This window comes from Manis pentadactyla, chromosome 17, assembly GCF_030020395.1.
Source record: "Manis pentadactyla isolate mManPen7 chromosome 17, mManPen7.hap1, whole genome shotgun sequence".
Lineage (NCBI taxonomy): Eukaryota > Metazoa > Chordata > Mammalia > Pholidota > Manidae > Manis > Manis pentadactyla.
In genome coordinates, this window is record NC_080035.1 from 25178303 (window position 1) to 25250391 (window position 72089).

A 72089-nucleotide genomic window follows, 5' to 3' on the forward strand; every position below is an offset into this window, starting at 1 on the left:
GGTTAATTTTTGAGAAAGGACACATTTTGGAAAATTCTTGGTCATGTTGCTCAAATTAAGTATTAATAGCTTTAAAAATTTTTCCATTTAACTTTCTGTTGTACAGATATTTCTTCATTTGTGTGCGTATCCTGTCTCAGAGAAACAGCATTTAAAAAGTTGTATGACTTAAAAATATTTTAAACTTGTATAAGGGATTCAATTAATCTATTGTCTAAGGAAGAACTCCATTGAGTTATTTCTTCTCATCCAGATAAGGCATTTCATCTTTATGAACATTAAATTTCTCATGGGTAAAATTAGGATGTTAATTGTTTTACCCTAAGGTTGTTGAGAAATCTAATGATACAATTGATATTAAAAGACTTTTAGAAAATTATAATGTACTAAACAATTTGTATATATAATCTCTCCCTTCAGATTAACACTATGTTCTAATTACTATTTATTGCCATAGTATTCCCATCATATTACTTCTATGAATATTTTTAAGTCTTTATTCTTTTTATGAATATACTGAAATAATTTAATATTTGTTTAATATGGAAATCTCAATTATTTAAAAATTCATAATATATAAATAAGGAAATAACATAAAAATGCTGACTTCTAGCAAAGCATTCTTCTGGTTTTCTCTGCATCCAAGTTTCCTCTGTTTGTTGTTTATCTTTCAAAAATTAAAGAAAAGAAATTGCTAGGAATTCCATCTTCTTCCTTGCTGCTCTACTTGTTCATCTTATCTATTCCCATGGATTCGTAAAAACTTATCATTGGGTAACTCCTAAATACACAGGTACTGCCCATTGATACAAGTCTCTATGTATTCACTGCTTATATATCTACACGATATCTCAACTTATTAAGTTCAAAATAAAGCTCCTTTCTCTCTCTGTAATTCCTTTCTTAATTTATGCATTTCTGATCAATAAATAACATGAAAATTAACCTATTTATTCCACCCTGTATCTATGAATTATTTTTTATTCTTTTTTTTATCTTTACAATCCATGTCCAAACTTCAGCAAGTTGCATTATCTTTACCTTAAAGAAGTTCCAAATTTGACTACTTTTCAACAGCTCTGCCATTAACACTATACTCCAAACTGATCATCACATGTCATTTCCACTCTTCCTAATTACTCTCTTTATTCTTCCTACCCTATTCATGTAAAGAATATTTAACTTCACTGTTCAACTTATTGTGTGGTTTGTAGCTCTTGATGAGACTCAGGCTACTACAGAATTTGTATCAGAAGTGGTTCCAAGAAAAGAACTCTAAAGATGGGATTTGGGGATGGATTTGGGCTTGCCTTTGTCTTAGGTATATGTTGAGTCCCTTTCCAATTAGAAATGGGACCATTAACTATGGCAATCATAGTTAATCAGATAATCACCTGTGGTTTCTTTTGATAAAATGACAGTTAAAGCACAAGCACTAGAAGATCAAGTGGCTGCTGCACTTGACCATTATAGCAGTAATTATGACTATAAAGACCACGGTGTGGCTTGTATTATTGGACTACATTGGAGTGCTTACAGAGAGAAAATGATAAGCTCAGGTCTGTTAACCCTCAGCTCAAGTCATAAATCTGATAATCAGACAGCTTTGGAAATAGCCCTAAAAATGCCTGTTGCTTGTATCTGCAGGTCTGATATTGCTGTTTAACTGTATGAGTGCTGAATTACAATGATAGTTGAATTCAGAGTCTCCCTAAGTTTTTCATGTAAAAAGGCATTAGTTGGGAAAAAAGGTATCCTGAAATATGAAATGCAGACATCTGGCTAGACCCAGATGAAATTGCCAATATTGAACTCTCAAGAAATTAGGAGACTTCTTTACTTTACCAGTAAAAGTAACTGAGCCTTCAGTTCCAAAACAACAGCCTTCCTGAAACCGAAAACCCAAGGATATTCTCAGTTAGAGAATATGCTGTAAAAATAAATGCTTGTTCTCCTCATGACCCAACTTCCTCCCATAGATAACAGAATAAAACTAAGGCCAAATAACACATTTCAAGGGCCAGGTGTACACATCAGAAGGAAATAGCTTACACACAGAAGAATCTCAAAATTTTGGTAGTATATATCACCAAAACCTGGGGAACATATGTGGTAGTGGAATTTAAGGATGTTAGACCAGAAAGGATAAAATTTATTACTAGTTTGGACAAATTTATTTAGTTGTGTGCACTTCTTTGAGACTCAAAGTTAATGTATTGGCTCATGCAGCTGAAGATGACTCTAATAGATTACTTATTTTGTTGACTACATTTAATGAGTTTGATATACCAGTGCTTACCTGACATCATCAGGAATTCAAATAATTAGCATCCCAAAAGTTAGGGAAATAGGAAAGTTAGACTACATCTATCACGTGTGAGTTGCATACCCACCCCCTTCCCAACTCTGTTCCATAAGAAAGCCCAGAAGATACTCCCTTCACTGGAGTACTGAGAAAGATATTAATTAGTGAGGGTAAACACCTGCTTCACTGCAAAGCTCTGTGATGCTCTCCTTTGCAGGACAGGTACGACTCTACCAGACATTGCTTTTGAGATGGTCGTCTAGTTTCAGTGTGGATGATGGGATCCTAGAAGAGAAGATAGCAAGTGACAGCACTTCATTGTCAAACACGAGATGTGTAAGCCATAAAGGGCAAAAATAGATATAATGGTAATCAGAAGGTTTAGATCTGCAAAAATCTTTGGTGGAGGTTGATATTATTATGTCATCTCTGGGAATGAAATAAATAGGTAGCCTGTTAGTGTATTTTTATCTATATAGTAGGAAAAACTGCTAAGTTTGGCATCGAGAAACCTATTTGAGCCATCGAATAAGTGGTGAATCATGGCCTCTCACCCAGTTGCCAGATCCAACTCAGTTCACAAACCTAGAGCCTCTTGATTGGAAGGGATACTGAGTCTCCTTGAGGAAAAGCCTGCACTGTTGCTGCAAGAACACACTGTGAATCTCACAAGACTTCCCAAGTACCCTTGGCCATTTAATAAAGTGGGTGTACATTGGGGAAAAAGGCATTCCCAGACTTTTCAGGAATAACTGGACACTGGCTCCAAATGAACAGTAATTTCTGATGACACAAAGCCCCACTGGGACCCATGAGTCAAACTAGGGGCTTTATGGTGGTCATGAGATAGGTGAAGTCTGAATCACAGTGGTCCATGACACAAAGCCCCACTGGGACCCATGAGTTAAACTAGGGGCTTTATGGTGGTCATGAGATAGGTGAAGTCTGAATCACAGTTGGTCCATGGATCTGCTTGTGGTTATTTTCTCAGTTCTTGAATGTACAATTGGAATAAGTACACCCTGAAACTGGCAGTATTCACACTGGCACTTTGACCTGTGGGGTGAAGCCATTAAGGTTAAAGGGAAGCCTCAGTCACTTTCCCCTTCTTCCTAGACAATAAACTGAAGTGATACTGCATCCCAGAGGAAATTTAAGAGATTAATGGCACCATGAAATAACTGAAAAAAGTAGGAATGACTTTACCATTCCCATTTAATTTACCAGTTTGGCCTGTGCAGAGGGCAGACGGATCTTAGAGAGTGCCTGTGGACTATTATTGTAAAGTAATGAAGTGATGACTCCAATTACAACTGCTGCCTTACATAAAATACTTTCAGTGGAGAAAATCACATCTCCTGGTACTTGTTATGCAGCTGTTGACGTCTGTACACTAAATCGTAAGGACCACCAGAAGCTGTTTGATTTCACCTGCAAGTGCCAACAGTATTATCTTTACAGTTGCCTCAGGACTACATGAGTTCTGCTTCTTGCCATAATATTTTCAACTGATATCTTGGTTGTCTTAACATTTCACAAATCATCACACTGTTCATTAAATCGATGATGTACGGATTTTGATGAGCAGAACAATTAACAGGTATTTTGGGTGGCTTAATAAGGCATACATGAACGAAAGAATGGAAAATCAACCACAAAAATTCCCCCCATCACCACCTCAGTGAGTTCTGTGGAGCTTTAGTGGTATAAAGCAGGCTGAGATATTTCCCTTAGGGTAAAAGCTGCACCTCACACCGTTTAAGAGGAAGAAAGAGGTACACCATCTGTTTGGCCTTCTTGGTATTGGAGGAAATGTACCTCATTTGAATGTGCTTCCGAAGCCCTTCTACAGGGTCATCCGTAAGGCTGTCTGCCTGAGTAAGGACTAGAGCAAGTAAAGGAGTGACAGCATGTTCAGGCTGCACTATGACTCAGTTGTTATGATTCAGCATACCCAACGTTACTTGAAACTGTCTGTGGCTAATAAGAATGCTCTACAAAATCTCTTGCAAACAGCACTAGGAGAATCACAACACGGATCTCCAGGATTTTGGAGCTGATTTATGCTGCCATCCGCATAAAACTATTCTCCTTTTGAGAAAAGTTTCTACTTTGCTACTAGGCCTTAATAGAAACTGAGCACTTAACCATGGAGCATTAGTCAGGAAACCAGGTGGTCTGAGTTTTCTATCTGTAAACTGCATACTATCTGATCTTACTAGCCATAAGATATGGTGTGCAGAGCAGCTTTCTATCATGAATAGAACTGGTACATGGGACCAGGATTGAGCAGGTCCAAAAGACACAAGCTAGCTGTATGAATAGGTGACCTAGACTCCTTCAATACCAGCTCGTGTTGTGTTGCCTTCTCTATCTGAACTCAAGGTTACGGATTCCAGGAATTCTCCTTATGACCACCTACCTGAGGAAGAATAAACTTGAGCATGCTTTACAGATGAGTTTGCATAATGTGCAGGTAAGACTAAAAGTAGATAGTTTCAGCAGCAGAGCCCCATTCAAGGGTGATTCTGAAAGACAGCGGTGAAGGAAATTCTTCCCAGTGGGCAGATCTTTACATGGAGCAACTGCATTTAATGCCCCTTTCCAAGGCTGACCTGACTGCCTCTACTGCCAAATGCCTATGATGCCAATAACAGATATCAACACTGAGTCCTAGAAATGTCATCATTTCCTGTGATTATATGAGACCTTTCCATCATGAAGGAGACAAACATTTCTCACCGTTGAAATAGACACACGCTCTGGATATGGATGTACTTTCCTTACCCATAATGCTTCTTCCACTACTGTTTCCAAGCAAGATGCCTGATCCACAGCCATGACACTCTATGTAACATTGTGTCAGGTCATCAAGCTCATCTTGCACCCATGGAATTAACCAGTCTTACCAATTACTCCATCACCTTGAAGAGGCCAACTTAGTAAAAACATGGAATGACTATTAAATACAGTTACATAACCAGCTGGGAAACAGCACCCTGAAAGCACGTGGTTCTGTTATATAGGACACAGTTTATGCTTTCAATCAGAGACCTTATGTTGTGTTGTTTCTCCCAATATCACACGGGTCTCAGAATCATGGGATAGAAGTAGAAAAGGCTCTTTTCACAAGTACACCTAGTAACACACTTGCAGAATTTCTGCTTTTGTCCCGACGACTTTGAGCTTCATAAATTTAGAGATCAGATTCTCCAAAGTGGGGAATGTTTACAAAATGGTTCCATGGATTTAGAAGATGAAACTTCTGCTGGTTATTTTGCCAATGAAAAAACAAGCTCTCATACTAAAAAAATTACTTTCTGGAATGATTTATTTATCCTGATTATCAGGGAGAAATCAGGAGCAGTTACAGAATAGTATCAAGGAGAAATGTGGCTGATACTCAGGGAATTATCTGGCCTCTTAGTACTCAGCATTCTCAATATTAAAGCTAACTGGGAAACAACAGTAACCAATATAAAACAATGTGACTGAGGATGCAGACCTTTTAGAAATGAAGGTTTGGGTCACTCCACCAGTAAAGAACTCAGAGCATCAAAGAAGCTGTAGATAACCATTATAACCTGATAAACAATTATAAAAAGAGCAGAACTATAGTAACTGTGCATATTTTGTTGCAAGTTGTTTGTTTATTTGAGGTAATCATTCTCTTCTTTCTTTCCACTTTTTTTTCTATTTGTTACATTTTATACAAAAGTTCCTGGAAGTTAACTATAGAGTTTAGGTTTTAGGTAAAAGAATATTCAGTGAGACCATGAGTGAATTTCAGAAGAAATTAATAATCAATATGCCTCACAATAGATCTAATGAATGCTGGGGACTTCCTATCTCATTTAGTGAGAATTTCTTCACTTTTAAGAAATATGAACATACCTTTTTAGAGACTACACAGTGCTTTGCTGTTGTAAAGGATTTCAAATGTGTGTAGAAAAGTGCATATGGACACTGAATTATCAAATGGATGGACTGTGACTGTTAATCAATCACCTCTCAGCTTCATATGTTTATTTCAGTATAAGCTATAGAATAAACAATGGGATCCTTTTAAACATTTATCACTAAAGCTTTCTTGGAAGAGGGAATTTTAGAACATTATAGGAGTAAGTTGTCCACCATTTTCCAGTGAACAAACGGTTCTGTGGTGTGGTCATGAGAACATCAGGTGAAGACTGCCCCGGAAGAAGACCATAGGCAATCCCTCTGCAACTTTGCAGACTAGAATCTACCTGAAACTTTCCTCAGTCTTCTGAAACTGGAAACAAGAGCCTCGTGCAGCCTACAAACAGCTGTCTGTCCAGACTCCATGGGCAAGCTCCCACATGGCCTGCACTTAAGAGGGCTGTCTGCTCTTTGTCCACCTACTCCAGCCCATCTCTGCCATGGCTCAACCAGCAAAATTCTCTACTATCCAGGAGTTGAACACACCTTCTCCAGCTACTTCCGAGTTTATCCTTCCTTGGGTGATCTCCCTCAGCCCTGGGGTACATATAGAGTTTCTTTTTATTTTATGGTTACTCATTTGTTGTAGTTAGTAATTATTTTCTTATGTATATTTTAGACTTATTTTATTTTTAACAATGCAACTTGATGCTGCAATTAGAAATTCTTTATATTAACTAATTTTGTTTAACCTATGTTTTAATCTCTTGATTAGTATATTTTTATTCACAAGCTTACTTCCATTTTTTAAACAATTATTCTTTTTGGCTTTCTTTTAGAATAATTTTTAAAATTATTTTGTTTTCTCCATTATTTCTCTTTACTTTTATATATATGAAACTATTTTATTTTAGTAATACCTGCAGGTAATTTAAAATGAGTATTGAGATCAACTCAATAAATTAGGTTAATTAGTAAGTTTATTCTTTTGCTAAAAATCACCAAGAATTTTGAATGTTTAAAAAAATCTTATATACTTTTTAATATATTCCTGTTGTAGAGCAGTATTTCAAGTGTTTTGTTTTTTTTCTCATTATATAAATACTTATATTTTTCCAGTCAGTGTTTATTTAAATTTATCTTTATATTTACCAATACCTTTTTTCATAATTCTTTCAGAGCCCTGAGATACATTATGAGATTTTTTTTTCTTTTCTTGATCCAAAAGAAAAATTTATTCTCATGCTTGGTCATATTTGTGTTTCCAATATTATTTCATCTTTAATATATTAAATATATATTTTTTAATTTGAATCTGATATTACTTTATGGTTCATTTTCTATGCCCTTTTTAGTGGTTCTTACTCATTCATAATGTGGTATATTCTTTTTGTATTAAGCAGTTCTTGACTGTTCATTCTCCACGTTCCATCAAACTTTATATGTCTTTGAGGCCTCTGGTTGAAGTTGCTCTCCTCATGAGAATATTCACTTTTGCTTCAGCCATTTGCCTTAGGCATGACCAATATGAGAGTACATTAAAGTAAATTAAATTCTCTGCTTGAATCTTTTTGAAACTTTGTGGATCACACAGCATGGATTTGGACTGCAAAAATATATGATGTCTTGGTGGTGGTTATGAATTCTCAATAATAATTTTATTCTCTCTCTACCTAATTTATGTGGAAAGAAGTCTTCTTAGTTGTATTGAGAATGATTCCTAGCCTTTTGTAGTCCTGATATTTCTTGGAGTTTCCTTTGAAATACACAGCTTAGGTGATCATAAGTCTTTTCTTCTCTCCCTAGCACTCTATGTGTAGTAAAGCTCAAATTTCCATATTAGGCAGAATTTTTGGGGAAAAGAAATTTGTGTGTAACTGGTTATTCCACAGATTTTCTGGTTTTCTTCACAGATTCTATGGTTTTAGGCTGCATAGATTTCTTATTTGATCTCATTCTAGTAATTCATTTAAAATGGCTTAGTTTGACCTCTGTTTTAAGTTAGGAGGGTAATTCCATCTCCTTTGGTGCTTAAAACAGCAGTTGATGATATGAAACAATTTGCCACTTTTCAAAAAACAAAAGATATTGCTTAAGTTATTTAAACAATTCAGCGGACATTGCTAATAAAAACTCTAAATGAAATATACATAGAAGGAAACAACCATAGTGTTGAAATGACTACTTACTACAAACATTAGAAAATGTTATTTTAAATGGTGAACTAAAACTATTTCTATTAACAATTTTATTTCACTTTTTTAAGAAGTTATTGTAAGTGCAATAAGAACAGAAGGAAATAATTATGTTTGAATTGTCTTCTTTGCTGATATTGTGATTTGAGGTGATAAAAACCAGAAAATACAGGAAGTAAAAAGCAATCTGAGGACATGGCAAGTGACTAAATATCAAGTATGAAAGTAACAGTGACTTCACTTATATGTAGAATCTATAAACAAAACAAAACAAAATGAACAAAACAGAAGTAGACTCATAGACACTGACAGGTGACTGACTGGTGGTTACCATGGGGGAGGGTTTGGGGTGGGTTGATGGGGTAGGTGAAAGGGGTAAAAGACACAAAAATTCTCAGTGGTAATACAGGTCACAAGGATGGAAGTACAGCATGGAGAATATAGCTGATGGTTCTGTAACATCTTTCCATGTTGACAAATAGTAATTATCTAGTTGAGGTGAGGATTTAATGTGTGTAACTGTGGAATCACTGTGTTATATACTTAAAACCTATACAATATTATATAGCAGCTATATTTCAATTAAGAAAAAGTAATAATTTTCTCTGTAGTAGTAAAAGTTAGTCAAGGTGTGCACACCACTGTGACACGTTTAGAAAACATTTTTAAAAAGGAACGTATAGGAGTTTTAAAGAAAAAATCTAACATCTTTAATAAAACCATAAAACAAAACCTAAAACAAATATTGGAATGCACATATCCTGTGTTCTGGGTTTGGAAAACACTTAATATTGCATCAGTGCTGTTTCTCTCTATATACCTATCTCTAGCTGTATCATCTATTTATCTCTCTGTCTATATGTCTGTCTTCCTATTTGGAGCGTGAATAGAATCACAATTTTTAAAAAATGAATAAACGTTACAAAGTATATAAGAAAATTACTTTAAAATAGTTATTGTAGGCCTTTTTTTGCCTTATATTAACATGATACAAGTTTACTTTACTATCAGATATTGTCTTAGGAATAGACAAATCATAAAATTGAATTTTAATAAAGGACATAATATAGCTGGGATTTATTATATGACAAAGTTAGTATTTCAATGTAGTTGTAGAAAGATTTTAAAAATAGTTTTGGTCTATGTGATAGTTGCATAAAATAAACAAATAGTTATATATATATATAAAGAGACAAACTATGTGAACAGGCAGTTCACAAAGTAGCAATACTAATATTAAGTTTAAAAAGGACACAGTCATTAAAGTAATTTTCTTAGATATTTTGTAGATTTATTTCATTTTTAAAAATTATGACTCTATTGAAATTCCAAATAGAAATAAACACATATAAAACTAAATTCCAGACTAATTAAAATCTAAGGTATGTCATTTTTCAAATTTTATTTAAATGTTTACTTCCAGAGTGACTCACAACTGTACTAAAAAAATACACATTTCAATTAGGAAATAGATAATTTTTCTCTTTACATTCACTACCAATATGTGATACTAATTTAAATTTTTTTGCTAATCTGTTAGAATAAAATTATATATTTTTGTTGACAAAAAATAATTTAAGAGACTCTGGATAATTTAGAGAGCCAGATTTCTGTTTTTTTTTAAAGGATAAATTCTTTAGAGAAAAAATACAGTCACATATTTTAAAATAGAAATTCCATTATAAGGAAAAATAAAGCAGAGGCAAATCAATAAATTAAGGCATACTATCAATTACTATTAATTTAAAATGTTAAAATCTATGAAATGAAAATGGAATTTTAAAATTGAGGATAAAATATGTAACAGCTATATATAAAAATAGACAAAATATATGAACAGTCAGTTCACATAATAGCAAATCCATATTACCTGAGAAGTAGAAGGATGCCAAATTAAACAACAAAAATACATAATTTTATTCAAATAGATTAGCAAAAAAAAATTAAATTAGTATCACATATTGGTGGTGAGTGTAAAGAGAAAAATTATCTATTTCCTAATTGAAATATGTATTTTTTAGTACATTTATAACTCTGGAAGTAAATATTTAAATAAAATTTGAAAAATGACATATCTTAGTTCATCAATATTAATTTGGGAATCCAAAACACTTAAGTGAAAGCATCAATACTTAAATAGAAATAAAGCAAATGTTAATCAATGAAGTAAAGTTATGGACTGTGTTACAGATGTCTGAGAAGTAGGAACACAGTGATTACAGGGAATAAGTTAAGTCCATACACTGTACTTCAAAGGACTCCTATGTTATACTGTTATGTTGTTGCAAGACTTACATTTCAGAATAGTATTTCTAAATATCATGACATTTCTAAACTGTGACTAATACAGTATCTTCTTCAACTATACAAAAAGAAATCTATCAACAGATACCCACCGTCAAGGTGGAACATGGGAGAATGCGCAAAGAAACAAAACAACAAAACAGATCTTTTTACTATTCTGGTTTTGCAATTTAGGAATTAAAAGTACAAACATTTTAATTGATTTATTATCTAAAATCTATTAGCAAAAAAGTTATGATCCAGTCATCTTACAACCTAATCATTAAATACTACATACATATATATGTATACATATTATATATATTTTTTAATTACATATTTCTTGGTGATAGCCTAGAAAAATGAGGAGTGATTGATTTATATAAATTTATTGACAGAAAGAATATTCAAGAGTTCTTTATTTTGTGCAATTTTTATAGTTATTTTATTCTTAAAAACTGTGTATTTCCTTCTTTGCAAGAGTTATTACAGTGTTTTATTTGTAAAATTTGCCAACAATATCTTTGTTAAAGAAAATTTATCTATTTATGATATGCTTTCTGAATGATTACACTTTTTGTCTTAGATAAGAACTTTATTTCAGTTTGAGTATATAATTAAATTCAAATATTTCTTATTTTGGTTTTATGACCATGAACTTTAGGTGTATTTTCTCAAAACATGGCATTGTAAATTAAATTGCTTTTGTAATATAGCTCAGTAATTTTGTTTTCTAGTCCATATCCTTGACTTCTTTTATTTTATTACTACTGATTTTTAGAAAAGTGAAATCTAATTCTGTAATCTATCACCAAGTGTTTGGGAAAAAACCTAAATTGTGATATTTTCAAAAAGAGAATCTAACATTCAAGTATAAGAATTTTACTTCATTTTCTTCTACTAATAAAGAACCAAAATCCTGTTTATTAAATTAATTTTCTTAACAGGAAGGAAGAAAATTGGCATAGTTTGAAAATACTATCACTTTCATCTTCTATTACTATTTTGAAATAATTTTATTAAAATAAAATGAACATTTCGAGTTCATGAGCAAATATACACAGTGTTTGTTTGCTCTTATTATACTCTGTGGAGATTTTTATTTTAAACATCCAAGTAAAATAATTGTGTGCATCACATTTATGTTGCATATAAACTGAAAATTAGACAAACCATTCCATACAGTATGAAAGGAATCCAGCAGTAGGTATAGGATGTGAATATGTTACATTTCATATTGATAAAGAGGAGAATATATTTCTTATATGTTTAGGTAAGAATGAATTTTTTTACCTAAGCATTATCTTAGTAATGATTTATTCTCTGCAGTATTTATAAAAGTGAAAACACAGAATGAACATTATATCAAATTTTTTTAAATTTAAAAATACTCAATCCTAATAAAAACAATATAAAAATTATATAACTGAAGGAAATCCATTTAGAAAAAATTAGTTTTTTTAATCAAATAAAGAACTAAGTTTTGCACTATTATGTTAAATGTTAAGTGATCATGGATACTGAAAATATATGTCATATACAGAAGCACACACACACACACACACATATATATATATATATATATATACTCTCATATCAGACACAGAGAAACATACACGTATTAGGCAAGTATCTATCATAACAAGTATCTATCACAATTAATATTTTGTAAGTTCAACATGATATTAACCTATATAACACAGCATTGTCAGAAAGACACATTTTGAAAGAATCTTGGGTTTGATAAGGACATTGTTGTTTCTGTTCTTTCCTGAAATTTATTAATGTACTCAATAAGTACTTAATAAGTACTCTCACTATTATTTTACAGAAGTGAAAATGTAATTACCAAAAATTTTGGAAAATTTTATCTAGGATTTTCATGGGAAAAATTGAAGACATAGTGCCTAAACTTACTTTTTTAGTATCTTAAGCCAGTGTTTTTCCTGCATATCATGATGCTTATATTGTTAAAAAAAAAAAAAAGACTGTATTTACCACCTTACTTGGACAGTTTCACAGGCTCTGTGGTCAATTGTAGGATGGGAGACAATAGGGAGGTCTGTAAATTTTGGCATATGTTATAGAAATAAATGATCAAGTTATGGCCAGGGAAATGTCCATTTCCAGGTAATGTGGTTTAGGAGAGAACAGAGTCACCTTTCTTCCAAAAATAAAAACAAAAACAAAAAAAGCAAACAACAAAAACATAAAACACAAAGGTTTAAACATATTAGATATACACACAGAATTTCTTTAAGATAGAGATTTAATTTTAGTTTTTTGGGGAAACTCCATACTTTTTTCCTTAGTAGCTATAACAGTTTACATTCCCACCAACAGTGTGCAAGGGTTTCCTTTTTCTCCACATCATCACCAACACTTGTTATCTTTGGATTTCTTTTTATAATAACGATCCTAACAAGTAAGAGTAATATCTCACTGTGGTTTTGATTTGCAATTCCCCTGACGATTACAGATTTTGAGCAATTTTTCATATACTTGGTGGTCATTTGTATGTCTTCTTTGGAGAAATGTCTATTACCCATAACTTAATTAGGTTATTGTTATTACTTTTACTGTTAGGTTATAGTAGCTCCTTATATTTTTTTGCATATTAAGGCTTTATTAGTTATATAGTTTGACAACATTTTCTACCATTCCATAGACTGCCTTTTCATTTTGTTGATTGTTTCCTTTGCTATGGAGAAACATTTTTAGTTTGATGTAATTTCATTTGTCTATTTTTTATTTGTTTGTCTATACATTTGGTGTCATACCCAAGAAATCACTGTGGCATTATTTATAATAGCTAAAACATGGAAGCAACCTAAATGTCCATCAACACATAAATGAATAAAGAAAATGTATTTACATACAACAAATTTCCCTTCAAGAAAGCTTCCTGTTTAAAGTGTAGCGAACTGACACGCTCCAGTCACTCCTTTGTTTTACATTCTCCCAGGCTTCTCCGAACCACTGAGCGTCAGGCGATCCAACACTTTTTCAGAACTGCACTACAGCCTGAGGATCTTTTCATCTACTCTTTCCTTTCTCCTCTCTTTTCAAGGGTTTTGCTCTGCATGAGGTCTAAAAGTTTTCTGTGTTCTGCTTCTTTCTCCCTACACCTTTACTTGGCACAGCTGTTTCTCCCTGAAAAAGCTCTGTGCATTTAGTCTTGCCTTGGTGCCTTCATGGAGATTCCAAAATGGTACAGAGGGTACAGAGTGGAGTAAGAGAGCAGACTGTAATACAGTACCTTGGGATTAATTTACCAACTCTCAAGGAATATCCCTTCTGGAGTGGCACCAGGGGCCTGGTGTTCCCTAGTTCAATGTAGTAGCCACATCGGTGATTTTACATGAGGTGACCTGTGAAAATCTACCCTCCATGGAAACATGTGCTCTCTCAGAAGCTACTGCTGTCTCTTTTCTGGGCACTAGGAAGTCTTCTCTTCCACTGTCTCCTTTTTGGAAATCAAGAAACTTGTACAGATGTCTCCAAGCTAACACATTTTTCATATTCCATTGGCTAGAATGGGTCAAAGGCTTTTGCTTTAATCAATCACTGACAAGGACAAGGGTCCCTGGATTGACTTAAAGAATAACCTTGAACTCGGGTTGCATTCACTTTCACTATAGTCAAATGGGAGGTAATAATTATCTTTCTTCCATTCTTCTCTCCCTCTCTCTCTCTCTCATCATCATCATCATTACAAGTAAGTTCATAACATGAAAATCTGGAAACAAATTATTTGCCCAGATATCTAACACTGTTGATGGAACATATATCTTGTAATAATAATAGAACTTATACAGGATAAACTAGACCTAGTTACACAGACATAAAATACTTATGTTACATATCACTAGGATTTAAAAAAAAAGCAAAACAAGGATAAAAACAGAACAGATTTCATAGAATAATTCGTTTATTATAAAATATTGAACTAGAAGTATAAAATAACTATATAAGCAAATATAAATAATGATATCTTTACAGCTGTAACATTTCTTAAAACATGTACTACAAATAGTTGTCTTTAACACTGGGACTGATATTTGGATGAGTTAGAGAAATGACTTATATTTGCACTTGAGTTCTCACATAATTTGATATTCTTTTATAATCATCATTCCAAAAATAATAGTAAACAAAATATACAGCAAAATGCAAACAATGGTTGTTTTAGTGTCAGTATGTGTGACTTGATTTTATTTTTCTTAGCTCTCTACATGTGCTGCAGTGTCCTTTTTTATTTTGCAAGTAAATATATTCACTTTCTTTCAAAATATAAATCATGATACAATTTTTATCTCCATGAAATACCGCTTGACCTTCTAGTATGTGCATATGTAACTGGTATTTCATACATGAAACAGAATGGAATGTCTGAGAGAAATGTTTTCTCACCAAAAGTTATACTCAAAATGAATGAGAGCTAGACTTGGATTATCTTTAGGTCTGGAAACATTCTATAAGGATTTCAACTATGCAGACAATACTTTTCTGGTTAATAAATCTTTTGGTCAAGTTCCTTTGATATGGTCAGTGATCTAAAGGGAAGGTATATTTTCAACAATATCCAGACTAAATGTTATATTTGTCATCTTTATTCATTGACAGTTCATAATTCTAAATGAATATTGGTTGAAATTAATCCAACATCATTTAAGTTATTTTATGTCATATAACTTGAATGTTATAAATATTTTTGTCAATTCTATACCAGTTCACATGGAGGTGTAGTTCAGTATATATTTGCAGTTAGGATATAATCCCTATTTTTATTTTGGAAATACGTTTTTATGTTTTATTTTTATGTTTATACCTAATCAGCCCATCAACAAAAACAAATTCAAGGGTATGTTCTTTTTCTTTAACATAGATTTCTGAAATATACAATTAGTAAACATTCTCTGCTTCACTAGGAGTATAAAGCATGCTATTTTATCTACTGAATCCTTAAAATTTATCCTGTGCCTGACACATCAATACTCATTTTCCTAAAATTTTCCTCCCTTCTTTAAAAAAAAGAATCTTCTTGTGGAATATGCTTAACACAAGTATTTGCAGGTACATGGTATATCCAAACCTTTCACATGTTTCATGCATGGGTAAATAAGATTTCATTTTATGAATAACTGGGGTAAATCTATACTTTGCTTCGTTAGGTTTACAGGGCTACAAAGCTGTTAATGACTGGTTTACATCAAAGAAGGGATTTTGCCTATTGTAACCAAAGATGTCTGATTTTACCAACCTCTTATGTGGGAAATAAGTTTTAAGTTTTCCCTTAAAATCAATGCAAAAACTATTTTGCTTGATGACATGCTGCAGATGCCTGAATTATTAGCTGTTTTTATTATTAATTATTTATTAATTATTAATTAAAATTATTAATGTCTTCCTTAATTTCAACCTAAAATGAAGGTCACTTCTTTTTATTTAATTTTTATAAGCAGCTGTAGATTATTAAATGTAAATGCTTAGGAGCAACATATTGTCAGGATGTTGACTGTTTATTATTTGCACATTTTTGAAACAGACTGGAATATAATTCAATTTTCGTACTCACATTTGTATAGAATTGAGAGACTTATTCTAACTGTAAAGCTTCATAATTATATTTTAAATGATCCCTTGGTAATGCCTGGAGTTAAGGAAGAAATTAACAATTATTTGGACTTGAATGCTGAACTGAGTTTTATAGGCATCCATTGGGAGTCTGCACCAGCACTCATTTGGGTAAGGCTAATCAGCATTGCATCAGGGAAATAGCTACATACCGACTAAGGAGTTGATATGAAAATAACCATAACAATTAAAGAAACTAAGCAAACAAGGAGGGTATAAGAAATTGTTTAATACACTAATGGTTATAGTCATAAAATAGTACAATGTAAGTTATTTTGAATGGATATGTTATAAAACTGTGTTGCATCATGATAAATCAGTTAAAAGTGAGAGAAAAATGTCAGAAGTTGGAAAGGGAAGACTTGGACTATCTATAAAATTTGAATATAAATTTACAGAAGACTTCATCTTATTAAACCAGTTGCACAGTGAGAATGTGGCATTCTTGTGTTTGCTGTCACTAAAGTGGAGCCACCTTGTGTGTCATCTATTAATGAGTTGTTAGGGTAGTAACATTTCTTATCTGAAGCACAGTCTATAAGATAGTCTCATGGAAGCCACTAACATGCTAGAAAAGAACTGAAGTTAATGGCAAAATCATTGACCATAGTACAAAGGCAAGTGATCCCAATATATTCTGTGGCACCTTTATATGCATTAACTAACTTAATAATTCATATAAGTTTGTGTCCTTTAATCAAAGCTTCTAGAACTTAGTATCAGGAAGTGAGAGTCTTCCAAATATACATATCTTAATTTTACTACCAAAACCTTGGCAAAAAACTGTACTTATTAATTTATGATTATTAAGATAAGTCATTTAAATAGCACATGTTCCAACATATATTTCATAGGTGTTTGAGAATAAAATTATTTCCTCTTAATTAAGTGGATTGATTATTAAGACCTAGTGTCATGATAAATCCTGTGCAGTTACTATGGTTACTAGTCAACAAAAGTCAGGAGGGCAGCAAATGCCTGGCACCATAAGCAGTGACTAATAAGCAGGCATATATACAGAACAAAATTGAACAATAAAAGTAGGAACAACTAAGTATTCCAAATATAAACAAACATAATAAGCCTGATAATTACACCCTCATGACTCATCTACTTTTTATGTATTTTTAAGTCACTTGTCTCAGTTAATTTTGCCCTGTGATTAACACCTTACTCTTATATCATACATATAACAATTCAGGAATTTAATTTTTTAAAATAAATACATAAATGGATATTACCCCTTTTAAATACATTTATCACTAATATAAAATTTATACATAATAAAGCTATATTACATTTATACTTAATATTATTAACTAAAAAATTAAGTATTTATATTCACTTAATAATTTGGATGTTATCCAATTTTGAAGCATGAAATGTACATAGGAAGACACCCAATTCAATCAAAATTTAAACTCTCAGTGAAGTTATTGTTTTACTTCTATTGTTCTTTTAGGATAATGCAGTTCCAATTTTAGTATTTCCTATCTGGAATCATTTTCTGAAGAAACTTTACCAGAATTAGTCTAATATATCATAGAATTTGAAAGATGGTGCATATTCCTTAAGTATAAAAAAATTTTTAATTTTATTATTTAAACTATTTCCACTGCCAAACTTTAATTTAAAAAATGACTGACTGGGAGTACATGAGCCTTCACAATTGTACCAAAATAACTTAAAATCCCATAGATAGTCTCTTTGCTTCTCTATGGCACAGTGGTTGTTAATCAGATATCTGTTTATACTGATGATAACCATTATATTTTTGGATATAATATTATATATAAATTTTCAAGTTAGATTCCTGTGAGTATACTTCATCTCATCACTTATACTGTCAGGTTTTAGAAATAGAGATCTACAAAGTGCTTTTTTATTGGGGCTGGTATATGAGGAGGGAGAAATAGGTCTGAAAGTTATCTGTTCAAACTTCCAATTATAAGATATGTAAGTACAAGGGAGATAGGGTGCAACATAATCATGATAGCTAATCATGCTGTATGGTGTATTGCAAAGTTGCTAAGGTACTAATCTTTAAAGTTCTTATCACTAGGAAAAAAGTTTCTAACTATGTGACATAATGTATATTAACTAACTGTAGTAATCATTTCATAATATATACATGTGTTCATTGTGTTATGTACTTTAAACTTACACTGTCGGTATGTCAGATATATTTCCATCCCTGAAAGAAAAAAAATCTTAAATAAATTGCCATTTTACATGATGAACTTAATAAATGGTCATGCTTTGAGTATTGTAATAGAACAAAGGAGATAAATCTAATTAAATTAGAATATGCATCTCTTGAGAATATGTAATGTGAACTGACTCTTGAAGAAATTGCAATAGTTCAATGGGAAAGCAAAACAGGAAAGAGACAATTAAGCACAGAAAATATCAAGCAATTATGAGGGAAAAGGATTGTGAGCTAGCCTCATGTATCAGGAAATGCAAGTCCTTCTACATCTTATGGTTTAAAGTTGAATAAAAGGAAATTAATATTAAATATTGTTCCAAGGGGCAGATAATGAATAGGCTTATATGCTAACCAAAAGGGTGTTTTGTTTAAAAATCTATTTCTAGACTGTGGAGAGACATTGAAGTATTTTGAAAGCAGATATAGGACCTCCAATATACAATACATTAGATAAAGACTGAAACAAGTAAAATAATCTAGTTATATCATATTTTCAAGTACATCAGATAAATATGGAAGCAAACAAGATTAGTTGGATTAAAATTCTAGAGAGGGAGGAGTCTTTCCTAGTTTTGAGGTGAGATTATCAGGCATTCCCACTCCCATTCTTCACAGATAATTGTTGACTATAGGCACAGGGTAAGGACAGGGCTTGCTACAGGCAAAAGGACTTTCTTAGTGGCAGGAGACCAATGACCTTTTGATAGTCATGTAAACTTTCCTGATTATTGGAATCTGTATGCATGGCCAAATTTTTCCCTTTGACTATTTACTGAGGAATGGGAAGGTGAAGTGAAATATTTGATGGTCACAGAATTTTAGACAATAAAAATGTTACTAGAGGGAGAGTCCTGCAACATACACGACAGAGCTTCTAATCAGAGCATTTGAACTCAGAAATAGACTGTTTCTAACTAAACCAGCAATTTGAAAAGTTTCAGATGACCAGCTTTTCATATTGTCTCCTTACTAGAGCAAAGGTGAAGTATCCTTTTATGAAAACTACGTCAAGTTATGGATCGACATTGCTTTTATTCACAAATTTCCAGCATATAATAGAATATATGACAAGTAAAAGAGCATAAAGGTATGATAGGTATCAAGAGAAAAGAAGCAAGGTATCAAGAGAAAAAAAGCAGTAGAAGTGGAATCCTAAGTGATTCATATGTAAGAATTAGCAAAGAATGTAAAATAATTAGTATTAATACTTTTAAGACAATGGACAATGGAAGAAGACATGATGGAGTACCTAAACAAAAACCAGCTATTAAAATCAAATCACATTGTCATATTGAAAAACAATACCTGAAATTAAGACCTTACTGATTAACTAGAGACTGAAAGCATAAGAGGAAACAATTCAAGAACTTGAAGAAAATCAATACAAAACATTCACATAAGACAACAGAAGATAACTGAAGTAAGGGAGATATTAGACACAGTTTTAAGTCAGACTTGGGCTTTTTGGTTTATGGAAGATGAAGATAAGATTGCTTGTATGTGATACTGAGAAGTCCTGGGGTATTAGTAAAGAATGAAATAACCAAAAATATTAATGGTAAGAAAGAAGATGCCCCTACCAATTCATCCATGGACTTCATGAGTGGTGAAAAAGTAAATCAAGTTATTCCATATACTCTAATATAATTTTGAAATAAAACTTATTATTAACATTTAAAGCTCATGTAAGTCAAATACTGTTAATTGAAAGTATTCTCAAAGCCAGTTTTTGTCTCTTCCAGAGTTTTATGGTAATGAAACAACGTGTCATTTTAAGCTTCTGTGTATAACTATGTTGTCAATATCATGATTTCAAAATTTTACTAAAAAAAGCAGGAAAAGAAACAGGTAATATTTTTCAGAGGCAAATATTAATAAATTTTGTCTTTTAGATAATACTATATATATATATATATATTCAGGCCTGTATTAAATAAAGTTGAACCAGATGCATTTAAGCAGACAAGGAATACTTTTTTCAATACTATTGCAGTAGGGGAAAGAGATTGAACAGAAATCCACTTAAAGAGAGGTGGGAGAGCTTTTCATTGCTAGGATTAGTTATTCAAAAGGTACTGGAAGACATTAGGGAGGGGTTGGTCAATGTGATCAGGCATCTGTGGCATTCATGGGAACTTATGGAATTGGCACTTAGGTAAATTAAGCTCCTGCCTTCTCACAGAGAATGGGAGACAGGGGCACTGTCTTTTATGATGATTAAATTCAAAGGGATGTCTCCCTGATCCTTGAGAAAATCATTCTTGGCTGGCAAAACTGGCACATGGCTGGGACACTGACATCTCAAAGGGCAGAGAAACAATTTGCAGTTAACACTTTTTCTAAAGTAAATGCTCTAAGAAAAGGGAGGTCAGGAGACTAGACTCAGGAAGAAGCCTGTCTAAGTGTAGTCACGGAGGGCAATGGTAAGACTGTCTTGATTACTTGACAAACACACAGACTTTTAAAAGTATAGCCCTATTGATTAAGAAATATCCAGTGTAGCAGTTATGGTACAGATTTGTAGGTATCCATTTAAAAACCATATGTTGTTGAGACTTTGAGAGAGAACCAAAGGCAGATGTGATAAATAATCACTCTAGGGATCAGGAAAGCATCTCAGAGAGAGAGAAGGTGACACTTTCTATGATGCGGATTGCTTCAACATAAAGGGAGATCCTCAAGAGGTCTTCTAGTACTTCCTTGATTGATGGCTACATTCTGATGGGTGACTGTCCACTGGAACATTTCATTGTAGGAAAACCAATAAAATGTGACAATTATATTAGCATATGATGATAGATGAGCTTGGTCTACTTTTGGAAAATTTGACAAGTATGATTTTAAGTACTATGACTAATGATTTACAAATTTATAGCTACCATATTTTTTTTCAGATAAGCTGAAAATGGTATTTCTATTAAATACTTAAAATTGTTCTGTTCTGGAAAAGAGTATATTTTTATCTGTTGAATTTCAAAGGCTATATATTTTTAATAAAGTCTCAAATACATCTAATATATGTTAACCATAATCTATATGTGGAAATGTATTTCCCGTAGGAATGAATAGGGTATATTAAAAAGGAAATGCTTTTACTTTTTAAGCTAGTCAACAAATTAAAATGCCTGTCTTTACATTCACCATATCTTGAAGAAAATCTTGTTGTAGGACTGACTTTCAGTTATGTAAATTTGAAGCAATCAGTTTAATTTTGAAAAATAATGAATGTTTCTTTTCTCTCATGTTGTAAATGGAGTTAAAGATGCCCTATATTAACAGAAGAAAGAGATAGCACAGGCGAACAGACATTTTTAGGGCCATCCTCTGAGTGTAAGATGAAGAACAGGTTTTTAGTCAGTCACACGCAGAAGGTGGAAGAAAAGATTTATGTTCTTGTGTTGGCGGAGGTCATCAAGAGGACCTGACGGCCAGCTGTCTCATGACCTGGATCAGGGAAACTGGCGGCTCCTCAGCCACCGCCCCTGTCCTTGGAATGTGAGCTACTCCTGTCTTCTCCACCCGCCCCGAGGCTGCCACAGTGTAGTAACGCAGTGTGGAAACTATCTGGATGGCATACGGGACAGCATCCATTTAAGGCCTCTGTATAAACTTTTACGATTTGGCAGGCAGGTGTGGAAAACTGCTGTGTTGCTGCCATCCAAGACAAGTCTCTCAAGAAGGCTCTCTTTCTCACTAAAACTGCCACCTGCCAGTCTGGAGTGGTTTGTCTCTTTCTGTGGTCTCTCCCTGCCCTTTGTGTGGGCGTGGAAGTGGATGTTAGAGGTAGAAAGACACCTGGTATGGTTTCCATAAATCTGAGTAACCTACATCCTTCACTACTTAAAATTTCTTGTCCTTTCCACTTATTCTGTGAAATTCTTGCTGCAAACCTGTTGAACAATCTAATTTATTTTAGCCTTTTGAAAGCAGAAATGTTTTATGATGAATAGCAAATACCCAATATTTTACCTGTGAAAACATGGATTATCCTTTTCTTTGTTTATTCATATATTTATTCATTGATACACTAATTCATTCGTTTACCACCTTATTAATTTGCCAATTCACTCATTTATTTAGGAAATATTTAATATCTGTGGTTGGATATAATGATTAGTAGAGCTGAAGTCAAGATAGGTAAAATATCTTGTTTTCACAGTTTTTTTAGTAAAGAAGAATCTAAACTAATAAGCAAGTGAATGTACAGAGTATTAGGCTATAATACAAGTTATGGAGAAAAATAAAGCAAATTAATGACATAGTGAATGATGTGATGGGTACTTTTTTAGAAATGTGATAAAGAAAACATCTTGTGTAATTTTCACTTGATATCTGAACTAGTGACATAGAAAACCATAAGATTATTCAAATGAATGAATGTCAGAAACTTACTTGTAATCAAAATTAAACTCTTAAACAGAATATTTAAGATAACACTTATTTTAATAAAATTTAGAAAAAATTTCTTAGAAGTAGAAGAATATGAACTCAATTTTTATGGACACAGTCATTTAAAAATATAAGACTACACAGAATTCTAAGAAAATGGAAATATAAGCAAAGACAATGAGATAAAAGATCACGCATTATTTTAGGAAAAATAAATAGTAAAATGGTTTAGTACATCTACATTGGAGAAAGAGGTGAAACATCAATAGTAGATTAACAACAGCCAACTAGAAAGACCTAGCTATAACTTTTGAAATTTGGAAACCAGTAGCGGCTGATAAAAATGAACCCAATATTGTATTGCTTATGCATTAACACTGTCTTGTAATCAGAACAAATCTTACATGTCAATACCATCTATTTATACATTATCATTTTGGACCTAAGATATCAAAGGCAGAGGCCTAAGTGACTTTATCAAGTTAAAATAACTAGTGGGTATCTTTGGACACTCAGTGGAGTCTCTTTTCTATAATCCAATTAACCTAGGAATATTAAAATACAGTTAAAAAATATTTTTCTGACAAAAATGTTGAAATCCAAAGGGATGTTTGTTTTAATGTATTCTTTATAATTAGCATAAATATATTCAAAAGGTTTATAACATTAATTTAAAGAATGTTACCTTACAAAAGAAAACTCTAGATCAAATACTATTAAAAGAAACTTCTGTGAACCTTAAAACAAACTGGATTTGCCCAGGAGCCTATTAAAGTAAGAACAGATGGAAGCCTGTAAAATTTTAATTAAGTACAAAATTATTTGATAGAAGTTTACTGAAACCAATTGTGTAAAACTGTCCTCGATATTTAATTTCCAATTGTCTTCGAGATTAACAAGAAACCTAAAATCTCCTTTTAGGATTCCAGCAACTAGTTCCTTAAATTAGATATTCTGATAAAAAGCAGATGCATCTATCCCTTCTAACCATAATATCTGTTGAAATGAGTTTCATTGGAGAAATTGAACAGTGTAAGGAAAAAGTCAAATCTGGAAATAATCTTGAATTTGCATCAGTTCTATAGCTTCTTGAGGAAGATTTTTTAAAGAATTTTGTGAGAAATGGAAATAGTATGGGCTTTATGATTAAGCTCCATATTTGTTTCTCTTATAAAGAGGATATTGGATGCACACTAGTTTTTAGTCAGATAAGAAAGAAACAAACAAATAGCAAATACAGGTACCATCACCCAGAAAAAAAAAATGTTTTTTAGGTTATCTTAAATGGTTAGATACCATTTTTTCCATGTTATTTTTGTTCTATTTGTATCTCTTTAATTCTAACCTGTTTACCAGAAGCAACTCCCAATTCTCATTTCTTCATACAAACAACCAAATCCTTACCCACAAATGCACATATACTTCATGTCTTCCATCTTCATTAATTTCGCATCCAGTTTCAAGCCCTTTTTATACTACTGATACTGTTTTAAATTTATCTGAATAGTCAAATGAACAGTTGTAAATCATTAGAAGAGATAAAATTATTTTGGTTAATAATGAGGCAATAACTATGATATATAATAGCTTCCACTTATTGAACACCTACTCATTGACAATAAGGCCTTTAAAATAAATTTTAGAACGTTGACTTCAATATCAATTTCGAAGTTCTAAGAAAATATTTTTCCTTTTAACTATTGATACATAGGTGTGCTTTCTCTCTAACTTGTTTAACATATTCTTATCTTATAGAAATTTACTTCTGTAAGAAATGAAAATTTGACTTTCTTTTTAATATGAGTAATTCCATTTGAGATGTTTCAGATGTTACCTGCACATATGGAGACATTTCTCTAATCGGCTTCTGTTTCAGTTGAAAGAAACTCACAATTTGCTGTAACAAATTATTTATAATGTGTGTTCCATGGCCAATCATAAGTATTTTTCTGTTACAAATTATGCTTAATTTGGTAAATCTATGAGCTAAGATGCTATTGTACTCCATCAAAATAATATTAACACAAACATTAATGATTTAATTCAATTTAAACTTCCTAACTGAATTTATAATAGCTTTCACAATGATGTCAGAAGATTCAACTTCTACAGAATGAACTTCCTGAGCTTTACTTAGATTACCAAAATTGGATGAGAAAAGCAGATTGTTATGAAATATAATTCTTTTAACTAACATTTTCTTGAAATGTTTAATGAAGCTGATGTAAAAATGACAACATTTAAATGAATGTGAAGTTCTTTTTCTACTAATAGGACCGACAATATTAGCAATCATTACTTCATTTTTTGTACATGTGAAATAAAATTTGAAAACAAAATAAACTGAAGGATATTAGAACAATCATTTGATCTAAACAAAAAGTCAGGTTTTAAAAAGCTGAATATAGAAACGCATCTCCTGAAGCTGTACAAGTTAAATTGTCAACCATACCTTATTACTACTACTTTGGAAGTAAATACTGATGTGTTCAATGCTGTTACCTGATCCCCAGGTTAGAAGTAAATATTAATAAACATATTATTACACATTTATCACCAAATTCCTTGAGAAACAGAATTCAGTACGTAATTTTTTAAATAAATGTGCATTAACTCATTGTGATTGGAAAGGATTGTTGCATAATGTGAAAATAATTACTCCATAAAATAAAATAGTTTTGTATTTACACTACAGAATAAATGACAAAACAATTACAGCAAGATTGATTAAGTTACTTTCTTCAGGTCCTACAGCGGGACTGCTCAGCCTTTCTTAATCCTACCGCAGGTATATATGTTGCCTATAATTCCTCCCCATTTCCCATTGTGCCTACTTATTGGCACCCTGAAGACTTCATGCATTTTGGAATCTTCATGCATCTTAGGAGCTTCAGCACTAGAGATATCCCAAAAACAGAAAACGGCTTTTGCCTTTCTGACCATTTGGGTTCTTTCCTAGTGATGGTGCCAAGACATGACAACAGGGGGTTTGAACTAAGAAAGCCTTATGAATGCTGTGATTGTTTAAAAATGACTTAACCTACAGAAAGTTTTACTGTTTCCTCCTCTAAACTGTTTTTTTTTTGAGCTCCCTCAAAATCTTTGATATGGTAGGAAAATATTAATAAATTTCAAAATGTAAAGGCTGTTAAGCAACAAAGAGAAGAAACTAGTTATTGAAATGGACCTAGACATTATATGATATAAGATTTGATTTTCAGTGTGAAACAATGAGACCTTCAATAATGGATAAGAAGCACCCATAAAACATAAAATGACCAATACATCTCTGCAACCAATGAGAGGTCTGATTCCTCAAATCTAAGTAGATCAAAGTGTTTCATGAAAATTAATGGAAAATTTTCATACATGGTGACACTTTGAAAAATTCAGTGTTGAAACATTTTCTTACAAGCATCCAGACAAAGTAAACTGGGAAACTGCTACACAATTAAAGACCGACTTTCATGGTTTTTATATGTGAAACTAAATACACGGAAATACAGCAAGGTTTGTTGTAATAATAGTGGAATTCTAACTGCTCTAAAAAGTAAACCCAAATGGAGTGGCTTAACACAGCTATTTAAGGATTTAAACCCTGTCACTCAACCATCTCTTAAGGTCTCCTCAACATTTGTAGTTAGGAAGACAAAGGTTGTTTGTAGCCTCGGCCTGGAAGTGTCACTTGCATTTCCTATTCCCATTCCCATTGCAAGAAGTTCGATACTTGGCCACAGTTACGTGTCTAGAGAGCTGTAGTCTAAACTGTGTATAGACAATGAAGAGATGGATTAGTGACGAGCAAACTGAGCCTATCACATCTACATAGATCTGATGAGAGAGTAGTGAGGCACACTAATTTTAAATCTAAATCCAGCTTTTTTTTTTCTTAAAACGAGATAACCCTGGGTGATGTGTTTAGAAGTGTACTACCCGTGTTTCCTTACTGAAGAAAAATATTACTGAGCTAATGTATTTATAAATAAAATGAACCCACGAACTTTATAATCAGAAGGCCATATGATAAAAATATCTACTGAAGTTAAAGTCAATGCATATATTCAGTAAAATGTGAAAATCTTGGTTTTCCTGCAAAATGTATCTCATGTTAACATGTTAATCTGAAAACATACGTATAATATGAAGAATTTTAAATTATGATGCCATTATTTATATTTAGCCTTGTTCTCCTTTTAAATCATGTATAATCTCCTTGCATGGGAGCAGTTAACTTTATTTTGGCTCTTCTGTACATAGCAGTATAATCACAACACTACTTAGTATAAAGACATAAATGTTCTCTAATCCCCCTTTTAATTTCCATTTCATGACAATACCTTGACTAGTAACTTCAGGAAACTGTTTCTTACCTTGCATCTCTCTTTTCCTTTTTCTTTCCTTCAATTTTGACATTCTGGCTTTTTTTTTTTTAGTCTTTTTCTCTCTCCCTCATTGGTGGGGTTAAAAACAAAACTTATTACTAATGCAAGAAGGAAAGTGTATCAGGAAAAAATTAAATATAAGAAAAAAATAAACACAAATATGAAATATTAAATCAACAGAACATTATCTGTACCCCAGAGTTCCCAGCATACTCTTTTCTAGTCACTACCCTGTGCCAAATAATATGTGGGTTTTTTCCTATTTTTTTATTTGCATATAATTGGAAATCACCCAGTAAACTTTGCTTCACTTTTAATTTTGTCATTAAATAAGAACTTGGTACAAGATATTTCACTTTGGTTTTGTTTTGAGTTTCTTTATTTCACTTGGTTTAATTTCAGGAATTTGATTATTATGATTGTTAAATTCAATCATTATTTAATTATTGGAATTTAATTAATAATTTCATCTCATCTTCACTCTTATTCCTATCTCACAGAGATGACAATTTAAATGACTGATGTATATATTTTCACCTATACACATTCATAAATTTTTCATTTTTAATTTCCTCAAGCAATATCATGCTATAAAAATTCTGTTAGATTTTCACTCAGTACTGTGCATTTGCAATTTTTAGCTATTAATTGTGGAATAGTATTATATTTTTTCTAACTTCTGGGGAAGTTGTGTAAGGTTAGACACATGTTTCCCCTTGGATAAACAGTTTTAGTTCCTTCTTATAAAATAACTAACAACTTAATATATTTTTTATAATGGAAAGACATTAAACTATGGATTCAATTTATGAACTGGGTATAATAAAGCATACATTTTCTATTACTTGAGTTCATTTTGGTAAGTTTAACTTTGTTTTAGTTTTGTTGAAAACCAGCTATTAATGATACCATTAAATTATACTTTAATTTCTGTTGCATCTATATTTGATGATCTCTATTTAATTCCCAGTATTGCTATTACTTTGATGAATTTTTCCTTTACCAATCTCTTAATATATTTAGTTACTTTAGTCTTAATAGGCTTTCTGAGAACATGATTTTGAAATATTTGATATTTGGTTTCCATTTCATTATATTTTCCTTTACCTTTATTATTTTATTTCTTCTATTTTGGCTTTATTCAGCTCTACCTGTATTTCAACTTATGTTTCTACATTTCTTCTCTCTAAATATAAATATCCAAGCAGTGGTGTATGGGCATTTAAAAATTAATTAAAGCCCTGAATTACAGTTTTTGAAGATTACTGTGGTGCAAGTGCTCCAACCATGGTTAAATTTAAGCTACCAATGCCAGGTTATCTCACAAAACTCCTGAACATTTCATAGTGGGCACACACATGCCAGAATGATAATTTTCAGTATCACCCTGCTTTTAGGTTATGCATTTCTTTGTAAAGATTGTGATGCCTATCTTCCTACCAACTTAGAAATGTAGTATTTTTTCATATAGTACTAGATACTTAAAAATTTTTACTACAATTTCTATTTGACTGTTTATTTTTGTAGATTTTGTTTTCAAATATATGAGCTTTTTCTAATTATCTGTAGTTAATAATATATATATATGTAATTTAATCAGATAATATGACCATTATGATACTTATTTGTGTATATTGTTTGAGACTTCCTCTAGGGCCTATCATAAGCTTACATCTAATTTTTTAATGCACTTAGAAGAATGCATATTCTCCAATTTGAAAGTGTAAAATTCTGTATATATTCTTAAGGTCAAGTTTGATAATTTGTTTGAAGTATTCTAAATTAGCTATTATATTTCTTATTGATTTTCCAGTTATTCAAAGGAGTGTATGCAAATATCAATTAAATAAATATCCACCTGTATCTCTATGTATCATCTATCTATAGTCATGCAACGTAATTGAGTCTATCCATAGACATTTAAAATGAATATAGCTTCCTTATGAATTGAACTTCAGTCATCATATATTTACCGTTTTTGTCTCCAATAATGATTTTTGGTCTTAATGTTTATTACTTCTAATACTTATGAATGTCTACCAAATTTATTTTATTTTTATTTGCTTCTTAGTTTGTTTATGCTGTTACACTTTTTGTCTAGAATATAAATTATATTTTTAATCTTTAATGTCTTATTTTTAAATAATTTGTTATAGCTGCTCACTGCTATTTTTCATAGTAATTTGATTTCTGTATTTTATAATTCTATTTTTAAAAGTCCATTCTCTCAGCTTAGATACTCATTTATCTTGAGTCAACTTTTCTATTCATTTGACTTGTTCTTTCTTATCTATATTAACAATTATGCTCATGTAATAAATCTTGATACATCCAAGAATGGCTTTAGGTTTTGGAATTGTCACCCTACCTCATAATTATTTCATTCTAAATATTATTTATAACTACAAAGAAAGTAAACCAGAGTTTCAGTTATTATTTCTGAAGACAATTCAATAACTCTTTAAAAATCCCCAAAAAGAAATTAGGTAGTTGAACAGAGAAAATGGAATCAATTTTTTATTAATCCTGTAAAAATTTACTATTCTATATTGAAAAGAGTCTCACAAGTAGTTGGATTTTTGAATATTTTGAGTGTAAGAATGAGTGTGTTTCAATAAATGAAGATTTGGAATGGTGCAAATATCCTTTTCTCTGCCAAGGGAGCTTTACATCATGATAAATCTGAAGCAGATGGTATTGAGCAGTTCAATTTAGATTCAGTGAATGGGAGAAAAAATAAAATAAATTGTCTAACATGCTTTTCATTAGCAAAATGGTATTCATTTGTGTGTAAATTTGCTTAATTGTATTAATAAATGTAAGAAATGATCCATAAACATAAGTCAATCATATTTGATGCAGAAGACATAAAACACCATTTTCATATTCAGACTTCCTTTGAAAAACAGATGTTTAATTCATAGTAATTAATTTGTAATAATTACATGGTATTAATAGGAGAGTATTTGTTAATCTGAAGAATATAATTACAATGACTTGCTATTGATTCTACAACAAATCAAGATAGATTATCTAGCTGGTATCTAGTTTTACTGACACAAAATGCAGAAGTTTAAAGTAGATTAAAAACCAAGCTGAATTTCTCACAATAAATAATCCTAGGAAATAATATTTTTAAAATATTGCCTTGATAAATTCAGAGCTTTCATTTATTTAACATATTTTTATTTATGATATATTATCTTTATAAAAAGTAGTTTTAATCAATTATATAATTGATTACTAGTTGGCAGTGAAAATAAACTCCTTATACATGCTAATAAGGATGAACCCTGAAAAATTTAGGACAACTGACAGTAGCCAGACTCAAAAGACCACATATTTTCTTAGACACAAGTTTATCTGAAATGACCAGGAAAGGAAAATATATAGCTACATAATGTGGATTAATGGTTACCAGGTCATAAGGGAGGACTGGGGAGTGACTGCAAATGGGTGTATTGGATTTTGGGAAAGTGATAGAAATGTTCTAAAATTGGATTACAGTTTACAATTCTAAGTTTGGTAAAAAATCATTGAATTATACTTTTAAGTGAGTGATTTTTATTTTATGTATATTTTATCTCAGGAGAGCTGTGAAAATTATTATAATTCTATATATAAAGACTAAAAATGAAAAGTTATATAATCCTCTCAAGAAATTAAGAAAAAACATTTGTTAAAATCTATCTACATCCATCCTGTAAGCTAGGAATGGTAGGGAGTTTCTTCAACCTGATAAAGGAAAACTACAAAAAGACTGATACCATGTTTAACAATGCATGTTAAAAACTGAATGTTTATCCCTAAATCCAGGAAAACGGAAAGCAGAAAGCATGTTTCATTTTACCAATTTTCTTCAGTATCACATGGGATACCCTAGTCAGTGCAATAAAGCTAAAAAATAAGAGATGGGGAATCTAAATGGGAAAGGAGGAAATTAAACTATCTCTATTAACATACAACATGACTGACTTAATTGAAATACCAAAGAATTTACTAAAATATTTAATTGGACTAAAAAGTAAATTTAGCAAAGCCATAGGATTTAAGATTAATATACAAATATCATCTGCTTTTTTTGATGAACTAGCAGTAAAGATTTTAATTGAAATTTTAAAAAACTAATTATTTATAACAATACCAACATTATTTTTTAAAACTAATTATAGTCTAACAGCGTGTGAAGATCTATTGCTAAAAACTTGAAAATTCTGAGGAGATTAAAATAAAACCTAAAGTAAGAAATATGTCATTATGAATTGGAGTACTGCTCAAACTGAATTCATAGATTCAGTGTCATGATCAAAGTACTATTTTTTGTAGTAATAAATAAACTCATTTTAAATTTAGGTGGAAATGCAAAATACAGTAACCAAAAATCATTTTAAAACGAACAAAGTTGGAAGATTCATACTATTTGACTTTAGGACTTTATGAAGCAATAATGAGGTAGATTAGAAAGGAAGTAGAGGGACTCAGGGTTCAAATCAGAAGATACAGAATACCAGATGGCTTAAAGCCACAATATATCAAAAATAAAGTCTTGTGGTCTGCCTACCAAGTCAATTTCCTCTTATAAGAAATCATTTTCTCTTCCCCTGCCAGGCATGTGCAAACCAGCCCATTAGGCAAATTATTAATGAATATTCCACCCCACATTCATGAATATTCCAAAGAGATTCCACCCCATAACAGACTGTCCCTTACAAGAGACCCAACTCACATATCCAACTGCTGTCACTTCTCAAGCATACCTGCACTACCTTGTTGAGTATATACTTTAACTTTATTAAACTATGTATTTGCTCAACCTACTTGTGAATTCTTTTTTTAATTATCATTGATATACAATTTTATATTGGTTTCAGATATACAATACAGTGGTTGAAGTTACCAATGTTATTAAATCTTCACCCCCTCTAGTGTGGCTACTATCTATCAATGTAGAAAGATGTTACAGAATCATTGACTATAATCTCCATGCTATACTACCGTCCCCCTGACCAACTTGAATTGCCATCACAATATAAGTGAATATTTTCTTGATCGAAGTTAAGTACCCTTTCCTGGGTTGAGGTCTCACCTAGTGCACTAGGAAACTTACCTAGATTGGATTTCCTGACAACAATAGTAAAGAGCAAATTTAGGCATTTAGATCAATGGAACAGAATAGAATCCAAAAATAGTCTTAAAGATGTGCAGTTCATTGATTTTTCACTAGGGGATGAAGGTAATTATTGGAGAAAGGATATTTTTTCCAGCAAAGGTTGTTAAAATACTGAATGTCATATGTAAAAATAAAGTGAACAGTAATCATTGCTTAAAGCATGTAAAATTAGTTCAGAAAGTAATACTCAAAACCATAAAATGTCCCAAAGAAATTTTAAAAGAAAGTCTTCACAATCTCAAGTTAATTAGTCAAAGAGTTCCTAAACATCATAATAAGCACAATCCATAAAGATAAAAATGAAACATTGTACTTTATCAAAATTCAAAAATATCAATTTTTTGGAAGTCAGTTTTCTGAAGAATGAAAAGACAAGCCATGGACTAAGAGAGAATATTTGCAAATTTTACTCTTACGAAAGGACTTACATGCAAAATAGATAATAAATGCTTGGAACAAAGAAATAAGAACACAAATAACCTAACTGAAAAACTGACAAAAGATTGAAATAGTAAATTCACCAAAGAAAATACATGGATGGCCAACAATAACATAAAAAGATGTTCAATATTATTAGTGGAATGCAAATTAAAAACAGATTTTTGTCACATCTTTTCATGTGATAAGAGTAACTGGAATTCTCATACATAATGATGGGAATGAAAAAATGATTTGGAAAAGTACTTGGTGATTTCTGTTAAGCTAAATATACACTTACCATATGGCATTCTACTTCTTGGTATTTACCCAAAAGAAATGAAATTTTATACTGGCAGAAAACCCTGTTCACTCTTAATAATCTTCAAAACTTCATCTAGTGAATGAATAAACAGTAGTTAATCCATACAATGGAATACTAAATTGCAGTACAAAGGAACCAATTGCCTAAATATACAGGATGTGAAATAACATCAAATTATTCAAAGTGAAAGAAACCAAACCCCAAAGACTACATATTGTATGAGTTTATTTGTACGTCATTCTGGAGATAGCATAAGTTCAGAGACAAAAGAGTTCTTTGTTTATGAAGAGATGTTGACTAAAAAAAGGGACTAAAATTTTTTAAGGAAGACAATGGATTTGATTATAGTAGTGGATATACAGCAATATGCATTTGTCAAAACAGAAATGCACACAAAAGTCGTTGAATTTTAGTATGCAGAGATTATATAAATCTGACTTAAAAAATTGACTGTTTCCAAGAAATGTTTTTTTCTTAAATGTGATTATATTTGGATATAGATTAAATTGGATATAAATATTTTGGCTAATTGAACAAAAAGTTACAAGAACAAAATCTTTTTTTAGATAAACATAACTTTTACCACAACACGAGAGGAATTTACAGTTTTCATTTTATATATAGTATATTTTATCAGTTTAATGTAGAAGGTTTAGTTAAAGGAGATTAACATGTATATCTTTATTGACAAAAATACTAAATTTTGTGAATTACTCTGATTTAAAAAAAGTATTTTGCATTAGGGTATTAATAAATGAACTCTTTCTTAAATTATATATACCACCTTTCCAAGAGGGGAAATAGTAGATGGGTAATTAATGCTTTCTCATATAAAACACCTTTTGAAATTTTTGACTTGTTCTCTAAACTACACTAGAAGTGGCAAAGAATTCCAATTATCTGAAGTACCTTACTTAATGCTACTTCATGACAGTGATATTTATGAAAACAGATGATGTATATTTATTTCCCACATCCTCATATTTGTAATATAGTCCTGAGTACTAATGTATGCTTTTTCAATTCAGGTATGATTTTATAGTTTTGTGATGTAAGCCATACCCTTATTCTAATATTTTTTAAAATATATTTAGCTAAAACACATAAAACCATTACTATGTAGGGTCAGGTAGCAATAGCAGTGACTAGTCATGTGATCCCCTTATTGGCATGAGGCACATATCAAAACTTGTTCTTGAGAAGGAAATCACATATAAATGAAAAATTACCACTGATTCCTATGATGTTTGCTTAAAATAATTTGGGAAGATACACTATGGACTTTAATAGTGTATGTAGAACTAGAAAAGACATGCAACAGCATTATGTCTTCTTATATATTATCCCTCACAATGTGAAGTGGAAAGGAGTATTTGTCGTGAATTTCTAGTGAGTACCCAAACTTTAAACTTTGTTGACTTCACATATTATTAGGTATCATACCACAAAATCATGTAAAAAAATGAATTCCTCATTTCTCTTAAGTCAATGTTTATTTTGTAACTTCTATGCCATAATAATCCAAGACCCTGGTGTATGTTTGTATGTGTATGTGGACATATATGGATGATAGATGGCGATGATTGATGGATGGATGGATAGATAGATAGATAGATAGATAGATAGATAGATAGATAGATAGATAGATAGATGGTAGATAGATGATAGATAGATAGATAGATAGATAGATAGATAGATAGATAGATAGATAGATGATAGACGGATAAATAGATATAGATTGATAGACAAACTATAAAGTACATGGTAAAAAGGTATATTGGACTCAAACATGAAAATAAAAATGTTGTAATACCTCTTTTTGTGCTTTATGCCCTCTGAATCTAGTGCATGTCTTAATTTCTCATGTATTTTTATGCCAGCACCTGATGGTATGTATCCTAGTAGATACTTTATGCTGCCTGATGATAGCTTTTATATTTTTTTCATTATTATATACCAGTATCTTTGTATTGACCAATTTTTTTCATATTTTGGATATACAAAAGTGAGAAAGACACAATTGTTATTCAGGGGCTCTCACTGAAGTTTTTTTCTTTGTTGGGATACTTTTTGTTCTTTGTTTTTTAGGCTGCTGTGTACCCTTTAACTTTTTATTACATAATAAAACATTTCCTTTGAAATATACCATTTCTACAAAATTAAGATGTGTGATGGTACATGTGGTGGACTACCAACAGATTGGCATATTGGGGGGTTCCTCACTTACAGAAGTAGCTCACTGGTTTGTCAAGACAGAAATGTTAAAAAGAAGATGAATATAAAAACTAATATTTTATAACTTTTGTATTGTACATCACAAATTTTTTTAATTGTTTTACCCTGAAGCTTGGTACTTGTATTTTGAGTGTATGTGGATGCCAAACAATTTATAAAACCCAATTAGTTGGGAGTTTTTATGTATTGTCTGATTTAGAGCCACTAGCCCATTTTAATGTCTTAGGTTCACAATTTCTAAGTCAAGGGTAAAAATAATCACTCACTGAGTGATATTTAGTGGGTAATAAAAGTACCATTTGAGCAGAGAATTAGTAGTATAACCTTTAAGCTCCAGCTCTCCTAGGTGTAATATATAGCCATAGGAGAAATGGCTTGTAATTAATGGTGTAATTTCAAGTTTTGTCTTTTTCATCACTAACTCTGTTCCATTTTCTGAGAGGTGTCTCTATTATAATGGATTTAGGTGAACAGAGGTAACTGTTTCAAGTATCTGTGACCAAGAAAAATTGAGTTTATACCATTTATTGGTTGTCCATATTTTGTCTTTCTCATTCCCCAAAGGGAATACAAGGGTTTTCTTTGTTCCCTCTGAATTCCTTATGTCATTATTATTTCAGAGTATAATGTCTAGCAGGCCATAGGTTAACCATTAGGTTTGATGGAGTATGAGTCATTTTATTGCTTGCTAATTAATTTGGAATGGCATTATGATTTCAGTGAAATAATATATTTTATGAGACATCAAATAGTTTCTCACAAAATGAACTTTATTTTCATAAGAGTAAGAAAATTCACATTTGTTCAGAAATACCATATTTAGAGGGATAAAGTTTCTATTGATTATAATGGACATTCCAAACAGTGTATCAATGTTATAATTTTCAACAGCACTTGCTTATACATTTAAACAATCTAAAATATTTGCACCAAAAATAAACAACTAAGGAGAATTGCTTCAAAAACAATACAGAAAAGCAAATGAAACTGAGAACTTTCAAAGTATAAAAAAGCTTTTTCTTTTTACAAAGAGAAACAAGTTTGAATGGAGATCATTATGACCATTGATATCTCTGGTAGTTAACATAATAAACCAAGACTAGTCACTGGTTACCTGTAATTCAGAGCATCTGCCCAAGTTGTACTGGATGTGACTTGCCTATCTGAATAGCATATAGTCCAAAATTTGTATCAGGTTGATTTAAAAGCAAAGGGCTAGGTAAATATTGAATATTACATATCATATAACCATAATTCCCAAGACTAATATTTCTTCTCATATTCTCTTTATATGTTGATTAATTTTTCTTCAATTCCAGAATCACATTCCATTGTGCTTTAGGCAGGCACTATAAATGTGTATTTTATAGCTAATTTTTGCCTGTACTATAAAAATCCTTTCCAAAAATCACTATCAAACAATTGAGAAAAAAGATTTGTTTAAAGTGAAATGTTAGGAGGAAAAAATTAGTTGATCTTACTTAGTGAATAGGCTGCTTTGACTTTGAAGGAGCATAACTGATAATACCACTTTAATAATGGTAACAAAACCTGACAGATTCACATTAAGTAGTCAGCTAGAAATACTATATGCTATTTCTAATGAAGCTGGTTGATCAGATATAGCTGGAATGTGTATTTCCACTTAATAATAGAAGAAAAGAATCCACTATATAGAATACATTTTGGAATTAGGGATCTTTGAGTAGCTGTTTGATTTGGTAACCTAATCATAAAGAATATTCTGGGTTTACATTTCATATGATTTTTAAAATCCCTTAGGCCCTCAAGGTAGAAGGTGTTAGAATGCTATAATAAGATTTTGCATACTGTTTACCTTAATTGTTCCCTCCCTCCAGTATTTCTCTCCTCCAAACCTTTCTGTTCACAAAAACAAAGGGGCACATTTTATCATATCATTGTCTTGTTTAAAATATTCTCTTGTATTTCCATTCACTACAGGATAAATCCATCCACTAATGTTATGTGCAAAGAACATCGCCTTGCCCTAGTCTTCCTTCCTAGTATTATCTCTTCCCACTCTACTGCCATTGATATTCATGCTTTAGTCTCACTGAGCTGCTGAAAGTTCCTGGTGATAATCTCTGCTTCTTTCTGCAGCTTCAGTTCTTCTTCCTCTGCCTGGAATGTCCTCCCCTTCCTCCCACGTTAAGCATCTGGCCTGGTGATGTGCTATTTAACTTTTACAGCCCATTCTAGCCTTCCCCTTTTCTATGTTAACTTTCTTGAAACTTTCTACAGCATTCAATGAATATATTGTGGCTTCCTTCACATTTACTTATGCATTTTTTTTGAGATGGCACTTATTCCAGTGAAACGTAATACCTTTTCACTTATCTGCCTCTTAATAGATCGTATATTCCTTGAGAGCAGAAGCTTTCATATTCAAACTTGTCCTCAATTATTAAAGTTTGTCATGTAGGAAACTCCAAAATAGTTTGATGAATGCACATATGATTTAGCATTGGTTATTTTTTTAATTTTTAATTTTTTTAATTTATTTATTTTGGTATCATTAACATAGTCACATGAGCAACACTGTGGTTACTAGATTTCCCCCATTATCAGGTCCACACCACATAACCCATTACAGTCACTGTCCATCAGCATAGTAAGATGCTATAGAGTCACTACTTGTCTTCTCTGTTCCCTTCCCCATGCCCCCTCCTACATTATGTGTACTAATCATAATGCCTTATTCCCCTTATCCCTCCCTTACCACCCACCCTCCCTAGTCCCTTTCCCTTTCGTAACTGTTAGTTCATTCTTGGGTTTTGCGAGTCTCAGCTATTTTGTTTCATCAGTTTTTGCTTTGTGCTTATACTCCACAGATGAGTGAAATCATTTGATACTTGTCTTTCTCCACCTGGCTTATTTCACTGAGCATAATACCCTCTAGCTCCATCCATGTTGTTGCAAATGGTAGGATTTGTTTTCTTCTTATGGCTGAATAATATTCCATTGTGTATATGTACCACATCTTCTTATCCATTCATCTGCTGATGGACACTTAGGTTACTTCCATTTCTTGGCTATCATAAATAGTGCTGTAATAAACATAGGGGTGCATATGTCTTTTTGAATCTGGGCTCCTGCATTCTTAGGGTAAATTCCTAGGGGTGGAATTCCTGGGTCAAATGGTAGCATTAGTTATTTTTTTACTTATGTATTTATGTTCATATAGTCAGTGGTCTCAATGAATGATGAAGTAAAACATGTATATTCAGATGAGATTTAATACCAACTAATACTGATTCCAGGGTTTTTGTTCATGGAGTTGAAGAATGAACTTTGCAAACGCTCAAGGTAGGCAAGAGGAAATAAAGGCTTTTTATTTAGAGAAAGTGATAATCCAGATCTCCCAGTGCATGCTGGGAGGGGGCAAGACTGCCAGTGTCTGGGGTGTGTCTAGGGGTATATATATCCAGTTTTGCTGAGTTGCCTAATTTCTATCAGTTTCTGCTGGAATGCTCTTCTTTGTTTTGACCAATCTTATTGAAAGTTGGAGATATATACCCAAATATGGCACGCTCGTGTGACCCTTAATGCTAGCAAACAAAAAACATAAAAGAAAAGAAAGGTGTTCCCACCACAGACATCCTGTTATTGTATATTTCTGAGGTCCTTAGTAAGCTTCCTGCTTTTGTTCTTTCACGAGGCCCCTTATCCTAATCTAATTAGACAGGGGCTGCCTCTGTCTTTTCCCTGTCTCACTCCACCCTCTATAGATGGAGACCTTAATTGCTGTGAGGGTAATGGGCAACAATTGCTCTAACACTAAAAGGGGGCAAAGTGAAGGGGTGCAGTCAGGTCTCCATCACTGGTCAGTCAAGAGAGCCTCAGAAAATGGCCTGTTCTATCACAGGTTCCATTTCCGTTATCATCTGTGACTTTGTGGATTCTAGGCAAGACAGGACAAATCAGGTTACCAGATTAAGCAAGCAGGGACCAAACACCCAAATGAGAAGATAATTATTCCAATAAGCAAAAGAGATTTCTACCAGAAAGATTTTGAAAAGTTATTCCTATGTTGCAGTGGTCCAATGAACCTTAGTCAGACATAGCCTGAACCTGTCTTTGGAGATCTTGGAGAGAATCAGAGACCTTTTGTGAATAGTCTGGAAAGTATACACTGCATTCAACTTTAAGTATGGCACATGTACCTCCTTGTGCTGCTATCAGGGTGTCTAATGCCATCGTGTTTTACATAACTGCTTGTTGGAATTGGCCTGACTTCAGTGTTAAGGAGAAAAATTCCTTGGATGGTGTCATTTAAGGCTCTCTGGGTGAAGTTAGTCATGGATTCAATATGCCGGATTACATGTTGCCAAAAGAGGAATCAGTAAGAAGGAAGTTAACAATAGTAATAATGGAAAGTTTGGGGCCATTGCTTGTACTTTAAACTAAACAGGGGCAGAGATAGTCCTGGCCAATGGGAGGTGGGTCACAAAAACACAGGGCAAGAAGGACAATGGCAAATCCCACTCCTACAATGGTGCTAAAGAGGATCCATAACCTGGGAGTCATGGGTATTGATCTTAGGTGTTTGTCATTTGAAAAGATTCTCCAGGTCTTATACTGACTCAGTAGCGAGGTAGAGAGTCTCCAAGCTTCTCCTTTCTGCAGTCCAGGGTGTTTTCTCCAACTTCACCCAATGGTCCTTTTCAGGTGTGGATAAAATTGTAATATTTCCAGAATCTCTTGTCTGGCTTTAGTGCATCTGTGTAATAAGTATTCCAAGGGGTGGAGAGAAGTAGTCCATCTACATATCAAAACATAATTACAAGGGTGTGTGTGAGGGCTTATCTGGACTGGAGGGATTGTGTGGTGTTCTCTTCTGCAGCCTGGTCAAGAAAGAGACGGGATGACTCCTTTCAAGAAATAAACAGTTTTCTTAACCTTATTCCTCCCTTTGACTGATTTTGGTTTCAAAGGTATTTTTGCCCTGGGATTTCCCCCCAGAGTTATACCAAGGCTTTAACCAGGAGTGGTGTATCCAGGCATCTATTCCTACGACTGACAGCTGTGGAAGAGGAAAGAATCACAGAGTGTGGTCCCTCCCAAATGGGGTCTAAAGTGGAGGAGTTTGAGGGGACTGTTTTTACCAACACCACATCTCCAGGCTCAAAGATGGCCCCATCAGGAACCCTCTTTGATGCTCTCTGACAGTCCCCATATGAGCCGCTAGAATTCTGCTAGGCCTGTCACGTATTATACTAAGTCTTTAGTTTCTTAGTCTATCACTAGATCATTCTTTAAGAAAGGCCTAAAGTCTTTGGTGTGTTTCTGAGTCTTAATAGGGCCAAGGGGACTAGTGTTGTCCAAATTAGTTTGTGTTTCTTGTGATAGTTTGTGTGTTTCTTATAGGTCTTGTTTGTTTTCTCTACTTTCCCTCCCTGGGGATTGGGGTCTCCAAGCACAGTGTAGATGACATTCAATGCCTAGAGCCTGAGAGAATGCCTGTGTCACTGCCGCCGTAAAGGTCCATCGTCACTTTGGATTCCTTGTGGCAAACCAAAATGTGGAATCATTTTTTGTACCAGTGCTCTGACAATTTCTTTAGCCTGCTTGGTCCTACAGGGGAAGACTTCTACCTACTCAGTAAAGATGTCTACCCATACAAGAAGACACTGTAGTCCCTTGTTTTTTGGAATATAAGTAAAGTGTATCTGCTAGTCTTTCCCAGAATATCACCCCATCCACTGTAACGCTGGAGGGGCATTCCTACATTTGAGGGGGTTATTATGCTGGCATAGCTCACATCCCTTAACAGTTTGCATTATTGTCTTCAATAGTCCCTTCCTGTGAAAAGGCTTTTAGCGAACTGATAAGTATTCTCAGTTCCCAAGGGGAAAGTCTGATGCAGCATTTTGAGGGCCTTCCACTGAGCTCCCGGGGATAGGATGAGTTTGCCTTCCTCAGTTTGGAGCCACACAGAGGGGAGAATGATGCTTCCCTGAGAAAGCCTCTTGTAGCTCCTCTGGACTGTAGTGATGCCTCACATTCAGGGGGATCCCAGTCCACAAGAGAGGGCCTTGAGCTTCAGAATCCCATGTCATGCTGCCATCTTGGCTTGTTCATCAGCCCTGCTGTTTCCTTTGGCTATTTTGTAGGCACATTTTTGGTGTCCCTTATAAATGGATAACTGCTACTTCCTTGGGCTTGTTGACAGCTTGTAATAAGCATTCTATCTCCTGGTGGTATTTTATAGGACTTCCCTCTGAAGTTGCAAAAAAAAAAAAAAATCCAAGTACGCATGTTTAGGGTTGGTGCATATGTTGACTCTTTTTGCTGCTCCTAACTCTAGTGCTCTGGTTACTGCGATGAGCTCGGCTAATTGTGTGCTCATCCTGGACAGGAGAGGCTGACTCTACTCTCTAAAATGTTAAAAGGAGGGACTGCGGAATACCTTGCTCTGTGCTTCCCTCCTTGCATGAACAAACTCCCATCCATAAACATAGTTAAGTCTGGATCTGGGGGAGGGGTGTCCTTTAAATCCTTATGAGCAGAGTAATTTAGAGCCAAAACCTGTTGACAGTTATGCTCCAGAGTTCCCTTCCATGGGTCTAGAAGGAAAGTAGCTGGATTTAAGACAGAACATACCTGTAGCTGGACTATGGGTCCTTCAAGAAGGGACTGGTCCCTGAGGAGTCAGCTGTCCGACAGCCATAGGCCTCTGGTATTCAAAATGCCTGAAACATCATGAGGTGTGTGTACTTGTCAGGCCTCTACCCATGGTGAGTTTGGTGGCCTCTGGCTCCAGCAAGGCCACTGTTGCCACAGTTCAGAGGCAGTGTGGCCATCCTTTAGCTACAGCATCTAACTCCTTACTTAAGTATGCCATGGGCTGTTACGTCTCTCCTTGGGGTTGGGTCAGGACTCCAAGAGCTATTCCTGACCTCTCAGTGACAAAAAGATCAATCTGACCACCTGTAGGAAGGCTAAGAACAGGAGCCTGAAGGAGGGCCTTTTGTAAGGCTTTAAATGCCTGAATAGCCTCTGGTTCCCATTTTAGGGTATATTTCCTGTCTTGATGGGCCTCTTTTAATAGCTGGTGTAAGGTCTGGCCAGCTTCCCCTATCCAGGAATCCAGATCCTACAACAGCCAGTTATGCCGCAGAAGTCTGATTGTGCTGGGAATAGCGTGTTGTAGGATTGGTTTCACCCACTCTTCCCATAAAACATGGAGTCCATGGAAGAGTTCAAGACCTGAGTACCTGACTTTTTGTTGGCTGATTTGGGCCTTAAACTGGGATACCCTGTAACCACACTCACCAAGATAACTGAGGAGGTCCTGGGCAGCCTGATCACACTCCTCTCTAGTTTCAGCACATAGAAGAATGTCATCTACATATTGAATAACTACTGCCCACTCTGGCAGCCAGAGGAGTCCACATCCTTGGCCATCACCTGTCCCAACAGGTTGGGGCTCTCTGAGAAACTCTGGGGCAGCACTGTGCACGTCAGCTGAGTAGGGGAGTCAGATGGATCTTCAAGGCAAACAAGAAGTGTGATTCTTGGGCCACTGGAAAGGGAAAAGAAGGCATCCATCAAGTCTAACACTGTGAACCAGTCGGCCTCCTCAGGAATCTGAGAAAGCAGGGTGGAGGATTAGGCACCTCAGGATATAGGGGAATGACTGCCTTGTTGACAAGGTGCAGATCCTGTACTAGCACCATTCTCCATTAGGCTTCTGTACCCCCAGAATCGGTGTATTGCAAGGGCTGTTATAAAGGGTCAGGAGGCCTTGTTTCTACATTTTCTGTGATCGCTGTGAGTCCTTCACAGGCTTCAGGCTTAAATGGGTACCATCTCTGGTGGGGAAAGTGGTCAGGGTTTTTAAGAGTGATATGTACTGCCTGCGCTGAGATTGCTCTTCCAATTTTTGACTGTAAAACGTTAGAGGGGCCCAGACCTCAGGATCGATGTCCATCTCTGTCAAACCTCTGGGCTTTCTAGGTTTATGTGCACCGAGGCCTGGGCTTTGGAGTGTGTGTCCCTCCCAAGGAGGGGGTTTGAGCTTTCTTCAGTGACTAGGAAGTCGTGTGAAAACAACATTGAGTCCCAGTCACAACTTAAAGGTTGTGTAAAAAATTTAATCATTGGCTTCCCAGATACACCTCTGATGGTTACCAACTGGGAGGAGGGAGGTCCAGTATTGAAAAGGCAGGTGGGATATGTGGCTCCAGTATCCAAAAGGAAATCAGTAGTTTGGCCTCCTATGGTTAGGATTACCTGGGGCTCCTGAGGTGTGATAGTGACAGGAGCCAAAATGAGCAGCCCTAGGCCCCCTCAGTCTTGATCCTGGTTTGGGGACCCTGACCCCAGCTGCCTACACCTCTGAGGGCAGTCCTGCTTCCAGTGATCCCCCTACCTCAGAGGGCATGGCTTAGATGGTGATGCTCCGGCCCCATCTAGGCATTCCCACCTGAAATGATCCTCCTTGTTACAGAGGAAGCAGGCCCCTGGCCTCGCTCTCCTCTTTCCAGCTCCCGGAGTCCCTAGGCTTACCCTGCATGGGGCCATAGCAAGAGCCTATGCCTTTCGCCTGTATCTCCTATCCGTTTCCTTTCTCTCCTCCTCATCGCAGTTGTAGAAGACCGAAGTAGCAGTTTTTAGGCTTTCTAAATCCTTTTCAGGGACAAATGCCAATATTTGTAGCTTCCTCCTGATATCTGGGCCTGATTCGGTAATAAATTTGTCCTTAAGAATGGCTTGGCCCTCCACTGACTCTAGGACTGGGCGTATGCTTCTTTAACATTTCCGCAGCCTTTCCAGAAAGGTGCTCTCTTTATCTTCCTGAATTACATCAGACAACTTGAAATAATTCAAGGGCTTATTGTGTGCAGTGTCCTCAGGCTCTCCATGATGCATGTGATGAAGTGATTTCTGTCCCAATTTTCTGTGTCATCTATGTCTTGGAACCACTTAGGATCACTCAGGGGCATGGCCTGACACCCCATAGGTATCTAGCCAGCTCCTCTTCTGACTTGCCCTGGGCATTTACTGCATACCATTTATCTCCCCATTCCTGTGCACTTTTAATCACTGTCTTTCTCTTCTCCTGTGTCCCCTCTCTTCTCCTGTGTCCCCTCTCACAAATGTGTCCTCCCCTCACATTTGGAGCCTGGGTGATTGTGGCCAATCTCCCCCTCTGTCAGGCCTGAAGGACTGAACTACTCTTTACCAGTATGGCCTCTACTCATCCACTGTGATCTCCCTAGCCCACATAGTGCAGGGATGGGGAAGACTGGACTAACAGGCTTTACTGGTGCTTCCCAGCCTCAAGGAAGAACGCCTTGTGGCAATTCTGGTTTCTAGGTACCTATTCTGCTGATGGCACATGTGATAGTGTAAATGGAAGTACAATTCCAGCACCAGTTGTTGGAAGAGTGCCATGGTACATAACTGGGTTAAGGTCCAGATGGTCTCAGATGAATGGGCTGATAAAGGCACTCTACAGATGGGGACTGTGTGTGTTCTGGTTGCTGAAAATAGTGGAAAGCACCCCCTAACCACCGTTCTGAGTCTGGGGTTCTAAGGTAGACTATTTGACTGGTCACCTGGCTCCAATAGTAGTCTCCTGTGTGGAGCTCCATAGGTTCCTAGGCTAAGGCCTGCCATCCAATACTCCCTTTTCCCTCCATTCAAGGGCCTTAAACTTCTTCACGAAGGGTATGCAGGAGAGGAAGTGGTGTAGCTCTTTAAGCAATATATCATACGGGTCCTCATAACGGAGAGACCAGAGATAACCTCCGTGTAGGCACCAGGAGCATGGGTCTAAGGGAGTACCCACCACCCAACTAAGGGTGTGGTGGTCTTTCTCAGAGCTTGGCTGCAGGGGCAAGTTGTGAAGGAAGCTGTAGTGCAGGGGCCAGTGCCATCATTGCTATCATTGCCCTCAGGGGTCCACACAGGCAAGGACATTATAAGAGGAAGGTGCAGAAGGGAAGCGGTGCCAGGTTACCCAATGTTTAATTCTGAGGGCAGGAGAGGAGTAGTCAGCCTGGGTCAGCGAGAAAGGTCATAGGAATAGATTAGCAAAGGCAATCAAGTGTCTGTTGCCTACCTTATGGCAGCAAGCATCAGATCCCGGGGTTCCTACATGAGGATGGCGGGAGAGGAAGAATCACAAAGGAAAGAATCAGTCCTCGCAAGAGCCAGGAAGCCTGGAGAAGTGGACTGACAGAAAAGGGAAGTGATTTCTTATAGATAACCAATTGGGCAGTTAGGGCCTAAATTCCAACAAAGAGACCTTTGTGAACCCACCTCCACCATGGTTCTTGCAGTTGCCTACCTGTTTCTGTCAGTCCCTTGTATCTAAGGAGACCTTTGAAAGGGAATCCTGGCTCCAACTCAGTCAACACTCCCAGCTACCGAGGGCAACAGGGGATCCACTGCGGGAGACCCAGGGGAACCTCATTCTCGAGACTTGAGATGGGCAGCCACACTGGACACACTGACATGGCTGACGAGCACCCGATGTTTCGCACGATAGAAGGTGTCTCAGTATGAGGAAAGCAGAAGAAAAGGAAGAGTCCGGGTGCCAGTACTCACCTCCAAAGGAGATCCCAGATGGACCCCAAAAGATGATACTGCTGCTCTTGTTCATGCAGCCAAAGAATGAACTTCACAAACGCAAAAGCAATAGTACAGAACTCCCAGCACGTGCTGGGAGGGGACAAGAGTTCCCATGTCTGGGCTGTGTCTAGGGGTATATATCTCAGACTTTGCTGAGTTGTCTAATTTCTATTGGTTCCCACTGGAATGCTGTTACTTGTTTTGACAAATCTTATTGAACATTGTCTATTTTTACAAATTTGGCATGCTCATGCAACCCTTTACTGTTAGCAAATAAATAAATAAATAAATAAGGGTGCTCCCACCACAGACATCCTGTTCTTGTATATTCCTGAGACCCTCAGTAAGCTTAGGGTTTTTCTTCTTTCCCAAGGCTCCTTATTCTGTTCTACATAGACAGGTGCTGCCTTTGTCTTTTCCCTGTCTCAAAAGGGGAATGGCTTATATATTTAAATGTTTGTAAAATAATCAAAGATTGCCTCTTCTTAAATACAAAACAATATATGAAACTAAAGAAAAGAAACTAAAATGAGAAAACTGATTATGAGAAATACCTCTGATATGTTGATGTGTTTGCATCTTTTCCTCTTCTTTTTTTAAACTAAGTAGAAGAGTTTTAAGCAATTCTGTGATACTCTTCACTGTAGTGTTTTTATTAATACATTTAATGCTGCCACACACGTATTATTTGAATAGAAATGTTGCTTTCTATTGAACTGACTTCTAACAGGTAGGTTAGAAGTCAGTTCAATAGGTAGGTTGACAAGTAAATCTGTTTACAGTAAAAAAAATATATGAGCATTTACAAACACACGGCAAAACCATCACATGCATTCAGTTTAGATGTAGGTGAAGCAAAGTCAAACAGAAATCAAATAAAAATCTGTGATAAGTCAGAAGAAACTAGTAACTGAGAAGATATTTGAAATGGGAAGACCAGGGTTGAAGTCTTGTAGTTATACCTAGGGAAGTACATAGGACTCCTGGAGTGAAGCTTAAATATAAATGCCAGGGCAACTAAATGTTCATTTATTTTCAATCCAAGAGAACACCTGGCTAACATGACTGAATTCTTCAAGTGACTCATGGGTATCTGATTATGAAAATGAAGCAAATTTATATTTTGGTAATCTGGGAAAATGTAATTAACTTCTATTAAGTTTTACTTATCTTAATGCTTAATTGAAACCATAATAATTTCTATAAGCTCATATGCCACTGAATGAGCCTTTTTCCTTCTAAATATCTGAGATGAAAATAAAGTTATGGCATCTCTCAAGGTTGTTGAATTCTGTAAATCAAAATATTCTAGTAAAAACAACTTGCGGACTTCCAGTATAAGCCAAAACCAGATTGAGTAATCTGTTTGAAAAAATTAAAACACTGGGTAAAATATACAAAACAATAGTTTTCAAGATAGTTAAGAACAGCTGGGAAACCAGCATTTCCTTCCAGTGTTGTTCCACCCAAAGCAGAAATACACAGCTGAAGCCCCCAACCTCCATTTGGCCTTTCCTGCTCTTTCTACGTCATTCCTGTTCGGAGGTACTAGAACCGCTCCCATGAGGGTTCCTCCTGTGATATTCTAGGCTATGGCACCCACTTCTTCTTTAATTCTCCTATACTTGTTGGTAGTTGCTTCTTATGCTTAATATCTGCATTTCCTTATTTTAACTTTTTATAGCATTCTTCTAAATTGTATGTGTGCACAAAACTTCTATGATTTTTCTTCTTTTTTATTGAATTATTTTACCACTTTAGAGGAATTTAGATTATTTCCTTAGGACTTTTATTCTTTTTTTTAAATGTTTTATTAAGGTATTATTGATATACACTCTTATGAAGGTTTCACATGAAAAAACAATGTAGTTACTACATTCACCCATATTATCAAGTTCCCACCAACACCCCAATGGAGTCACTGTCCATCAGTGTATTAAGATGCCACAGATTTACTGTTTGCCTTCTCTGTGCTAAACTGTTTTCTCCGTGAGCCCCTGCACCATGTGTACTAAACATAATAACCCTCAATCCCCTTCTCCCTCACTACCCAACCACTGTCCCATTTGGTAACCACTAGTCCCTACTTGGAGACTGTGAGTCTGCTGGTGTTTTGTTCCTTCAGTTTTGCTTCATTGTTATACTGCACAAATGAGGGAAATCATTTGGCACTTGTCTTTCTCTGCCTGGTTAATTTCACTGAGCATAATATCATCCAGCTCCATCCATGTTGTTGCAAATGGTAGGATTTCTTTCTTTCTTATGGCTGAATAGTATTCCATTGTGTATATGGACCACCTCTTTTTTATCCATTCATCTACTGATGGACACTTAGGTTGCTTCCATATCTTGGCTATTGTAAGTAGTGCTACGATAAACATAGGGGAGCATATGTATTTTTGAATCTGAGAAGTTGTATTCCTTGGGTAAATTCCAAGGAGTGGGATTCCACGGTCAAATGGTATGTCTATTTTTAGTTTTTTGAGGAACCTCCATATTGCTTTCCACAATGGTTGAACTAGCTTTCATTCCCACCAGCAGTGTAAGAGGGTTCCCCTTTCTCTGCATCGTCACCAGCATTTGTTGTTCTTAGTTTTTTCGATGCTGGCCATCCTTAGTGGTTGAGGTGATATCTCATTGTGGTTTTAATTTGCATTTCCCTGATGATTAGTGATGTGGAGCATCTTTTCATATGTCTGTTGGTCATCTGAATTTCTTCTTTGGAGAATTGTCTCTTTATATCCTCTGCCCATTTTTTAAATGGGTTATTTGCTTTTTCGTTGTTGAGGCATGTGAGTTCTTTATATATTTATGATCTTAACCCCTTGTTGGATATGCCATTTCAAAGTATATTCTCCCATACTGTCTTACTTCTCCCATACCATGTCTTACTGTTCTGTTGATGGTGTCCTTTGCCATACAGAAACTTTCTAGTTTGATGTTGTCCCATGTATTCATTTTTGCTTTTGTTTCCCTTGCTGGAGGAGATGCATTCAGGAAGAAGTTGCTCATGCACTCAGGAGATTTTTGCCTATATTGCCTTCTAAGAATTTTATTGTTTCATGACTTACATTTAGGTCTTTGATCCATTTTGAGTTTACTTTTATGTATGGGGTTAAACAATAATCCAATTTCAGGGGCGGAGCGAAGATTGTGGCATGAGTAGGACAGTGGGAATCTCCTCCCAAAAACATATATATTTATGAAAATACAAAAAATACAACTAATCCTAAAAGAGAGACCAGAAGATACAGGACAACAGACAGACTACATCCACACCTGCGAGAAGCCAGCGCCTGGTGAAAGGGGTAAGATACAAGCCGCAGCCCAGTGGGACCCGAGGCCCCTCACCCCAGCTCCCAGCGGGAGGAGAGGACTCGGAGCAGGAAGAGAGAGGGAGCCCAGGACTGCTGAACACCCAGCCCTAGCAAACTGCACCAGAGCGCAGACACAGTACATGTGTGGGGTGCTGGATACAAGGGAAAAAGGACAGGAAGACCTTTGAGTGGGTCCTGAAGCTGACACCCCTGGGACAAAGAAAAGCAAGTGCTTTTTGAAAGTCTTAAAGGGACAGGGATGCCACAGCTGGACGGAAGCATTCCGGGTCACAGTCCAGCAGCTGCAAATTCCAGGGAACTCCGGGCGCACTAACCCCCTGGGCAACAGCTCTGAGACCCCTCACAGAGGTAAACAGCCAAAGAGCACCCCGTCCATTACCCCTCCGGGGCCCCGCCATAGCAGAGCAGCAGCCTGAGGCTGGCCACACCCACAACAAGGGAGTGTCCTCAATATTGGCCGGGCAAGATACAGATACCCAGTCAACACACAATTGCCCAACACAAGCCTCTAGGGGTCACAGTTGTCCCAGTAAAGAAAGGCCAGGAGTAACTGGAAAAAGACTTGACTCTCCAAGCTGATAGACACGTTAATAGCACTCCATAACACCTATCAACATGAAAAGGCAAAAAAATTTGATCCAGACAAGACTAACCCAGACAGCTTCGACATCTTCTACATCTTCTCCTGAGAAGGAAACTGGAAAGATAGATTTAACCAGTCTTTCTGAAAAAGAATTCAAAACAAAACTCATAACCATGCTGATGGACTTGCAGAGAAATATGCAAGAAATAAGGAGGGAGAATACAGAAATAAAACAATCTCTGGAAGGACTTCAAAACAGAATGAATGAGATGCAACAGACCATAATGGACTACAAAACAGAGAACAGGAATGCAGAGAAGCTGATGCAGAGAGGGATAAAAGGATCTCCAGGAATGAAAGAATTTTAAGAGAACTGTGTGACCAATCGAAATGAAACTATATCTGCATTATAGGGGTACCAGAAGAAGAAGAGAGAGAAAAAGGGATACAAAGTGTCTCTGAAGAAATAATTGCTGAAAACTTCCCCAAACTAGGGGAGGAAATGACCTCTCAGACCACAGAGGTACAGAGAACTCCCATGACAAGGGATCCAAGGAGGGCAACACCAAGACACATAATAATTAAAGTGGCAAAGATCAAAGACAAGGACAAAGTATTAAAAGCATCCAGAGAGAAAAAAAAAAAGTCACCTACAAAGGAAAACGCATCAGGCTATCATCAGACTTCTCAACAGAAACCCTGCAGGCCAGAAAAGAATAGCATGACATACTTAATGCAATGAAACAGAAGGGCCTCGAACCAGGAATACTGTATGAAGCACGATTATCATTTAAATATGAAAGAGGGATTAAACAATTCCCAGACAAGCAAAAGCTGAGGGAATTTGCCTCCCACAAAACACCTCCACAGCGCATCTTACAGGGACTGCTCTAGATGGGATCATTCCTAAAAAGAGCACAGAATAAAACACCCAACATATGAAGAAGGGAGGAGAAGGAATAAGAAGGGAGAGAAATAAAGAATCATCAGACCATGTTTATAATAGCTCAATAAGTGAGTTAAGTTAGACACAAAGGTAATAAAGAAGCTAACCTTGAACCTTTGGTAACCACAAACTTAAAGCCTGCAATGGCAATAAGTACATCCCTTTAAATAATCACCCTAAATGTAAATGGACTGAATGAATCAATCAAAAGACACAGAGTAATAGAATGGATAAAAAAGCAAGACCCATCTATATGTTGCTTACAAGAGAGTCACCTCAAACCCAAAGACATGCACAGACTAAAAGTCAAGGGATGGCAAAAGATATTTCATGCAAACAACAGAGAGAAAAAAGCAGGTGTTGCAATACTAGTATCAGACAAAATAGACTTCAAAATAAAGAAAGTAACAAAAGATAAAGAAGGACATTACATAATGATAAAGGGCTCAGTCCAACAAGAGGATATAACCATTATAAATATATATGCACCCAATGCAGGAGCAAAAACATATGTGAAAAAAATACTAACAGAATTAAAGGAGGATATAGAAGGCAATGCATTCATTCTGGGAGACATCAACACACCACTCATGCCAAAGAACAGATACACCAGACAGAAAATGAGTAAGGACACAGAGGCACTGAACAACACACTGGAACAGATAGAACTAATAGACATCTACAGACTCTACATCAAAAAGAAGCAGGATACAGATTCTTCTCAAGTGCACATGGAACTTTCTCCAGAATAGACCACATACTAGGCCACAAAAAGAGCCTCAGTAAATTCCAAAAGATTGAAATCCTACCAACCAACTTTTCAGACCACAAAGGCATAAAACTAGAAATGAATTGCACCAAGAAAGCAAAAAGGCTCACAAACATATGGAGGCTTAACAACACACTCCTAAATAATCAATGGATCAATGACCAAATCAAAATGGAGATCCAGCAACATATGGAAACAAATGACAACAACAACACAAAGCCCCAACTACTGTGGGATACAGTCAAAGCAATATTAAGAGGAAAGTACATAGCAATCCAGGCATATTTAAAGAGGGAAGAACAATCCAAAATGAATGGTCTAATGTCACAATTATCGAAATTGGAAAAAGAAGAACAAATGAGGCCTAAGATCAGCAGACGGAGGGACATAATAAAGATCAGAGAAGAAATAAATAAAATTGAGAAGAATTAAACAATAGAAAAAATCAATGAAACCAAGAGCTGGATCTTCGAGAAAATAAACAAAATAGATAAGCCTCTAGCCAGACTTACTAAGAGGAAAAGAGAATCAACACACATCAACAGAATCAGAAACGAGAAAGGAAAAATCACGAAAGACCCCACAGAAATACAAAGAATTATTAGAGGGTACTATGAAAACCTATATGCTAACAAGCTGGGAAACCTAGGAGAAATGGACAACTTCCTAGAAAAATACAACCTTCCAAGACTGACCCAGAAAAAATAGAAAATCTAAACAGACCAATTACCAGCAATGAAATTGAAGCAGTAATCAAAAAACTACCAAAGAACAAAACCCCCGTGGCAGATGGATTTACCTTGGAATTTTACCATTTATACAGAGAAGACATAATACCCATTCCCTTAAAGTTTTCCAAAAAAATAGAAGAGGAGGGAATACTCCCAAACTCATTCTATGAAGCCAACATCACCCTAATACGAAAACCAGGCAAAGACCCCACCAAAAAAGAAAACTACAGACCTATATCCCTGATGAATATAGATGCAAAAATACTCAACAAAATATTAGCAAACCGAATTCAAAAATACATCAAGAGGATCATACACCATGACCAAGTGGGATTCATCCCAGGGATGCAAGGATGGCACAACATTCGAAAGTCCATCAACATCATCCACCACATCAACAAAAAGAAAGACAAAAACCACATGATCATCTCCATAGATGCTGAAAAAGCATTCGACAAAATTCAACATCCATTCATGATAAAACTCTCAACAAAATGGGCATACAGGACAAGTACCTCAACAAAATAAAGGCCATCTATGATAAACCCACAGCCATCATCATACTGAACAGTGAGAAGCTGAAAGCTTTTCCTCTGCGATCGGGGACAAGACAGGGATGCCCACTCTCCCCACTGTTATTCAACATAGTACTGGAGGTCCTAGCCACGGCAATTAGACAAAACAAAGAAATACAAGGAATCCAGATTGGTAAAGAAGAAGTTAAACTGTCACTATTTGCAGAAGACATGATATTGTACATAAAAAACCCTAAAGACTCCTCTCCAAAACTACTAGAGCTAATATCAGAATTTCAGCAAAGTTGCAGGATACAAAATTAACACACAGAAATCTGTGGCTTTCCTATACACTTACAATAAACTAATAGAAAGAGAAATCAGGAAGACAGTTCCATTCACAATAGCATCAAAAAGAATAAAATACCTAGGAATAAACCTAACCAAGGAAGTGAAAGACCTATACCCTGAAAACTATAAGACACTCTTAAGAGAAATTAAAGAGGTCACTAACAAATGGAAACTCATCCCATGCTCCTGGCTAGGAAGAATTAATATTGTCAAAATGGCCATCCTGCCCAAAGCAATATACAGATTCAATGCAATCCCAATCAAACTACCAACAGCATTCTTCAATGAACTGGAACAAATAGTTCAAAAATTCATATGGAAACACCAAAGACCCTGAATAGCTAAAGCAATCCTAGAAGGAAGAATAAAGTGGGGGAGGATCTCACTCCCCAACTTCAAGCTCTACTACAAAGATGTAGTAATCAAGACAATTTGGTACTGGCACAAGAACAGAGTCACAGACCAATGGAACATAATAGAGACTCCAAACATTAACCCAACATATATGGTCAACTAATATTCAATAAAGGGGCCGTGGACATACAATGGGGAAATGACAGTCTCTTCAACAGATGGTGCTGGCAAAATTGGACAGCTACATGTAAGAGAATGAAACTGGATTATTATCTAAACCCCATACACAAAAGTAAATTCGAAATGGATCAAAGATTTGAATGTAAGTCATGAAACCATAAAACTCTTAGAAAAAAACATAGGCAAAAATCTCTTAGACATAAACATGAGTGACCTCTTCTTAAACATATCTCCCTGGGCAAGGGAAACAAATGCAAAAACGAACAAATGGGACTATATCAAGCTGAAAAGCTTCTGTACAGCAAAGGACACAATCAATAGAACAAATAGGTATCCTACAGTATGGGAGAATATATTCATAAATGACAGATCTGATAAAGGGTTGACAAACAAAATATATAAAGAGCTCACACACCTCAACAAACAAAAAGCAAATAATCCAATTAAAAAATGGGCAGAGGAGCTGAATAGACAGTTCTCTAAAGAAGAAATTCAGATGGCCAACAGACACATGAAAAGATGCTCCACATCGCTTGTCATCAGAGAAATGCAAATTAAAACCAGAATGTGATATCATCTCACACCAGTAAGGATGGCTACTGTCCAAAAGACAAACAACAGCAAATGTTGGCGACGTTGTGGAGAAAGGGGAACCCTCCTACACTGCTGGTGGGAATGTAAATTAGTTCAACCATTGTGGAAAGCAGTATGGAGGTTCCTCAAAATGCTCGAAATAGAAATACCATTTGACCCAGGAATTCCACTTCTAGGAATCTACCCCAAGAATGCAGCACTCCAGTTTGAAAAAGACAGATGCACCCCTATGTTTATCACTGCACTATTTACAATAGCCAAGATATGGAAGCAACCTAAATGTCCATCAGTAGATGAATGGATAAAGAAGAGGTGGTACATATACACAATGGAATATTACTCAGCCATAAGAAAAAAACAAATACTACCATTTGCAACATGGATGGAGCTAGAGGGTATTATGCTCAGTGAAATAAGCCAGGCAGAGAAAGACAAGTACTAAATGATTTCACTCATATGTGGAGTATAAGAACAAAAGAAAACTGAAGGAACAAAACAGCAGCAGGAGCACAGAACCCAAGAATGGACTAGTTACCAAAGGGAAAGGGACTGGGGAGGACAGGTGGGAAGGGAGGGATAAGGGCAGAATAAAAAAAGAAAGGGAGCATTGCAATTCGCATTTATAGTGTGTGTGGGGGCACGGGGAGGACTGTGCAACACAGAGAAGACAAGTAGTGATTTTACAGCATCTTACTATGTTGATGGACAGTGACTGTGAACAGGGATTTGGGCGGGACTTGGTGAAGGGGGAAGCCTAGTAAACATAATCCTTCAAAAAGAAAAAAAAAACAATAATCCAATTTCATTCTCTTGCATTTAGCTGTCCAGTTTTGCCAACACCAGTTGTTGAAGAGGCTGTCATTTTCCCATTGTATGTCCATGGGTCCTTTATCATATATTAATTGACCATATATGCTTGAGTTTATATCAGGGCTCTCTTCTCTGTTCCATTGGTCTATGGATCTATTCTTGTGCCAGTACCAAATTGTCTTGGTTACCGTGGCTTTGTAGTAGGGCTTGAAGTCAGGGAGCGTAATTTCCCCCGCTTTTCCTTCTCAGGATCACTTTGGCTCTTTGTGGTCTTTTGTGGTTCCATATGAATTTTAAAACTATTTTCTATAGTTCGTTAAAAAATGCTGTTAGTATTTTGATAAGAATTGCACTGAATCTGTAGACTGCTTTAGGCAGGATGGCCATTTTGACAATATTAATTGTCATGGGATGTTTCCATTTATTGTCATCTTCTATAATTTCTCTCATGACTCTCTTCTGGTTTTCAGAGTATAGGTCTTTCACTTCCTTGGTTAGGCTTATTCCTAGGTATTTTATTCTTTTTGATGCAATTGTGAATGGAATTGTTCTCCTCATTTCTCTTTCTACCAGTTCATTGTTAGTATATAGGAATGCCACAGATTTCTGTGTATTAATTTGTATAATGCAAATTTTGCTGAATTCAGATATTAGATCTAGTAGTTTTGAGTGGATTCTTGATGGTTTTTTATGTACAATATCATGTCATCTGCAAACAGGGACAGTTTAACTTCTTCCTTGCCAATCTGGGTGCCTTTTATTTCTTTGTGTTTTCTGAATGCCATGGCTTGGACCTCCACTAGTATGTTGACTATAACTGGGGAGAGTGGGCATCCTTGTTTTGTTCTCAATCTTCAAGGGAAGGATTTCAGCTTCTCGCTGTTAAGTACAATGTTGGCTGCAGGTTTGTCATATATGGCCTTCATTATGTTGAGGTACTTGCCCTCTATAACCATTTTGTTGAGTGTTTTTATCATGAATGGATGTTGAATTTTTCCAAATGCTTTTTCAGCATTTATGGAGATGATCATGTCGTTTTTGTCCTTCTTTTTGTTGATGTCACCACGTTGATGGATTTTTGAATGTTGTACCATCCTTGCATCCCTGGAATAAATCCTACTTGATCATGATGGATGATCTTTTTGATGTATTTTTTACTTCAGTTTGCTAATATTTTATTATTTTTGTATATGTTTTTGTAAGGGATATTGGTCTGTAATTTTCTTTTTCTGTGGTGTTTTTCCCTGGTTTTGTTATTAGAGTGATGCTCGCCTCATAGGATGAGTTTGGACGTATTTCCTCTTCTTCTACTCTTTGGAAAACTTTAAGTAGGATGGGATTAGGTCTTCACTAAATGTTTGATAAAATTCAGCGGTGAAGCTATCTGGTTCAGGGATTTTGTTCTTAGGTAGTTTTTTGATTACCAGTTCAATGTTGTTGTTGGTAATTGGTCTGTTCATATTTTCTGTTTCTTTCTGGGTCAGACTTGGAAGGTTGTATTTTTCTAGAAAGTTGTCCATTTCTTCTAGATTATCCACTTTGTTGTCATATAATTTTTCATAGTATTCTCTAATAATTCTTTGTATTTCTGTGGTGTCTATAGTGATTATTCCTTTCTCATTTCTGAATCTGTTATGTGTGTGGAGTCTCTTTTTTTCTTGATAAGTCTGGCTAAGGGTTTATCTACTTTGTTTGTTTTCTCAAAGAACCAGCTCTTGCTTTCATTAATTCTTTCTATTGTTTTATTCTTCTCGATTTTATTTATTTCTGCTGTAATCTTTATTATGGCCCTCCTACTGACTTTGGGCCTCATTTGTTCTTCCTTTTCTGGTTTCATTAATTGTCAGTTTAGACTGTTCATATGGGATTGTTTTTCTTTCCTGAGGTAGGCCAGTATTGCAATATACTTTCCACTTAGCACAGCCTTTGCTGCTTCACACAGATTTTGTGGTGTTAAATTATTGTTGTCATTTGTCTCCATATATTGCTTGATCTCTGTTCTTAATTTGTCATTGATCCATTGGTTATTTAGGAGCATGTTGTGAATCGTCCATGTGTTTGTGGACTTTTTCATTTTCTTTGTGAAATTTATTTCTTGCTTCATACCTTTGTGGTCTTAGATACTGGTTGGTACAATTTCAATCTTTTCAAATTTACCAAGTCTCTTTTTGTGGCCTAGTATATGATCTATTCTTGAAAATGTTCCATGTGCACTTGAGAAGAATGTGTATCCTGCTGCTTTTGGGTGTAGAGTTCTGTAGATGTCTGTTAGGTGCATCTGTTCTAATGTGTTGTTCAGTGCCTCTGTGTCCTTACTTACTTTCTGTCTGGTTGATCTGTCCTTCAGAGTGAGTGGTGTGTTAAAGTCTCCTAGAATGAATGCATTGAATTCTATTTCCTCTTTTATTTCTGTTTATATTTGTTTCACATATGTAGGTGCTCCTGTGTTGGGAGCATAGATATTTATAATGGTTATATCTTCTTGTTGGATTGATCTATTTTTCATTATGTAATGTCCTTCTTTGTTTTATGTTACTTTCTTTGTTTTGAAGTTATTTTGTCTGATACAAGTACTGCAACTCTTGCTTTTTTCTCCCTATTATTTGCATGAAATATCTTTCCCATCCCTTCACTTTTAGTCTGTGTATGACTTTGTGTTTAAAGTGAGTCTCTTTTAGGCAGCATATAGTTGGTTCTTATTTTTTTATGCATTCCATGACTCTATGTCTTTTGATTGGTGCATTCAGACCATTTACATTTAGGGTGATTATCAACAGGTATGTACTTATTGCAATTGCAGTCTTTAGATATGTGGTTTCCAAAGGTTCAATGTTAACTTCCTTACTATCTAAGAGACTAAATTAACTCAATTAGTATGCTATTACAAACAATCTAAAGGTTCTTTTTTCTCCTCCTTCTTCTTCCTCCTCCATTCTTTATATATTAGGTATCATATTCTGTACACTTCATCTATTCCTTGATTGACTTTGGGGGTAGTTGATTTAATTTTGCCTTTGCTTATTAATGAACTGTTCTACTTTCTTTACTGTGGTTTTATTACCTCTGGTGACAGCTATTCAACCTTAGGAACACTTCTATCTCTAGCAATCCCTCCAAAATTCACTGTAGAGATGGATTGTGGGAGGTAAATTCTCTCAGCTTTTGCTTGTGTGGAAATTGTTTAATCCCCCCTTCAAATTTAAATGATAATCTTGCTGGATAAAGTAATCTTGGTTGGAGGCCCTATTGCTTCATTGCATTAACTACATCATCCCACTCCCTTCTTACCTGTAGGGTTTCTGCTGAGAAGTCTGATGATAGCCTGATGGACTTTTCTGTGTATGTGATCTTACTTCACTCTCTTTCTGCTTTTAACAGTCTGTCCTTATCCTTGATCTTTGCCATTTTAATTACTATACATCTTGATGTTGTCTTCCTTGGGTTCCTTGTGTTGGGTGATCTGTGCACCTCCATGGCCTGAGAGACTACCTCTTACCCCAGATTGGGGAAGTTTTCAGAAATTACCTCCTCAAAGACACTTTCTGTCCCTTTTTCTCTCTCTTCTTCTCCTGGTATCCCTATAATGTAAATATTGTTCCATTTGGATTGGTCACTGTTGTCTCAATATTCTTCCATTCTTAGACATCCTTCTGTCTCTCTGTGCCTCAGCTTCTTTGAATTCCTCCTCTCTAATTTCTATTTCATTTATCATCTCCTCCACCATATCTAATCTGCTTTTAAAACTTTCCATTGTATGTTTTATTTCTGATACTGTGCTCCGTAGTGATTGGGTCTATGACCAGAATTCATTCCTGAGTTCTTGAATATCTTTCTGTACCTCCATGTGTATGTTAATAATTTTTATTTTGAAATCCCTTTCAGGAAGATTCATGAAGTTGATTTCATTTGAATCTTTCTCAGGAGTTGTATTCATAATTTTACTTTGAACTAGGTTCCTTTGGCATTTCATGTTTGTATATGGCACCCTGTAATGCCCAGAAGCTCTTCTCTCTGGAGCTGGCTCATCCCCTGAAGCAATGTTGGGGGTCTCAGGGGAGCGGTTTTGGTACCTTGGGGGAGGAAAAAGCTGTTTCTTGCTTCCTGGCTGCTATGCCTATCTTCACTGCCATAACAAGTGGGCCGATCACATAGGTATAAGACTCTATGCTTTGTGTTTGTAGTCGCTGTAGATGGAGCTTCCCTCTGGTGCCCTAATGCCAGGGTAGAGTTTGCCAGTTTGCAAGCCAGGTGTGGCTGGCCAGAGGAAAGATGCAGTAGGCTGCGTATCATGGTGGGGGTGCTTGGAGCTGTGTAGCCAGCCAGGGAGCTGGAGCACTTGAAGATCGTGAAAGTTCCAAACCTCCTGGGCAGAGTGCACCTGGACAATTTTGTCTACCTGTCCTTTCTCCTGAGCAGTAAGCTCTGTGCAATCCTTGCCCCTTTAGCAGCCCTCTTGCTGTTAGGAAGTCTCTCAGCCTGCCTGCCTTTCTTTTGTCCCAGAGCAGCCGGATAGAGATCCCTGCTTTCCACAAGCAGCTGGAATCTTTCTCTCAAGGTATTCTGCCTGTCTTAGCTTTCCAACACCCTAATCACGGGAGTACCATGAAAGCACCATGAAATGTAGTTTTGTTCTCCCTGATCAGATCTCCAGAGTTAGGTATTCAGCAGTCCCAGTCCTCCACACCCTCCCTGCTCTGTTTATCTTCCTCCTGCAGGTGAGCTGGTTTGGGGGAAGGGCTTGGGTCCCACTGGAACACAGCTTTGGTATGTTACCCTGTTGTGTGAGTTATTCTTTTCTCCAGGTGTATGCAGTTTGGCGCACTCCTCTTTCCTGTTGCTTTTTCAAGATTATTTGTATTAATTATATTTTTGTATTATATGTGCTTTTAGGAGGAAGCCTCTGTCTCACCCCTCATTCTGCCATTTTTAATGCATAAACATTATTGCATTTAATGATGGATATGCATTTAAAATATTTTATTTGATTATCATAACTATAGTTTTTAAAATTTGGTTACTTTAATTGGAATATGTAATCACCTTAATCTGCCTATAAACTCCATGACAAAATTGAGGGTTACATAGATTAAGATGAAGTTTAAACATCTACTAAATGTTGGAGTTGGGATCTAAGTAAACTTAGTACTCTCCACTTCCAACCCACATTCTTAAATATAACTTAAATATAATGCTATTAAATAGCATACTTAATCCAAAACAAGGGAGAATAAATTAATGTGCAGCTTATAATAACTAACACAATGTTTGTTGGTGAAATGGATTAAGAAGTGTTAAATTGTTTAAATCAACCATGATTTAATCCCTTCATTAATTTTAAACTTTTTGGTGGCTTATAAATGCAATACACTTTTGAACTAGAAGAGACAAGACACAATATCTGTATTCATAATCTTATAACCTTCTGTTAATGCATATAAAGAAATAAATGGGTCTGTGATAGAGGGATAAGTATGTGATAACATAGAAAGAGTCAGCCTCAAGTTTCTGAATTAAATTATTACTATTTATAGAATGTTTGATTCCATATATGTAGTCAATTCTTAGATACCTCTTCATAATATAGGACAGTATTGTCCAGATGGATTGTCCAGCAAGAACAACTAATAGAGAAAAATCACAAACTGCCCTTGAGAAATACTGTAGGATTCTTATCACATTATTATTATCTTCTGTACTAGATAGCCTTGCCATAAGAATGATGAAATAATTACATAGAATGCAGTTACCATTTTAGAATCTAAAACTTCCTATGTGAGAGGCACCATGAAGGGAAGCTCAAATGATTTGTAAAAATCATAGTGAATACAATTAGTAAAACTAGAAAAAGAAGAAACAATGAGACACAAAGTCAGTAGAAGGAAGAACATAATAAAGATCAGAGCAGAAATAAGTAAAATTGAGAAAAATAAAATGAAAAAAAATTAATGAAAGAAAGAGCTGGTTCTTTGAGAAAATAAACAAAATTAATAAACCCTTAGCCAGACTTATCAAGAAATAAAGAGAGTCCACACACATAAACAGAATCAGAAATGAGAAAGGAAAAATCACTAAGGGCACCACAGAAATAAAAAGAATTAGTAAGGAATAAGATGAAAAATTATATGCTAACAAATTGGATAATCTAGAAGAAGAGGACAATTTTCTAGAAAAATGCAACCTTTCAAGACTGACTCAGGAAGAAACAGAAAATCTGGACAGATCAGTTACCAGCAAGGAAATTGAACTGGTAATCAAAAAACTACCTAAGAACAAAACCTCTGGATCAGATGGCTTCACTCCTGAATTTTATCAAACATTTAGAGAAGACCTAATACCCATCCTCCTTAAAGTTTTCCTAAGAGTAGAAGAGGAGGGAGTACTTCTAAACTCATTCTATGAAGTCAGCATCACTCTAATACCAAAACTAGGCAAAAGCACCACAAAAAAGAAAATTACAGACCAATATCCCTGATGAACGTAGATGCAAAAGTACTCAACAAAATACAAGCAAAGTAAATTCAAAAGTACATAAAAAATATCATCCATCATAATGAAGTGGGAATTATTCCTGGGAAAAAAGGATGGTACAATATTTGAAAATCCATTAACATCATACACCACATCAACAAAAAGAAGGTCAAAAATCACATGATCTCCAATAGATGTTCTAAAAGCATTTGAAAAAATTCAACATCCGTTCATTATAAAATCTCTCAACAAGATGGGTATAGAGGGTAATTACCTCAACATAATAAAGACCATATATGACAAACCCACAGGCAACACCATATTAACAGCAAAAAGTTGAAAGCTTTTCCTTGAAGATTGAGAACAAGACAGGTGTACCCACTCTCACCACTTTTATTCAGCATAGTACTGGAAGTCCTAGCCACACCAATCAAACAACACAAAGAAATCACAGGCATCCATAGTGGTAAGGAAGAAGTTAAAATGTCACTGTTTGCAGATAATGTAATATTGTACATAAAAAATCTGAAAGAATCCACTCCAAAACTACTAGAACTAATAACTGAATTCAACAAAGTTCCAGGATACAAAATCAATACCCAGAAATCTGTTACATTTGTATATACTAACAATGAACTGACAGAAAGAGAAATCAGGAAAACAACTCCACTTACAGTTGCATCAACAAGAATAAAATACCTAGGAATAAGCCTAACCAAGGAGATGAAAAACCTATACCATAAAAACTACAAGACACTCATGAGAGAAATTAAGGAAGACACCAATAAATGGAAACACATCCCATGCTCATGGATAGGAAGAAGCAATATTGTCAAAATGGCCATCCTGCCTCAAGCAATCTATAGATTCAATGCAATCCCTATCAGAATACTGACAGCATTCTTTAATAAACTAGACCAAGTAGTTCTAAAATTCATATGGAACCACCAAAGACCCCGAGTAGCCAAAGCAATACTGAGAAGGAAGAATAAAAGCTGGGGGTGTGAGGGATTATGCTTCCAACTTAAGCTCTACTACAAAGCCACAGTAATCAAGATGATTTTGTATTGGCACAAGAACAGACCCATAGACCAGTGGATCAGACTATAGAACCCAGATATAAACCCACACAAAAATGGCCAATTAATATATGATAAAGGAGCCATGGATATGCAGTGGGGAAATGACAGCCTCTTCAACAACTGGTGCTGGCAAAACTGGACAGCTACATGTAAGAGAATGAAACTGGATTATTGTCTAACCCCATACACAAAAGTAAACTAAAAATGGATCAAAGATCTGAATGTAAGTCATGAAACCATAAAACTCTTAGAAGAATACATAGGCAAAAATCTCTTGGGCATAAACATGAGCGACTTCTTCATGAACATATCTCCCCAGGCAAGGGAAGCAAAAGCAAAAATGAACAAGTGGGACTGTATCAAGCTGAAAAGCTTCTGTACAGCAAAGGACACCACCAGTAGAACAAAAAGGCATCCTACAGTATGGGAGAATATAATCATAAATGACATATCCTATTAGAAGTTAACATCTAAAATATATAAAGAAAACTCACACCTCAACATCCAAAAAGCAAATAATCCAATTAAAAAATGGACAGAGGTTCTGAACAGACAATTCTCCAAAGAAGAAATTCAGATGGCCAACAGGCACATGAAAAGATGCTCCACATCATAAATTATCAGGGAAATGCAAATTAAAACCATAATGAGATATCACCTCACACCAGTTAAGATAGTCAATATCCAAAAGACAAGCAACAACAAATGCTGGTGAGGATGTGGAGAAAGGGGAACCTTCTTACACTGTTGGTGGAAATGTTAATTAGTTCAACCATTGTGGAAAACAATATGGAGGTTTCTCAAAAAACTAAAAATAGATATACCATTTGACCCAGGAATTCCACTCCTAGGAATTTACTCAAAGAAAACAAAATCACAGATTCAAAAACACATATTCACTCCTATGTTTATTGCAGCACTGTTTACAATAGGAGTCAACCTAATGTTTATCAATAGATGAATGGATGAAGAAGAGGTGGTACATATACACAATGGAATACTATTCAGCCATGAAGAAAACAAATCCTACCATTTGCAACAACATGGATGGAGCTGGAGGTTATTATGCTCAGTGAAATAAGCCAAGTGGAGAAAGACAAGTACCAAATGATTTTACTCATTTGTAGAGTATAACAACGAAGCAAAATTGAAGGAACAAAACAGCAGCAGTCACAGACTCCAAGAAGGTTTTAGTGGTTACCAAAGGTAAATGGGGTGGGGCAGGCAGGTATGGAGGGAGGGAGAAGGGGAATAAGGGGTGTTATGATGCACATAATGTAGCAGGGGCACAGGGAAGGAAATACAGCACAGAGAAGACAAGTAGTGACTCTATAGTGTCTTATTATGCTGATGGATAGTGACTGCAATGGGGTATGTGGAGGAGACTTGATAATATGGGTGAACGTGGTAACCACAATGTTGCTCATGTGAAACCTTCATAAGATTGTATATCAATGATACCTTAATAAATAAACAAAATAGACTGTCAGGGAAAAGGTGGTGTGCTACATTGACAGATAGTAACTGAGCTAGAGGCAGTAGGATTTAATAATATGGGTAACTGTTAAACCCTGTGTTGTACCTTTAAACCATCATAAGACTGTGTATCAATGATACTTCAATTTAAAAAATCATAGTAAATATAGAAAGTGTATTTGTAGTTTAAACTGGTAAAGTTTGGGAAAAAAACTATGCCAAAAAGGAAACAATGGTTAATTTCCTACTAGATAAGTTGATTTATAAATACAACCAGGTTATGTCCAGTAAGAGGATGAATCAAAAGGAACTATTGGTTCTGGGTTCCAGTTCCATGCATAAAGAGCTTGGAAGTCTCCACTCCATCCTAATAACAAATAAAAAGCTGAATAGACTGAAAAATCAACAACTTCTCTTGGCTATATAAGAGGGAGGATTACACCAGTTAAACCTCTACCCCCCAGATTGGAGAGACAAACAAGTAAATACAGAGAGTCATGGCTTAAAAAATCAGAGACTTCTAAGCAGAAACAGCAGTGGGAACCAGTGCCAAGGTAGGAAAACCAGAACTTTAATTGATTAATTGCTGGAGGCTCAACATGGACAACCTAGAGTGTTAAAAATTTCAGGAGGACCCACTGATAGCACCATGATATTGTGAGAATTACCTCCATGAACTCACCAAGTTTCATAGTAAATATCGGAGAAAAATCCCCTCATTGCTTTTGGCATGGGGAGAGGAAAATGAATCGTTTTTGAAATATGCCAGAACATTTTGTTCTTAACAAAGACTGACCTCAGGGGAAACAAGTTCACCAGAACCTAGCTGGTTTGTTTATTACCTGAGCCTAAATAATTTAGGATTATACTGCAAATTTCTGGGTTGCTATTTAAGCCTAATTCCAGTTCCCTCTGGCCAACTTGTCCTACCTAAGGGGAGAAAAAAAAAAAAACTGAGAAAACTTGTGAAGGCAATATTCACAGTCCAGAGACATAGGGATGCTAAAATACTAAGGCCTAATCATAATACTGTAGAATGCTTCTCCTCCACCCACACTCACCTCCACTTTACTAAAGACCTAATTACAGCAGGACTATCATGTCTGGCTAGCATGAAAAAATTACAAGGCATACTAAAAGCAAAAAAAATTTAAATAGATAAAGCACGCATCAGAACTAGACATGACAAGGATTTTGGAATTATCGGACTGGAAATTTGAAACAACCTCCTTAGATTACTATGCTAAGAGCATAGTAGATGCTCTAAAGTAGGTGGATAAAGTAGACAGCATACCAGAACAGATCGGCAATGTAAGCAAAGAGATGGAAATCCTTTAAAAGAACTTTAAAAAATTCTAGAGATAAAAAAGACTCTAATATAAATGAAGAATGTCTCTGATAGGCTAAAAAAGTCATTTAAAAATATAAAACAAGTTTACTTATTTATGCATCTGACTTGAATGAAGAGATTATTTTTAAGCAAGGTAAATCATGTAGTCAGAAACCAAGTCTTTCCATGCTCCTTACAATCAGCCATTCTGTCCGTTTCAGTAGGTGGTAGAGTCCTGCACCTGGTCCCTTATCTTATTGAACATACAGAAATGCGATTTCTGAATTGTAGTAGAATATCTGCAATAGGGTTCTGCTACCAATTTTGATGCAATTGTGTATTTTGTACGGTTGTGTTACTAAACTGGTCCAGGTTTGATTTCATAATCTGGCTTCCTTGCAAAAGTGTAAAGTAGGACAGTTTATTTCCAAATTGCAATAGAATTAGGTTTTTCTGTTTGTTTTAACTCAAGGGAAGCTTGGAGAAATAAATTTTTATATTATTGTAGAATTTACACTTTCTGCTCTATTTTAGTTTAGATCTTCCATAGCTCCTCCAAAAAAATCACCATGTTCTATTTATTTCCTTTGTTCTCTGCTAAGCACAGTGTAAGGCAAACAGTTGTACTAATGAAAACTGAGAATAAAGGATTTGTTTATGCTTGGGCCAGAGCTGTAACAATAACAAAAACAACAGGAATAATAAGAATTACTGATTCATATTAATTTGAGGTTCTCTAATGGAGCTATAAATTCTGTTTATTTTTTTAAGTATATAAAACTTAGCAGTGTTTCAAGAAATAAAATAGGGAAACCCAGTCATGAAATATTGACTTGGAGCTTTCCCTTTACAATTTATCCAACACACCAATGATGTTTTGAAGCTGAAAACCATACTATTTTTTTTATATCGTTAATGTACAACTACTTGAACAGCATTATGGTTGCTAGACTCCCCCTAATATCAACTCCCCCCCACATACCCCATTACAGTCACTGTCCATCAGCATAGTAAGATGCTATAGAATCACTACTTGTCTTCTCTGTATATACTGCCTTGCCTGTGCCCTCCACTCCCCTACAATATGTGTGCTAATCGTAATGCCCCGTTTTCACCCTTATCCTTCCCTTTCCACCAATCCTCCACAGTCCCTTTCCCTTTGGTAACCATTAGTCCATTCTTGGGTCCTGTGAGTCTGCTGCTGTTTTGTTCCTTTGGTCTTTTCTTTGTTGTCCTACTCCACAGATGAGTGAAATCATTTGGTACTTGTCTTTCTCCACCTGGCTTATTTCACTGAGCATAATACCCTCTAGCTCCATCCATGTTGTTGCAAATGGTAGGATTTGTTTTCTTCTTATGGCTGAATAATACTCCGTTGTGTATATGTACCACATCTTCTTTATCCATTCATCTACTGATGGACACTTAGGTTGCTTCCATTTCCTGGCTATTGTAAATAGTTCTGCAATAAACATAGGAGTACATATGTCTTTTTTAAACTGGGCCACTGCATTCTTAGGGTAAATTCCTAAGAGTGGAATTCCTGTATCAAATGGTATTTCTATTTTGAGCTTTTTGAGGAAGCTCCACACTGCTTTCCACAATGGTTGAACTAGCTTACATTCCCACCAGCAGTGTAGGAGGGTTCCCCTTTCTCCACATCCTCACCAGCATTTGTTGTTGTTTACTTTTGGATGTTGGCCATCCTAACTGGTGTGAGGTGGCATTTCACTGTGCTTTTAATTTGCATTTCCCTGATGATTAGCGATGTGGAGCATCTTTTCATGTGTCGTTTGTTATATTTCCACTTAAAATCCAGTTATAATTCAGTTAACTAAACTTGCTTACTACTTATTCCCAGGTCTTCCCAAATGTATCTCATCTGCTACTAAATAGACTGACTTTAATCCAAAGTTACAGGAAAATTTTACATTCTAGCTATAAAACTAGAGCAATCAGCTGTACATCTAGGTTGCTTGAGGCAGAAGTCATTCCAACTGACTTGAAAGACATAATGAACTTCTGGGGCCTTGATATTAATAATACAACCTAAAATATGCTTCTTTGGAGAACTCTGTATTTGTCTAATATCGGAAAATAACCTTCTTGTAAAGAAGTTAAAGCCCAGATCCCCAAATGTCTTGGCCTCCTCACTTCTGTGAAGAAGTAGACTGCAAAGTATTAACAGATAAAATACTACCTTTATTGTTTATAAAATTCTCTGGAATTTGAAAAGCACTTATTCTTTAGCCCTTAAGGAATTTCAAAAAAATCAGAAAGAAGTTAAGGGAAAATATTCACTAACTTTAGAGGAGAGTTCATTAAAAATAATAAGTTAATATATTAGAAACATGATTAATAACAGATTAATAACAGATTCAAGTTTTTCCTTTACAAAGCTCAAATAAAAATGATTTTAATTGAAATTGATTACATTTACCTTTCTTTGAGATGTAGAATGGGAACTTTATCAGATACTCCTTAATATTATATGATTGTGGTTTATTACGCATTTTGGCAAAAATATTTTCTCTGACATTTTTCCTTTTAGGGCATGTTGATAATAAAAATTTTCTCCCTTTTTATATAGAGTTATTATGTTGGTTTACTTAAAGTTAAAAAATTTGTTCATTTTTCTTACGCTAGAAACCATGTATGTTAATTTCTGACCAAACATGCAATGCAGCCACTTTAACTTAAAATATTTCTTTCACCTGGAGTATTTTTTCATTGGATATGTGTCTTTAACAATAATTACTGTCCTCCAATGGCAATTTTTACAAAGAATCATTTGATCCATCATTCCACATCAAAATAATCTCTTGTTCCCCTGAAAGCATGTTTATAGTTTTGTACACAGTGCTTTTACACTTAATACATTTTTATTTACATACTTTATTTGACTAATATACGAGTTCCTCAAAGAAAACTTTGTATTCATGTTTGCATTATCTACATAAGTTAGCAGGAAAAAAATAGAGTGGTATAAAGGAAAGAGCATTTTTTTGCATTCAAATTTTTCCAGCTTATTTGTCACTAAGGAAATTCTTTAATCTCTCTCAATTTTGCTTGTCTTATTAATAAATTGGTGATATTGATTCCTGTCTCAAAGCATGTCTTTGATGATTAAAGTGAATAGCATTCCTTCCCTATAGAAGATGGTCTTCATATACTTATTGAATGAAAAGATGATAAAATTAATATAAAAACATTACATCCTGTTCATTCTTGAAATGGAAGGGAGTTTGTTATGGAGAAAGATGCTTGGACTTTCTAGGGTTCACCAAACATTGAGAATAGCAAGATGACTGTTACTATACATCAGAAATTACAGTATGAGGATGGCAGTCAGGTGTTTTCCATCTTCTCTGAAAATATGAATTAATGAATTTGTTGAATGTTACTAAAATATAATTGAAATTAGGATAATTTCAAAATAAATTATATGTTAAAACAGTTTTTGCAGTTCAACTTTTTAAAAAAGTATCAACCTCTTCGCATAATCAATGGGATTTGTCAAAATATTCTTCTACCCTCTTACTGAATATGTTGATATTTAATCCAGTAGCATCTATTAAGATTGTTTCCTGGGAATCTCAATTTTAAAGAAGACATTTTGAAAAGTTCATGTTTATTCTTTCCTACAGAAGGATTCAGAAAATTATTTCCACTGTGTCCATAAACTTACACTACCTTTTCTGGATAATTTCCTTCCCACAATGTTTCTTGGATTCTGAGAATCAACTCATTTTATTTCTTATTGAGTTTTTAAATGTAACCTGATTCCATGTCTGCTCCTTGCAATCCCTAAATAATTAACATTATAACTTTAAGATCAGTCATCGAATTTAAAAATTAACAGGCAATTTCCATCAGATATTTCCTCACTTGCTAATAAACAGGCTCAATTCTTCCACTTGGAAAACTAACCTTTTTTTTTTTTTTAAGATAATTAATTTTATTGAAGGGTAGTTGACACACAGTATTACATTACATTAGTTTCAGGTGTACAACACAGTGATTCAACATTTATATACATGATAATTCTAGGTACCAGCTATCACCATACCAAGTTGTTACAATATTTTGACTATATTCCTTATGCTATACATTACATCCCGGTTACTTATTTATTTTACAATTGGAAGTGTGTACTTTTGTTGTTGTTGTTGTTGTGAGGGCATCTCTCATGTTTATTGATCAAATGGTTGTTAACAACAATAAAATTCTGTATAGGGGAGTCAATGCTCAATGCACGATCATTAATCCACCCCAAGCCTAATTTTCGTCAGTCTCCAATCTTCTGAAGCATAACGAACAAATTCTTACATAGTGAATAAGTTACATTGTGAACATTACAAGGGCAGTCATTACAGAAGCTTTCGGTTTTTTTCATGCATTATGAACTATAAACAGTCAGTTCAAATATGAATACTCATTTGATTTTTATACTTGATTTATATGTGGATACCACATTTCTCTCTTTATTATTATTATTTTTAATAAAATGCTGAAGTGGTAGGTAGATACAAGATAAAGGTAGAAAACATAGTTTAGTGTTGTAAGAGAGCAAATGTAGATGATCAGGTATGTGCCTGTAGACTATGTGTTAATCCAAGCTAGACAAGGGCAATAAAACATCCACGTATGCAGAAGATTTCTCTCAGAACAGGGGGGATGAGGTTCTAAGCCTCACCTCTGTTGATCCCCAATTTCTCACCTGATGGCCCCCCTGAGACTGTGCCTGTCTTAGGTTGTTCTAACCTTCTGATGTAATTTGTCACTCACCTGTAACACAAGCATTGATAGTGTTTACTTCTGCTTATACTGAAAATTATATTTAAAATATGGTTTTAAATGTACTGCCTTAACTTACACACTTCATATTTATACAAGTCAGTAGATTTTGTGAGAAATCTACTGTGGCCCAAAATTACCATATTCAAAATTAAACTTCAACTATATATCCTTTCATTCTCATTTGGCATTTTATGCATTTGTGTGGAATTGATCACCCTCTCCTTCTTAAATATCCTTTCTCCATTGAACCCTTCCAACAGTTTCCTTTGCCTTTTGGTTATCATTTACCTTTTGTGTTCTGTTTTCATGTATTATTTTGACTTCCTTGATATTGAACTCCCCTATGGTTTCAGCGTAGCCTTGTTATTCTGTTGTCCTTATAATCTCTTCCATCAGTCATTTCAACAGTATGTGGTTTCAAATTTCATATATCAATTATTTCCTTCTTTCTTCCTTCCTTCCATCCTTCAGTCTTTCCTTGTTCTATGTATCTCAGAAAGTTTGACATTCTCTTGGACATCATGCATATAGCACAAGATAATGAGTCATCTGTTCAATCTAGATTTTATTATTTTCCCCTAAAAAAATCTGTTCTTTCCTGAAATTTAATGTTTTGGGATATGTTGAACCTATTTGGGAAATACCTACCTACTCAATTTTCCCATAAGCAAATTTGCAATGGCTGTGATTCAATTAAACTTTATCTATAAAGAGGCTACAGGCCCAGTTTGCCACCAGCCTGTTTTAGAAAACTCTCTCTGCTATACCTTTGATCTTGAGTGATTTAACAAGTTTTCTCACTTAAAACACTATGAAAATAGTAATTTAAAAGTTGTACAGAGTAATAAATGTTTAGTTTTAAGTAATATAATTTTGACAAAAATACTGAAAATGATATTTGTGTGCTCTTCACTATATCCTATTAGGAGGCACGTTATATTGATTTGCACAATATTGATGTTACCTTTGATCACTGGTTAAGGATATATCCATGAGGTTTCTCCATTATAAAGGCATGTATTTTTCCTTTATGATTAAAAAATAAAAAAACACAATTTGACAGGAGTCACTTTGAGACTATATAAATATCATGCATCTCATCAAAATTTTACCCATTAATTTTATAATCAACTTTTTTTACATAATTCCATAAAATTTATATACTTATTGCCATTTTGCTGTTACAACTTTTGATTTTTGGCTATTCACTGATTTATACATTCATGTTTTTATTTATATCAAAACCTTTTTACATTATATTCAGTGGGTTATAATTAATTACCATCACTACCTATTTTCATGCTCAAATTGTTCCAGATATTTCCGATATGAACATTTTGCTTAAATTGTTTAATTGACTGGCATCAAGCTATTTATAATCTTATCATTTACTTACAATCCTTTATCATTACTTACAATCCTTTATGATCACTGTGGAGCATCTGAGATTTTACCCTACTTGCAAGCTAATGAGTTAGGTTGATACAGGCACAAATTTCCTGGGTGAGACAAAGATAGATTATTTAAAACAAAACAAAACAAAACAAAACAAAACAAACAAAACAAAAACCCCAACAGCACTCAGAGAAAGATCTGGTATCAGTTAGTGGGGCTCTGCCCCAACCCCCAGAAGAAGATGAAATAAAGACCAGATGTTACCTGTACATGCAGCACAAGAAAGAAACCCCAAGATTTGGAGTCTGAATTTTTATT